The sequence below is a fragment of the Pongo pygmaeus genome, chromosome 13, assembly GCF_028885625.2.
Source record: "Pongo pygmaeus isolate AG05252 chromosome 13, NHGRI_mPonPyg2-v2.0_pri, whole genome shotgun sequence".
Taxonomy (NCBI): Eukaryota; Metazoa; Chordata; class Mammalia; order Primates; family Hominidae; genus Pongo; species Pongo pygmaeus.
This window is the reverse complement of record NC_072386.2, coordinates 25,374,081-25,446,169: the sequence shown is the minus strand read 5'-3', so window position 1 is coordinate 25,446,169 and position 72,089 is coordinate 25,374,081. Positions and strand designations below refer to the sequence as shown.

General features: G+C 36.6%; 1 long non-coding RNA gene across 1 annotated transcript; it reads right to left on the bottom strand.

Moving 5' to 3' along the window:
* Positions 1 to 45,177: 45,177 nt before the first annotated feature.
* LOC129044390 (uncharacterized) lies at positions 45,178 to 59,189 on the bottom strand. The gene is made up of 6 exons (XR_008504665.1): positions 58,905 to 59,189; positions 57,408 to 57,485; positions 55,838 to 55,896; positions 51,899 to 52,171; positions 51,111 to 51,280; positions 45,178 to 45,468 (listed from the first exon to the last, which is right to left on the bottom strand). It is a non-coding gene; the product is annotated as an uncharacterized LOC129044390 (long non-coding RNA).
* Positions 59,190 to 72,089: the final 12,900 nt, after the last annotated feature.

Here is a 72,089-nt window from a genome sequence, read left to right as displayed (position 1 = left end):
TTCTATTGAATCTTATGCTTTAAAGATTCTCCATTAAAGATCCATCAGTTTCTATCTTCATGTATTACAAGTCTGTGTTTCTCAGACTCGTGATCTATATAAGAAACAGATGGAATTTTATATGGCTATTCTAATATTGGCACTGTAACAATATTCATCATGTTTGGAATGAATTATTTTTATGTAATGAGGCTTTTAGGGAAGTGTTTCTCGGTTATTGACTCTTTGTAAAGGAACTCTGTGTGCCAAGTTCTGCAGAATAAATTTAGTCCCCTGATTTTAGATAAATATATTTAAATATTACATGAAATTGAGAACTGGTGCAAACTGATATTTTGAAGGTACTTAACAGCACTTCTGAATTATGTAATGTGGGAATTTATATCCTTCATTAATATGTTTTAGCATTTTGTTGTAGGTATAATATGTTAATTATAGGTAATTTATAAAGAATAGCATAGAGAAATAAAAAAGAACAATTAAAAAACCACCCAAATGGCTTCATCCAAAATTAATAATTTTTAATATTACAATAAACCAAATTTCCTTCTTGAATTTATATACAGCCGTATACCCCATCTCCTACATGTGCATATATCTTAAAATCAGTATAAAATAGTTATTTCAATAAATTGGCACCAAAGCTCCTTTATAGTTTTAAAAACAATGTATTAAATATTTTCAAAAAACAGGCAATTTTAATTCTGTGTAATTTTCTTTGGAGCACAAGAAAAGATGAAAGAGTATTCAATTTATTTTCTGAAGTTAGAAAAACCTTGAAGTCAAAATATGACAATCAGTGCAAGTAAAAAAAAGGCAAAAATCATTTAAGAATTTAGAAGCAAAGTATGTAAATGAACTACCAGAAAATAGATTATAACAGCATATTAAAAGACCAATCTACTATAATCAAGTAGAGCTTATCTTAGTGACGAGAGGATGTTTTAAAGTTAGGAAATTTATAAAAATAGTTTGCAATATCACCAAGTCAAATAGGAAAACAAGAGAAACATTAGCTAATAGTGGATTAAGTAATAAATCACAAATACTGGACAAATTATACACTTTCACCACTCAGCAACTATCATGATTATATATCCAAGAACTTGAGACAAAAACCAAGTATACTTAATACAAGAATGAACTCTGAATGAAAATCTATAAAACATATGTAGGAATCAATAACTTTTCTATGTCCTAGAATAAACTTTGTAATATATGACCAAAATTTCATTTATAAAAACTGTAAAAATTATAAGACATATCGATCCCACAGAAATACAAACTACCATCAGAGAATATTACAAACACCTCTATGCAAATAAACTAGAAAATCTAGAAGAAATGGATAAATTCCTCAACACATACACCCTCCCAAGACTAAACCAGGAAGAAGTTGAATCTCTGAATAGACCAATAACAGGAGCTGAAATTGTGGCAATAATCAATAGCTTACCAACCAAAAAAAGTCCAGGACCAGATGGGTTCACAGCTGAATTCTACCAGAGGTACAAGGAGGAGCTGGTACCATTCCTTCTGAAACTATTCCAATCAATAGAAAAAGAGGGAATCCTCCCTAACTCATTTTATGAGGCCAGCATCATCCTGATACCAAAGCCTGGCAGAGACACAACAAAAAAAGAGAATTTTAGACCAATATCCTTGATGAACATTGATGCAAAAATCCTCAATAAAATACTGGCAAACCGAATCCAGCAGCACATCAAAAAGCTTATCCACCATGATCAAGTGGGCTTCATCCCTGGGATGCAAGGCTGGTTCAATATACGCAAATCAATAAATGTAATCCAGCATATAAACAGAACCAAAGACAAAAACCACATGATTATCTCAATAGATGCAGAAAAGGCCTTTGACAAAATTCAACAACCCTTTATGCTAAAAACTCTCAATAAATTAGGAATTGATGGGACGTATCTCAAAATAATAAGAGCTATTTATGACAAACCCACAGCCAATATCATACTGAATGGGCAAAAACTGGAAGCATTCCCTTTGAAAACTGGCACAAGACAGGTGCCCTCTCTCACCACTTCTATTCAACATAGTGTTGGAAGTTCTGGCCAGGGCAATTAGGCAGGAGAAGGAAATCAAGGGTATTCAATTAGGAAAAGAGGAAGTCAAATTGTCCCTGTTTGCAGATGACATGATAGTATATCTAGAAAACCCCATTGTCTCAGCCCAAAATCTCCTTAAGCTGATAAGCAACTTCAGCAAAGTCTCAGGATACAAAATCAATGTGCAAAAATCACAAGCATTCTTATACATCAACAACAGACAAACAGAGAGCCAAATCATGAGTGAACTCCCATTCACAATTGCTTCAAAGAGAATAAAATACCTAGGAATCCAACTTACAAGGGATGTGAAGGACCTCTTCAAGGAGAACTACAAACCACTGCTCAAGGAAATAAAAGAGGATACAAACAAATGGAAGAACATTCCATGCTCATGGGTAGGAAGAATCAATATCGTGAAAATGGCCATCCTTCCCAAGGTAATTTACAGATTCAATGCCATCCCCATGAAGCTACCAATGACTTTCTTCACAGAATTGGAAAAAACTACTTTAAAGTTCATATGGAACCAAAAAAGAGCCTGCATCGCCAAGTCAATCCTAAGCCAAAAGAACAAAGCTGGAGGCATCACACTACCTGACTTCAAACTATACTACAAGGCTACAGTAACCAAAACAGCATGGTACTGGTACAAAAACAGAGATATAGATCAATGGAACAGAACAGAGCCGTCAGAAATAATGCCACATATCTACAAGTATCTGATCTTTGACAAACCTGACAAAAACAAGCAATGGGGAAAGGATTCCCTATTTAATAAATGGTGCTGGGAAAACTGGCTAGCCATATGTAGAAAGCTGAAACTGGATCCCTTCCTTACACCTTATACAAAAATCAATTCAAGATGGATTAAAGACTTAAATGTTAGACCTAAAACCATAAAAACTCTAGAAGAAAACCTAGGCATTACCATTCGGGACATAGGCATGGGCAAGGACTTCATGTCTAAAACACCAAAAGCAATGGCAACAAAAGCCAAAATTGACAAATGGGATCTAATTAAACTCAAGAGCTTCTGCACAGCAAAAGAAACTACCATCAGAGTGAACAGGCAACCTACAAAATGGGAGAAAATTTTCGCAACCTACTCATCTGACAAAGGGCTAATATCCAGAATCTACAATGAACTCCAACAAATTTACAAGAAAAAAACAAACAACCCCATCAAAAAGTGGGTGAAGGACATGAACAGACACTTCTCAAAAGAAGACATTTATGCAGCCAAAAAACACATGAAAAAATGCTCACCATCACTGGCCATCAGAGAAATGCAAATCAAAACCACAATGAGATACCATCTCACACCAGTTAGAATGGCAATCATTAAAAAGTCAGGAAACAACAGGTGCTGGAGAGGATGTGGAGAAATAGGAACACTTTTACACTGTTGGTGGGACTGTAAACTAGTTCAACCCTTGTAGAAGTCAGTGTGGCGATTCCTCAGGGATCTAGAACTAGAAATACCATTTGACCCAGCCATCCCATTACTGGGTATATACCCAAAGGACTATAAATCATGCTGCTATAAAGACACAAGCACATGTATGTTTATTGCAGCACTATTCACAATAGCAAAGACTTGGAACCAACCCAAATGTCCAACAATGATAGACTGGATTAAGAAAATGTGGCACATATACACCATGGAATACCATGCAGCCATAAAAAATGATGAGTTCATGTCCTTTGTAGGGACATGGATGAAATTGGAAATCATCATTCTCAGTAAACTATCACAAGAACAAAAAACCAAACACCGCATATTCTCACTCATAGGTGGGAATTGAACAATGAGAACACATGGACACAGGAAGGGGAACATCACACTTCGGGGACTGTTGTGGGGTGGGAGGAGGGGGGAGGGATAGCATTGGGAGATATACCTAATGCTGGATGACGAGTTGGTGGGTGCAGCGCACCAGCATGGCACATGTATACATATGTAACTTACCTGCACATTGTGCACATGTACCATAAAAGCTAAAGTATAATAATAATAATAAAAGAAAAAAATAAAAAAATAAATAAAAAAAAGAAAAACTAAAAAAATAAAATAAAATAAAATAAATAAATAAATAAATAAATAATGCTAACAAGAAATGTGGATAATCCAGATAAAGAAAATTAATTATTCAAGCCATCTTTTATGTCTGTTACTTAAACTCTGTAGGAAAACATACCATGTTCCTGAATAGTAAAGTTGAATATTGTAAAATGTTGATTATTCTTCAGTCAGTTTTATTTGTTTAATTTAATGTGATAAAGAATCATCTTATGTTTTTGTGATATTTTTTGAAATTTATGTTAATTGACAAATGATAATAGTACATATTCATGGGGTACATAATGTTTCAGTACATACAATGTGCAGTAATCAGATTAGGGTAATTAGCACATCATTTATTTCTTTGTGTTGAGAAACATTTATTTCTTTGTGTTGAGAACATTCAGTATCTTCCTTCTAGCTATCGTAAACCTTACATTATTGTTAACTATATTCAGCCTACAGTGGTATAGAACACTAGAACGTATTCCTTCTATTTAGCTGTCATTTTGTGTCCTTTAACAAATCCCTAGGTATTTTACCCTTTCCCCTTCCTTCCCAACCTGTAGTATCTTCTATTCTACTTTGCACTTCTATGAGATCAGCTTATTAAGTTTCTACATATGAGTGAGGATATGTGTTTAGCTTTCTGTTCCTGGTATACTTTACTTAACAATAATGTCCTCTAGTTCCATCCATGATGTTATGAATGACAGAATTTCATTCATTTTTATATCTGAATAGTATTCCATTGTGTTTATATACATTTTCTTTATCCATCAATCTCTTCATGGACTCCTAGATTGATTCCATATCTTGGCCGTTGTGAACAGTGCAGCAATAAACATGGGGCAGCAGGAATTCCTTTGATATACTGATTACTTCTTGGGGGGTAAATACCCAGTAGCAGTGAGATTGCTGGATCATATGGTAGCTCTATTTTTGTTATTTATTTTATTTTCAGAAATCTCCATACTGTTTATCACAGTAGCTTTTTAATTTGCATTCCCAGCACCACTGTATTTGAGTTCACTACTCTCTGCATTCTGACTAGCATTTGTTATTTTTTTTGTCTTTTTAGTAATAGCCATTTCCACAGGGGTAAGCTATCTTGTTTTGATTTTCATTTCCCTGATGATTAGTAATGTTGAGCATTTTTATATACCTTTTGGCTGTGTGTATGTCTTCTCTTGAGAAATGTCTATTCATGTCCTTTATCCACTTTTAATGGGATTATTGGTTTTTTATTGTTCAGTTGTATGAGTTCCTTGTATATGCTAAATATTAGTCCCTTGTCAAATGAATGGTTTGTGAATATTTTCTCCCATTCAACAGATTGTGTCTTCACTCTATCTATTGTTTCCTTGACTGTGCAGAAGCTTTTTAGTGTAATATGGTCCTATTTGTCTATTCTGTTTTTGTTGCCTGTGTTTTGAGGTCTTAACCATTAAATATTTGCCTGGACCAATGTACTGATCTAGTGGTTTTATAGCATCAGGCCTTATATTTAAGTCTTTATATTTATCTTGAGTTGATTTTTGTATATAGTGAGAGATGGGTACAGTTTTGTTCCTCTGCATATGGATATCCGATTTTCCCAACACCACTTATTGAAGAGGTTGTTCTTTCCCCAATGTATGTTCTTGGTGCCTTTATTTAAATTCAGTTGGCTGGAAGTATGCAGATTTATTTCTGGGTTGTCTATTCTGTTTCATTGAATCTGTGTTGCTGTTTTTATACCAATACCATGCTATTTCATTACTATGGCCTTGTAATAAATTTTGAAGTAAGGTAATGTGATGGCTCCAGTTTTGTTCCTTTTACTCAGCATTGCTTTGACTATTCAGGCTAATTTTTGGTTTCATATAAATTTTAGAATTTTATTTCTGTGAAAATTGACATTTGTATTTTGATAGTGATTGCATTAAATATGTAGATTGCTTTGGACATTGTTGTCATTTTAACTATATTAATTCTTTCAATCCATGAGCATGAGATGTCTTTCCAATTGTTTGTGGCCTTCTCAGTTTCTTTCATCAGTGTTTTGTAGTTTTCTTTGTAGAGTTTTCTAATCTCTTTGGTGAAATTTATTCCTAGATATTTCAAATTTTTTTGTAGCTATTGTACATGGGATTCCTTCTTTCTCTGCTAGTTCCTTACTAGGGTATAGAAATATTACTGATTTTTATATGTTGATTTTGTATCCTGCAACTTTGCCGAGTTGATTTATCAGATCGAAGAGTATTTTGGAGTTTTTAGGTTTTTCTAGATATAAGATCATGTCATCTGCAAAAAGGAACATTTAACTTTCTCTTTGCCAATTTGAATGTCTTTTTTTTTTTTCTCCTGCTTGATTTCTCTGGCTAGAACTTCCAGTACTGTGTTGAATAGGACTGGTGAAAGTGGGCATCCTTGTCTTTAGCCAGTACTTAAAGAGAAAGTTTTCAGCTTTTCCCAATCCAGTAGAAGTTTAGCTGGGGGTTTATTGTATATGCCCTTTATTATGTTGAGGTATATTCCTTCCATGCCTAGTTTTTTGAGAGTTTTTATCATAAAGGGATGTTGAATTTTATTAATTGCTTTTTCTGTATCTATTGAGATTATCATAGAGTTTTTGTCCTTCATTCTGTTAATGTTACATATTATATTTATTGATTTGCATATGTTAAACCATCTTTGCATCACTGGGTTAAGTCCCAGTTGATCACTGTGTATTATCTTTATGATGTGCTGTCTGATTCAGTTTGCTAGTATTTTGTTGAGAATTTTTGTGTTTATGTTTATCAGGGATATTGGCTAATGATTTTCTTTTTTTTTTTTAATTGTACTTTAAGTTTTAGGGTACATGTGCACAACGTGCAGGTTTGTTACATATGTATACATGTGCCATGTTGGTGTGCTGCACCCATTAACTCATCATTTACATTAGGTATATCTCCTAATGCTATCCCTCCCCTCTCCCCCTATCCCACAACAGTCCCCGGTGTGTGATGTTCGCCTTCCTGTGTCCAAGTGTTCTCATTGTTCAGTTCCCACCTATGAGTGAGAACATGCAGTGTTTGGTTTTTTGTCCTTGCGATAGTTTGCTGAGAATGATGGTTTCCAGCTTCGTCCATGTCCCTACAAAGGACATGAACTCATCCTTTTTTATGGCTGCATAGTATTCCATGGGTATATGTGCCACATTTTCTTAATCCAGTCTATCATTGTTGGACATTTGGGTTCGTTCCAAGTCTTTGCTATTGTGAATAGTGCAGTAATAAACATACGTGTGCATGTGTCTTTATAGCAGCCCGATTTATAATCCTTTGGGTATATACCCAGTAATGGGATGGCTGGGTCAAATGGTATTTCTAGTTCTAGATCCCTGAGGCATCACCACACTGACTTCCACAATGGTTGAACTAGTTTACAGTCCCACTAACAGTGTAAAAGTGTTCCTATTTCTCCACATCCTCTCCAGCACCTGCTGTTTCCTGACTTTTTAATGATCGCCATTCTAACTGGTGTGAGATGATATCTCATTGTGGTTTTGATTTGCATTTCTCTGATGGCCAGTGATGATGAGCATTTTTTCATGTGTCTTTTGGCTGCATAAATGTCTTCTTTTGAGAAGTGTCTGTTCATATCCTTTGCCCACGTGTTGATGGGGTTGTTTTTTTTTTGTAAATTTGTTTGAGTTCTTTGTAGATTCTGGATATTAGCCCTTTGTCAGATGAGTAGATTGCAAAAATTTTCTCCCATTCTGTAGGTTGCCTGTTCACTCTGATGATAGTTTCTTTTGCTGTGCAGAAGCTCTTTAGTTTAATTAGATGCCATTTGTCAATTTTGGCTTTTGTTGCCATTGCTTTTGGTGTTTCAGACATGAAGTCCTTGCCCATGCCTATGTCCTGAATGGTATTGCCTAGGTTTTCTTCTAGGGTTTTTATGGTTTTAGGTCTAACAGTTAAGTCTTTAATCCATCTTGAATTATGATTTTCTTTTTTTATTGTGTCCTTGTCTGGTGTTGGTATCAGGGTAATGCTGGCCTCATAGAATGTCTTAGAGAAAATTTCCTCCTCTTCATTCTTTGGAGTAGTTTGAGGAGTACCAGTGTTAGTTTTCTCTGAATGTTTTGTAGAATTTGACAATGATGCCATCTGGTCCTGGAGTTTTCTTTGTTGAAAGATTTTTATATTCTGATTCAATCTCATTACCCATTATTGGTCTGTTCAGGTTTTCTAGTTCTTTCTGATTCAATCTTGGTAGGTTGTATGTGTCCAGGAAAATTCCATTCCTTCTAGGTTTTTCAGTTTGTTAGTGTATAGTTGTTCATCATAGTCTCTAATGATCTTTTGTCTTTCTGTTGTATCAACTGTAATGTTTCCTTTTTCATTTCTAATTTTATTCATTTGAGTCTTCTCTCTTTTTTTCTTGGTTAATCTATCTAGCAGTTTATCAATTTTATCTTTTCAAAAAAACAACCCTCATTTCATTGTCCTTTCTATGCTTTATTCTCCATTTTCTTTAGTAGTGCTCTGATGTTATTATTGCTTATTGTCTACTAATTTTGGCTTTGGATTGCTCTCGTTTTGTACTTCTTTCAAGTGCATCATTAGATTATTTTAAATGTGTCTACCTTTTTAAGGTAGGCACTTATTACGGTACTTTTGCTGTATCCCCTAGGTTTTGGTATGTTGTGTTTTTATTTTTATTTTTTTCAAGAAAATTTTTTATTTCCTCTTTAATTTCTTCCTTCACCAAGTGTTCATTCAGAAGCATGTTGCTTAATTTCCATGTATTTGTACAATTTTCCAAGTTCCTCTTGTCATTGAATTCTTGTTTTATTCCATTGTGGTCTGAGAAAATACTTGATATTATTGAGATTTTTAAAAATTTTTTTGAGACTTATCTGTTATACTAATTCTCTGTGAGAATATTCTCTGTGCTGTTAAGAAGAATTTGTGTCCTGTAGCTGTTGGATAAAATATTCTGTACATGTCTATTAGGTTTATTTGGTCTAATGTGTAGTTTAAATCCAATGTTTCTTTGTTAATTTTCTGTCTAGATGATCTATCTAATGCTGAGAGTGAGATGTTGAAATCTCCAACTATTATTGTATTGGAGTGTTTTCTTTTAGACCTAATAATTAATATGCTTCATATATCTGGGGGCATATGTTTATAATCATTATATCCTCTTGCTGAATTAGTCTTTTTATCATAATAAAATGATCTTTTTCTCTTTTTTACAGCTTTTGACATAAATTCTGTTTCATCTGATATAAGCATAGCTGCTGTTGCTCACATTTGGTTTCTATTTGCATGGATCTTTTTCTATCCCTTTACATTCAGTGTATGTGCGTCTTTATAGGTGAGATGAGTTTCTTATAGCAAGCATATAGTTGGGTCATTTTTTATCCATTCAACCATTCCATAACTTTAAAGAGGAAAGTTTAATCTGTTTACATTTGAAGGTTATTACTAATATGTGAGGGCTCATTCTTGTCATTTTATTAATTGATTTATGGTTGTTTAGTATATCCTTTGTTTCTTTCTCTCTTATTGTTTATCATTGTGGTTTGGTAGTTTTCTGTAACGTTTGAATTCTTTCTCTTCCTTCTTTGTGTGTTTTCTTTACTAGTGGGTTTTAACTTTCATGTATTTTCATAATGGCAGATATTGTCTTTTCACTTCCAGGTGTGGACTCCCTTAAGCATTTTTTGTAAGGCCCTTTTAGTGGTTTTGAATTCAATCAGATTTTTCTTATCTGGTAAAGACTTTATTTCTCCTTCATTTATGAAGGATAGCTTTGCTGTGTATAGTACCTTGATTGACAGTATTTTTTTAATTTTTATTTTAGCACTATATAGAGAGAGATATATATATAGATATATTTAGATATATATCGATATACATCCCATTCTCTCCTGGCCTGAAAGATTTCTGTTGAGAAATCCACCATTAGTCTGATGGGTGTTCCCTTATAGGTGACGAGATGCTTTTCTCTTGCTATTCTTAGAATTCTCTTTGCCTTTGACTTCTGACAGTTTGACTATAATGTGCTGTGAAGAGATTTTTGAATTTTCTATCCTTTTCACATTCTCTTCACCTTCTGGGACACCTAAAATTTTTATATCAGGTCACATTTTCAGTCCCATATGTCACATAGGCTTTGTCCATTGTTTCTTATTCTTTGATTTTTATGTTTGTCTGGTGGTGTTATTTCAAAAGATCTGTCTTCAAGTTTTGAAATTTTTTCTTCTGCTTGATCTAGTCTATTGTTGAAGCTTTTCAATGTACTTTGTATTTTATTTTAAAATTCTCAAGTTCCACAATTTCTGTTTGGTTCTTTTTTATGATATCTAACTTTGATAAATTTTTTATTCACATCCTGAATTGTTTTTATAATTTTTTTTTTATTATCTTATATGTCACTGAGCATCTTTAGTGTCATTATCTTGACTCTTTTTCCTGGAATTATAAAATTTATTTTTCTTTGGAATCTGTTTCTGGAGAATTATTGTGTTGCTTTGGAGGTGTCATATTTCTTTCTTTTTCATGTTCTTATGTCCTTTCATTGATATCTGCACATGTGGTACATCTTTTCCAATTTTTTGTGTTTGCCTTTGTAGGGGATGACATTTTTCTGAAGATATAGTGTTGGTTAAGTAAGGCACTTGATTCTGAATATGTCCAAAAATTCAGCCTCCATATCATTTATTTGACTGTAAGTAGCATCAGTGATGTTTGTTAGGGTGCTGTGGTTAGTGGAGGCTATGGTGAAGTTTTGCTGGGGACAGGGCACCAGATGGGCCTGTACTCATGCCCATTGGTGGCAGTAGTGGGCCAATTATGCCAATGTTTTGGCCCTAAAGTAACATACACTGGTACTAGTGTTAGAGAGTCCAGTCGGGCTAATTCTTGGGCCTCCAGGCAGCTCGTTCAGGCATTGTTAGTGACAGTGATGGGCCAGGCAGGTGGGCATGTTCTTGGACCAATGAGCAGTGGATGTGGAATGGACAGTGGCAGTGCAGTGAGAGGGCAACCCTCTGGCTTCTGAGTAATTCATTCTGGTGTTTACAGTGGCTGTGACAGGCTGGGAAAGCCAGTCCCCAGGCTCACAGGTGGCCCATGTGGGTGGTATCAGCTGTACTGGTAGCAGCAGATTGGATGAGCCCAACTTCACGTCACCAGGAGAAGTGCTTCAGTCTAACAGTGGTGGACTGAGCTGGGCATTCCCCAGGTCTCTGGATGGCACGCTTGGGCTGTAGGTAGGTGGATCTGGGCCAAGTAGACCTGTCTTCAGGCCCCCCAGCATTGCATGCATGTCCTGGCCATGGTAGGCAGTGGCGGTGTAATCTCCAGGACCCCAGCAGAATGCTCGAGTAGTGGAAGTGTCAACTGCACTGCATTCTGCTACTGGTGAGGGTGGGATTGCTTTCAACGGCAGCAGTTGGCTGAGAAGCATGCACTCTTTGCTCTTGTTTTGGCCTTAGCTGCAGCAGCCTGCAGTGGCAGCATCTGTAGGTAGGAGAGTTTGTCCTTGGGGCATGCAAAAATGTGCGCTGGTTTTGCTGCTGGGGAGCAGCAAGGCCATCGTCAATAGCTTGTGCTTCGGTTTTTATGGCAGCAGCCAGCCACAGCAGTGTCTTGAGTGAGAATGTCAGTAGAGGTCCAGGGATGTGGAGATGCAGGGATTGTTGGGCTCCCCCAGGCAGGATGCAATCTGGTGTGGGCTGAGGTCTCAATATGGCACCTTGCTGTAGCTACTTAGAACTGAGAGTGTGTGTGGGACCCAGTGTAAGTTCCCTCTCTGGAGCAGTGCTGTTGCATGGTCTCCAGGTACTGCCCTGTGTTAGTCTCAGGACCTGTGAGGGCCCAGGGGCTTTCTTGGGGCTAGGATTGTAGGGGTCTACAGTGAAAATGTAGACTACTTGGGATCTCTCACTCCTTCACATTGGGGAACTTCTCTAGCCTCCCAGCCAATCCTGGCTGAACAAGGTGCCTCACTTCCTTCTCCTTCCTTGCCGTAGGTGTTTTCTTGTCACTGCTCTGTGAAATTGCAGTGCTTTCTCTTAGATTATTTGAAGTATGATTATCTACTCACTATTTTGCTTTTTCTTTGGAAAGGAGATCAGTATCAGATTCCTCTAGTCAGTCACCTTGAAGCCTGTTCTACGCATGCTCAACATTTTCTTCTTTCTTATCACAAAGTTTGAATCAAAGCCTCTTTATACTTAGAGACTAAATTTCTGTGAATCACTTTGGCCACAGACAGCAATATCAGCATCACAGAGGCTTGCTGCTTTTCTTGTTTCCTCATTAGGAGTTTGGCCCTTTGGGGCCCTTTATGCTCAGTGGTGCAAGTTCAAGGAAAACCAAAATAAGCTGGAATTTCAAGTCCATTTTAAAATTTATTGAAGGCCTGGGACATTTTTGTTTTGTTTTATTTCGTAATTGCATACCAATGCAGAACATTAAAAATCTTTCCCTGGAAGCCTGATAGAAGATTTTGACAGATGATATTTGGCACTGGAGTGACATCTACGAAAATTCCAGGATCCTGTTTGACATAATAATTTCTACTGTCTTTAATTGTATCACTGTGTGTGTGACAGGGTTTGCAGTATAAAATAACTTTTAATGTCAATGTTTTATTCCAGCATAATCTTTTGGAAGATAGTTTGGCAATATTAAAAATGCACATTTAAATATTAAATGCACGAGATGGTACCAGTGATCATAACGGACCTGCTAATCGGTCAACAAGCTCCCCTTATGTACTAGGATGTTCTCACATGGGCAGGTAATCACAACCGTGTCTCAGTTCACTCCCTTGCTTGGTGGCTGCCAAAAATCTTTCGACATATGTTATAACACACACCTGATTTCAGAAATTTGGACAAAACATGCATTTGAATTAGGGATTTTCAGAAATAGAGTGTACATGCACTTTATATTATTTTACAAAAGTGATGTTTTAATAAGACATGCTATTTCACTTAAGGGCAATTTATTGGGACTGTTTTTCAATGCCATTAACTACTGCTTTCAAACATAATATTTAAGGAGAGACTAATATTCATTTATAGTTATGACATTTTAAAAGTACTTTATTATGGTTATATTAGTTGTTTATAATTCTAAGCTACTATAAATAACAGTGAAAGGTAGTTAAATCTTTCTGAATACCCAGAACCATTTCCCTGGATAAATATGCAGAAACAGAGTTCTGGGGTCAAAAGATATATATATCTTTCTGAAGGATTTGAATGCAAAAGCTTAAGTGCTCTACAGAAAAACCATATGCTGTCCTTCAGTCCTCAGAATGCATCATGCCGCCTCCTGCCTCTGTCTGATTTTCATGGTGCTGTTGGTTTTGGTACAACTAATTCCTGGCAGTATTGATTCCTCACAGATAAAGGGCTTTCGTGGGGAGACCACCACATGCTCTATCTTTGCAAATTAAGGTGGTGTGTGGCATTTGCCAGGATCTCCTCTGCTTACTTCTTGTATTACTATGGCCCCTTCTCCAGGAAGGAATTGTAAGAATTAACCAGAGGTCTGTTTCTTCCATCTGGCCCCATCTAGAAGCTAGCTAGCAAGAAATCTTCAAAGTCCATGGCATATGGGGAGCATTGATCTTTGGCTTTTAACTTCAAGATCATTTATCAATTAATCTCTTAATATCCTTTGGAAATTTGGGAGTTTTAGAGAAGAATATTTCAACAAAAGTTTCAACAAAAAGTTTTTGGTGATTGTTGACTTGCTTTATTACAGTGTATGAATAAAAGAAGTGACATATCTATAGTAATATGGTTAAAATGAAATGACTGGAGACTTAGAAAATTAGTGTTTATCCTTTTTCTAATAGCATCTCTTAGGTCTTCCTTGAGCCTTTGTAACTCATTTTTCCATGCACCGTCAGTGCCTAATCCTCAAGAACATACATGGTAACATTGGCAGGAAAGTGTTCCTGAAAAGGAAGTAAGTGTCCTGTACAAGGGCCAGTAAAGGAGACCAGATACACACTTCCATTGGATACCCCTCTCACAGATTCTCCCACAGAGCTGAACCTGGGTGGTAGTGGACCCTGAGGTCTGATAGTTCCTGCTGCCTTTCCACTTTTATCTAAGGTAGGACATACAATCATGTGATATTCCATAGATGCTGCCCTTATCTTGCCCTCAAATGGCAATTTTATAAAATGCCAAATCAAGCCCTGCTAATAAAGCAAGAGATGAAATCCTACTGACATTATTACAGGGTTCTGGTCAGTTCCCAAAAGGAAATCACTGGCAACACCATCACAAATAAAACCCCAAATTTCGTTTTTTCAATTTTTCGATTTCAGAAAGGTCATGTTTATTGTCAGCAGATGCATTAGAGCTAAGTTCTCTTATTCTCTTAGTCACGTCTTTATCAAGTAGCACTGGATGAACATCAACTTTCAGTTATGATGAATAAATTGAAGTTCTAGAGATCTGGTTTACCACCTCAATGAATAAGATGAATAAGTTCTAAAAATCTGGTTTACAAGCTTGTTCCTATGGTTAACAATACTGTATTGTGCATTTAAAAATGTGTTAAGTAGAAAGATCTCATATTAAACATTTTTTTTTTTTTTTGTAAAAAAGTAGTATTGGATGGTCTCATGGTATGATCACAGCTGCTTTTAGGCCAGCAGTTCTCCACCCATGAGCATGTCCTGCAGAGATTTGTAAAAGTACTAGTTCTCTGGCCCCACATCCAGAGATTCTGATTTGCTATAAGCAGGTGTAATCGTGCTTAAAACTCAGTCATGGGAATTAAAAGAACCAAAAAGAGAATGGTGTAGACACACAGAAAACTAATTAGATATTAAATAAAACAGATATTCAATTTTACATTCCCTTACCAAACCACATAGCAAGCCGTATTTGTGGAAATGTAGGCAATTTAATTTCATGCTTTGTGCCTTTTCCTCCTTTTCACCTTCCTCTTCCTCCCCTTCCTTCCTTTCCCCTTTTAATTCCTCCTCCCCTTCTTCCTTTTCTTCCTTTTTCTTCTTCTTTCTCTTTTCATCTAATTGCCATGGATTAGATGAAACTTTGCCCCCTTTTGGAAACCTTCCTTGTGTTCCCGAAATGGTTAGGTGAACCTGCTTTTGTTCTTTCATATCCCATTGACCATAGGGCTCTTATAAATTGCTTCTCCCTGTGTGTGTGCATATTTATAATCCTCTTCATTCTAAGCAGGGTTTGAGTCTGCATGGTGTGTTTAATTATTCATTCACATTTTTGTGTTTTTACCTGGACTCAGTTCTGAGTGCCAAGGTCCCTGGATTATTAATCTTTGTATCCCCAGCACCTAACACTCAATAAATTCTCTGTAAATGCCACGGAATTAATTCGGAAGAAAATAGTGACTGCTTTTGTTTGTTTGTTTTTCAGCTAATACATAGTTTAGAACCTGTTTCTTCCTCTTTTGAGGCTTCCTGGGATTTTAATTGGCCTAGGCACATTAATTTCAAAAAAGAAAGAAAAATAACTATATAGCTTCAATGTTCTAACCTTCAACATTAAGTTAATGTGCTCTAACATTAACTTAACAATTGCTATTGGGCTAACTGAATCAGAAAGAACAAACAAAATGGTTATATATACTTGAGTTGAGAAACTTACATTTATACTTAAAATATCAAGGAAGATATTTTCCCCCAGAAAGCATTCATTTATAGGAAATGTACACAGGATTGAAGTTCTTATACCCAGCCCTTTTCCTGAATTAGAGGGTAAAATTATTCATCACCATTAAACTGTTTACATAAAAATATAGAACTGTGTTTAAGAGATGAACGTTTTTCTTCCTCATGTGGTTGTGAGAACATCAGATTGCCAGTCTATTCTCTTGACAGGTGTCTCTTGGAGTAAGCCATTGAGAGGCCTGGCATGATTTGACGCCACTTTGACAGGACATTGTCTCTTACGCATAGTCACTGAGCAAATTGGCTTAAGAATTTCCCTTAACAAATTCCAAGTCAGAGCGATTTGAGGCAGCACGTCAGTTTAGATTATTCTCTCCTGCAGCTTCCAGAGACAACATGGCTTCCCTATCAGCTCTCTGTAGACATGCTGCATGATTAGCTTCAAATTTTAAAAAGTAAAGGAAGTGAATTTACTTTACTAAATTTCAAAAGGCAAAAGGATTTTCATAAGCATTCCTCATGGGAGCATTGGGTTACTTGAATCTAAATTCAACCTCTTCTGTTTACTAGCTACTGAACGTAAACAATGTACTTGATTTATTTAAACCCATGTTTCTTCATCTGAAAAATGGGGATGATAATAGTATCTACCTCTTGGATCTACTGTGTGGAGGAAATGAGCTAATTCATATAAAGTTCTTAGGATGTTGCCTAGTCCATAATTAGGGCTCAATAATGCCAACTATCACTATTCCAAAGCCTTCCTTACCTTGTGGCAGTTGGGAATGATGACCTTTATAGTCAGTTGAAGAATCATTTTGTATGTAAATCCATTACCACTTAGGCATAAAACATAATGCATCTACATCCTAGCAGAGCCCCAGGCAATCTTAAGAGAATAAAAACAAATGTGCGTTGAAATTCTTCCTACCTTGCCATTCTCAGCTTTATTATACATTTATAACATTTATAGAGGTATCACTTTTTATGACCAAAGTAAAGTATATTTCTTATGAAAACTTGAAAAGCACAAAGAACCTTGAGTGTGCACATAACAGTAACTCCATGATCCAGATATAAACGCAGATAACATGAAGGTATTTATGTTACCCTTCCAGTATTTTGCGAATGCATAAAATGTATGCAAATAAAACATAATTAAGATTATGTTGTTCTTATTTTGATTTTTTATTTAATATTACTTTGTAAAAATTTTTTAATATCTTTAAATATCCCTCTAAAACTCTAGCTGCACAAGTTTATTTCAATAATCTATTGGCATTTATGTTATTTCTGTATTTTTTTGGAACCTCATACTTTATTTTTAAAAACGGAATTATTTGGTCCTCAAAGATTAAGGCTTCTAAAAATTGAGAGATATATTAAGAAGTTGGGGTAGTCATTTATAACTTCAATTGTGTCATTCTTAATTGCCATGAGTTTATTTTATTTTCATTAATAATACTTGGTCAATTGTTTCCTAAAAAGCAGATTGTATCACTAATGTCTAAACACCAAGCTAAAACTTCCTGAATTTTTTAAATTAACGAATTCAAAAAATATCTATCCAGCAGTGACAGTGTGGTAGACATAGTTTTCAGAAGTGGAGATGCAATAATTGTCAGTGCAGATAAAGCCTTTGCCTTGTGCAACTTACATTCATTTAAGAAATAAGTTTAAATTTTCATATATAAATGTAAATTTAGAAATAATGATAGGGAAAGATTGATCTGAAATTTCTATTAGTGACAAAAGATTTTTTTAAATACATAAGAGCATAATTATTATATTTAGTATATCATAAATTAAATAAAAATTACATAATACATTAAAAATTAAATAAAAATTACAAATTTTAAATGATTTTCTTTCTCAGTAGACCCCCTCTTCCATCTGCAATTTCTTCACTGGTATATGTATGCTATTGTTTTTCCAGAAATCTTCAATATATTCTGTTAACTACTTCATGTCAGACCACAGATAGCTTGTTTCATTTATGAACCATAGCTCTCTTTAGGAATTTTTTCTTTTCCAAGTTTCCATCTTTGTTTATTTATTTGTTTTTTAATTTTAAGTTCAAGGGTATATGTGCAGGATGTGCAGGTTTGTTACATAGGTAAACATGTGCCATGGTAGTTTGCGGCACAGATCATTCCATCACCTAGGTGTTAAGCCCAGCATGCATTAGCTATTCTTCCTGATGCTCTCCCTCTTCCCCTGCTCACCCTTTGACAGGCCCCAGTGTGTGTTGTTCCACCCCGTGATCTTTTTCCTTTTTATGGCTGCATAGTAATCCATGGTGTAATATGTACTACATTTTCTTTATCCAGTCTATCATTGATGGGCATTTAGTTGATTCTGTGTCTTTGCTATTGTGAATAATGCTGCAATGAACATACACATATGCATGTATCTTTATGATAGAATAATTTATATTCCTTTGGGTATATGCCTAGTAATGGGATTACTGGGTCAAATGATATTTTTGCCTCTAGGTCTTTGAGTAATTGCCACCCTGTCTTCTACAATGGTGAACTAATTTACCGACAGGGTAAAAGCGTTCCTTTTTCTCCACAATCCCGTCAGTGTCTGTTAATTTTTTACTCCATTCTGACTGGTATGAGATGGTATCTCATTGTGGTTTTGATTTGCATTTCTCTAATGATAAGTTTTTTTTCATATGTTTGTTGGCCCCATGTTTGTCTTCTTTTGAGAAGTGTCTCTTTATGTTGTTTGCCCATTTTTTAATGGGGTTGTTTGTTTTTTTCTTGTAAATTTAAGTTCCTTGTAGATGCTGGATATTAGATCTTTGTCATATGGATAGATTGCAAAAATTTTCTCCTATTCTTTAGGTTGTCTGTTCATGCTGATGATACTTTCTTTTGCTGTGCAGAAAGCTCTTTAGTTTAATTAGATCCCATTCGTCAATTTTTGCTTTTGTTGCAGTTGCTTTTGGCATCTTCATCATGAAATCTTTGCCCATGCCTGTGTCCTGAATGGTATTGCCTAGATTTTCTTCTAGAGTTTTATAGTTTTTGGTTTTATATTTAAGTCTTTAATCCATCTTGAGTTGATTTTTGTATATGGTGTAAGAATGGGGTCCAGTTTTAATTTTCTGCATATGGCTAGCCAGTTTTCAGCACCATTTATTAAATAGGGAATCCTTTCCCCATTGCTTTTTTTGGTCAAGTTTGTCAAAGATCCAATGGTCATAGGTGTGTGGTGTTATTTCTGGGTTCTCTATTTTGCACCATTGGTCTGTATGTGTCTGTTCTTGTACCGGTACCATGCTGTTTTGGTTACTGTAGCCCTGTAGTATAGCATGATGCCTCCAGCTGTGTTCTTTTTGCTTAGGATTGTCTTGGATATTTGTGCTCTTTTTTGGTTCCATATGAATTTTAAAATATTTTTTTCTAATTCTGTGAAGAATGTCAATGGTAGCTTAATGGGAATAACATTGAATATATAAATTACTTTGGGCAGTATGTCCATTTTCAACAATATTGATTCTTCCTATCCATGAGCATGGAATGTTTCTTCATTTTTCTGTCATGGCTGATTTGTTTGAGCAGTGGTTGTAGTTCTTGTTAAAGAGGTCTTTCACTTCCCTTGTTAGCTGTATTCCTAGATAATTTATTCTTTCTGTGGCAATTATGAGTGGGAGTTCATTCATGATTTGGCTTTTGGCTTGCCTGTTGTTGGTGTATAGGAATGCTAGTAATTTTTGCACATGATTTTGTATCCTGAGACTTTGCTGAAGTTGCTTATCAGCTTAAGAAGCTTTTGGGCTGAGATGATGGGGTTTTCTAAATATAGAATCATGTCATCTGCAAAAAAAGATAGTTTGACTTCTTCTCTTCCTATTTGAATACCTTTATTCTTGGCCAATTGCCCTGGCCAGAACTTCCAGTACTATGTTGAATGGGAATGGTGAGAAGGGTATCCTTGTCTTGTACCAGTTTTCAAGGGGAATGCTTCCAACTTTTTCACATTCAATATGATATTGGCTGTTGGTTTGTCACATATGGCTCTTATTATTTTGAGATATTTCCTTCAATACCTAGTTTATTGAGTTTTTAATGTGAAGGGATGTTCAATTTTATCAAAGGCCTTTTCTGCATCTATTGAGATAATCATGTGGTTTTTGTCTTTAGTTTTAGTCTATTCTGAATTATCACTAAACGTGCTTTCACACACATCTTTACAAAATAAATGAAATTAATGATCCTTAGAATAGTATGAGATTTTCATAAATACAAGCAATTTTATCTCTAAGTATTTTTAATAGTTTATATTCAGAGCAGCAGAGTATAAGAATATCAATTTTTCTCACCTCTGCTAGCATTGAATATTAACATGTAAACGTTTTTGTATGTCTTTACATACTAAAAAGATAAAACTTTATTTCCTGCTCTAATTTTCATTTAAAAAAATCTGTTTTCAGTGGATAATTTGTTTCTGCAATTTTGACTTAAAATATGTATTGAGTGCCTATTTGGTGCAAAATATATTGCCAACAAGGTATGCCATTTATTTATTCATTTATTTACTTATTTAGGTCTTGCTATTAAACATTATTTGTATTTTTCTTCTTGTGATTTCCAGCTTTTTGTTGCACTTTTTAATTAAAATATTTGTCTTTTCCTAAATGCTTTGTAAAAATCCCTGTTACAGAATACCAACTCTTTGTCCCTCATACAGGCTAGCCTGCCATTATGTTTCTTGTTTTGTGTGCTTTTCAGTAATATTTATATGTTAATATTTTTATTTTTTAAATTACATGTTTTTAGAAAGTTAAACAATACAGAAAGCTAAATAGCACAAAAGAAATTCCCTGAATTCTCTATACTTAGAAATTTCCACTAAATTTTTTTAATTTTAACTTTTAAATTTTATTTTTTATTTTTTTGTAGAGATGGGATCTTAATATGTTGCCCAGGCTGTTGCTGACCTTAAGGAGCTCCTGGCCCCAAGTGATCCTCCTGCCTTGTCCTCCCAAAGTGCTGGAATTATGGGCATGATCCACCATGTGCAGCCTAGAAATATTTTACAAATATGTTTTATACACATTTACTTGTGTAACACATAGGTAAATTTAAATTTAAATTTAGATTACATTTTGCACTTAAGTACTAGTCACTGATATTCTTTTTTATCGATAACTTTTCCCATTCTTGAGAACTTATTTTAAATCATCATTCCATTGCCTGAGATGCAAGGTTTAGTAATTTCTATATGAAGCATAGAATTGTGTATTTAACATAATATTGCTGTTGTTTTCATATATAAATGACCTGTGTTGTTTACATAAATAAGATCATCATATATGTCATTTTTCAATATTTTCTAATAAATAACATGTTTTGTGAGTCTTTCCATTTCAAGAAACATAGATCTTCGTCTTTCTTTATAATGAATGCATTGTAATATAGACCTATGTCATACTTTGCTTAGTTAATTCTTTAGTAATGAATTTTAGGCTCTTTCTAATTTTTCACTACAATAAGCAACACTACCATAAATTCCTGGCACATTTTTTTTTTTGTACTGACCTGATTGCTTCACTGTTGAGCATATAATTAAAGCAATCCATAGAGACTTTGCTCGAGATTGAAATTCATAACTTCACTGGGAATTAAAATTTTGAGGTTAAAGACTTTTTATTTGAATACAAGTATAATGTCACATTTTAAAAGTCTGTCAGTAAATTTCATATAGTTTTCTCTTCATAGCCCCATTTATATCATGTGTCCAAAGTATCATGGAGATAATTTTCCTTTTTATCTTTGAGCCAATTTTTAAAGTTGTATACATTTTATCATGTTGTATTAATAAAGAATATTAATGTACTAGGCCGGGCACAATGGCTCACACCTGTAATCCCAGCACTTTGGGAGGCCGAGGCGGGCGGATCACGAGGTCAGGAGATGGAGACCATCCTGGCTAACACGGTGAAACCCCGTCTCTACTAAAAATACAAAAAATTAGCCAGGCATGGTGGCGGGCGCCTGTAGTCCCAGCTACTTGGGAGGCTGAGGCAGGAGAATGGTGTGAACCTGGGAGGCGGAGCTTGCAGCGAACTGAGATCGTGCCACTGCACTCCAGCCTGGGTGACAGAGCGAGACTCCGTCTCAAAAAAAAAAAATAAAAAAAAGAATATTAATGTACTAATAACAAATGAAATTATTACATGTATTATTAAATTAAAATAAGTAATAATAGTAGCTAGTACTGTTATATTATCATTTTCAACATTGGAATTATATTTTCAAATTACTAACCAAAAAAAAAATCAGTGCATTTATTCTGACCTGCATCAACTGAGTTAACAAAGTTACTTCTTCACATCTTTATTCTCTCACCTGTTGTTTTATTGAGAGATATACAGTCTCAGATTTTTTATTTGTTTTTGTTTTTAATGTTTGTTATTATGTTAGTATACTCTTTTTCAGGACTTACGGCATTTGGATTTTTAGTTGTAATTATATTTAAATTTAGATTACATTTTGCACTTAAGTACTAGTCACTGATACTCTTTTTCATTGATAACTTTTCCCATTCTTGAGAACTTATTTTAAATCATCATCCCATTGCCTGAGATGCAATATTTAGTAATTTGTATATGAGGCATAGAATTGTGTATTTAACATTATATTGCTGTTGTTTTCATATATAAATGACAATTTGACTGGGTGAAGCACTTTCTAGCCGCAGACCTTTTTTATTCTCAAAACTCTATAGATACATTTTTTTACTCCTTCCTTTTTTTTTTAATTATACTTTAAGTTCTAGGGTACATGTATACAACGTGCAGGTTTGTTACATAGGTATACATGTGCCATGTTGGTTTGCTGCACCCATCAACTCATCATTTACATTAGGTATTTCCTTATTTTTAATGATGTAAATTGACTGAGGATGATCTAGTATTTCTTCTTTTAATAAAACTGTTTTTTGCAGTATAGAGGGAGGGACCAGGGGGCTCAGTGCTCTTGAATGCTCATAAGTTGGGTTTTTTAAATAAAATAATAATTATTATTAATTACTAATAATAAATTATCATAATTATATAATTAACATGTAATCAATAACGTTTTATAATTAACAGTTATTGGCTATAATTATATAATTGATTAGATTAATTATAATAATTATTATTTAACATTATATATGTATGAGCCCTGCTTATTTAATTTTTCTGGGACTACTGCAAGGCATTTTAACTTTGCAAATTTATCTTCACATCAGAAAATCTTTCTTCCAATACATCTTAGATCATTTTCTTGTTCTCCTTTTGCTATATCTTCTTCATGACTCCTAATGTTGTATATATATATTGATGCCCTTTGCCATATATATATATAATCTCTTTTCATATTATTTTTACCTCTCTCAAATTTATATTCCACATCATTTCTGAAATTTTATTTGGTATAGGTTTTTCTTTATTCATGTGTATGTTATTTTTAAGTTATAATTAGTGCACCTTCCTTAACTACAGTCATCTTCCTTTTTATTTTATTGTCATTGGTATGAATTCTTTTTCAATCTTTTTTATTAGAGTTAATATTATATTCAGTTTTACAGTTTTATTGATTGCACAGAACAGGATCTATTTATTCTAGATTTTTTAGTTTTGTTTAGTTTTGCTGGGTGGTTGGTTGGCTTGTTGTAAAACCTTTCCAGAAGAACATATATGCACACTGAAGCTTTCCCCTTTTTCATTATAGTAATTTTTGAGAGACAATAAACTCCATGCTATACATTCCTTGCACTCATTCTTGCACAAAAACTCTAGTTAGGCCTTGCATTCATGGGAAAACTATGTAGATGGATTCTCTTCAGTCATACTCACTCTCCTCCTAAATGCTGCCAGGATTTTCTTGAAGCTTATGTGTGAGAGTTTGCCACTATAGCACAAAGTAGCCATACGACGGATTAAGCACCCTGTAGGAAGCGGGGTGTGTGTAGGGAGACAATGAAAGAACTTGTTTTTTATGCTTTCTCCTCTGCATATGATAAAGCTGTAGCCAAGAGGAAGTTTTCCCATCTCATTTCCCCTAGTCCAGTTTCAGCTAAGGGAACAGCTTGAAGCTAAGCTCCCCCTTCCTCCCGGCTCTATTTCCTTTTTGCTTGGCTGAACTTCAGATGCCTACATGCATTTTCTTTTCTTTAATTTTTAATTTTTATGGGTACATAGTAGGTGTATACATGGGATAAATGAGATTTTTAAAGCAGGCATACAATGTGTAATAACACATCAAGGTAAATGGGGTATCCATCATTTTTAAATAACTAAAATAGTATATTTGGAATGTTTGTAACACAAAGAAATGATAAATGCTTGAGGTAATGGATACTCTATTTACCCTGATGTGATTATTACCTGCATTTTCTTCAAGTGACATTTCCTAACCCTGAGAGAACAAATACAGATGCTTCGGAACAATCAAAGAACTTTTCCGTAAAAGTGTTCCAGTAGCTCATTTGACTCACGAATCACCTTGGTCCTTAGACCTCACTCTGAAAAATGGAAAATGTTAATATGTGTTTGCTTAATTTATTCTACTTAAATCTGTGTCATTATCCAACATGCTTTCATAGAAAATAAATGTACCAAAATCATCTGTCATCCTTATATTTAATAAAGTAGTGCATTGTGAAGAGTGGAAGCCTCCTTTCAGAATTTCTCTTAGACATGGATATGTACTCTTTTGTAATAAAATGGAGCCCATGGTCAAATTATGAAGTATCAGGCTGGAGGCAGAATGCTTTATTTGAACCCAGGGGCAAATTTACAATAGGTATTTTGGTAGGTGTTAAATAGAAAAGCTTCAGCATGACGGCTGTCTGCTGTCACGGAACAGAGTCTAGTAGGAAATAAAGATAAATAACTAATTAATTAAAGTTCTATGTGATAAATGGTAAGGTAGGGAAAGTTTATTCAGTTATACTATTTAAAAGTTCCTGCTGTCTAAGGCTCAACATAGGTAGTGATAGATATCTTAATTAATTTGATTGTGGTAATCATTTAACCATTTATGTGTATATAACATCACTATATTGTACACCTTGAATAGATACAATCTTGTAAAAGTTTTTCTTTACATTTTTAACATAAGTAAATATTTTTTAAATGTAGGAAAAGTTTATAGTGCAATGACAGCATAGCATAGAAGTGTTAGAGAACATAGTATTCTGTGTGTTAGAGTGTAAGAGAACATAGAGAAGTTTATAGTGCATAGAGAATATATCATGTAATTCAGATTTGTGACATCAAAAGCAGTTTCACAATTTCAGATCTGATGAGTCAAAGGTAGTCAAGTTGAGTGGAGTAAAGGTGTTTTAGGATGTGACAAACAGGCCTTGCAAGGTCTTACCACAAGGTTCTGAGATTCTTTGTAGTAATTATCCCTTCATATGCAAATGTTGGACATAATAAAGAACATATTCTTATGAGTCTTGGGCCATTCCACCACAAGAGAAAATGTATGAAGCTCCTAAATTTTTTTTCCTTATATATATCTTTTTTATTATACTTTAAGTTCTAGGGTACATGTGCACAACGCGCAGGTTTGTTACATAAGTATACATGTGCCATTTTGGTGTGCTGCACCCAGTAACTTGTCATTTACATTAGGTATATCTCCTAATGCTATCCCTCCCCACTTCCCCCACCCCACAACAGGCCCCGGTGTGTGATGTTCACCTTCCTATGTCCAAGTGTTTTCATTGTTTAATTCCCACCTATGAGTGAGAACATGCGGTGTTTGGTTTTGTGTCCTTGTGATAGTTTGTTGAGAATGATGGTTTCCAGCTTCATCCATATCCCTACAAAGGACATGAACTCATCCTATTTTATGGCTGCATAGTATTCCATGGTGTATATGTGCCACATTTTCTTAATCCAGTCTATCATTGTTGGACATTTAGGTTGGTTCCAAGTCTTTGCTATTGTGAATAGTACCACAATAAACATACGTGTGCATGTGTCTTTATAGCAGCATGATTTATAATCCTTTGGGTATATACCCAATAATGGGATGGCTGGGTCAAATGGTATTTCTAGTTCTAGACCCCTGAAGAATCACCACACTGACTTCCACAATGGTTGAACTAGTTTACAGTCCCACCAACAGTGTGAAAGTGTTAGTATTTCTCCACATCCTCTCCAGCACCTGTTGTTTCCTGACTTTTTAATGGTCACCATTCTAACTGGTGTGAGATGGTATCTCATTGTGGTTTTGATTTGCATTTCTCTGATGGTCAGTGATGATGAGCATTTTTTCATGTGTCTTTTGGCTGCATAAATGTCTTCTTTTGAGAAGTGTCTGTTCATATCCTTTGCCCACTTGTTGATGGGGTTGTTTTTATCTTGTAAATTTGTTTGAGTTCTTTGTAGATTCTGGATATTAGCCCTTTGTCAGATGAGTAGGTTACAAAAATTTTCTCCCATTCTGTAGGTTGCCTGTTCACTCTGATGATAGTTTCTTTTGCTGTGCAGAAGCTCTTTAGTTTCATTAGATCCCGTTTGTCAATTTTGGCTTTTGTTGCCATTGCTTTTGGTGTTTTAGACATGAAGTCCTTGCCCATGCCTGTGTCCTGAATGGTATTGCCTAGGTTTTCTTCTAGGGTTTTTATTGTTTTAGGTCTAACATTTGAGTCTTTAATCCATCTTGAATTAATTTTTGTATAAGGTGTAAGGAAGGGATCCAGTTTCAGCTCTCTACATATGGCTAGCCAGTTTTCCCAGCACCATTTGTTAAATAGGGAATCCTTTCCCCATTGCTTGTTTTTGTCAGGTTTGTCAAAGTCAGATAGTTGTAGACGTGTGGTATTATTTCTGAGGGCTCTGTTCTGTTCCATTGGTCTGTATCTCTGTTTTTGTACCAGTACCATGCTGTTTTGGTTACTGTAGCCTTCTAGTATAGTTTGAAGTCAGGTAGCGTGATGCCTCCAGCTTTGTTCTTTTGGCTTAGGATTGACTTGGCGATGCGGGCTCTTTTTTGGTTCCATATGAACTTTAGTTTTTTCCAATTCTGTGAAGAAAGTCATTGGTAGCTTGATGGGGATGGCATTGAATCTATAAATTACCTTGGGCAGTCTGGCCATTTTCACGATATTGATTCTTCCTATCCATGAGCATGGAATGTTCTTCCATTTGTTTGTATCCTGTTTTATTTCGTTGAGCAGTGGTTTGTAGTTCTCCTTGAAGAGATCCTTCACATCCCTTATAAGTTGGATTCCTAGGTATTTTATTTTCTTTGAAGCAGTTGTGAATGGGAGTTCACTCATGATTTGGCTCTGTTTGTCTGTTATTGGTGTATAAGAATTCTTGTGATTTTTGCACATTGATTTTGTATCCTGAGACTTTGCTGAAGTTGCTTATCAGCTTAAGGAGATTTTGGGCTGAGATGATGGGGTTTTCTAGATATACAATCATGTCATCTGCAAACAGGGACAATTTGACTTCTTCTTTTCCTAATTGAATACCCTTTATTTCTTTCTCTTGCCAGATTGCCCTGGCCAGAACTTCCAACACTATGTTGAATAGGAGTGGTGAGAGAGGACATCCCTGTCTTGTGCCAGTTTTCAAAGGGAATGCTTCCAGTTTTTGCCCATTCAGTATGATATTGGCTGTGGGTTTGTCATAAATAGCTCTTATTATTTTGAGATACGTCCCATCAATACCTAGTTTATTGAGAGTTTTTAGCATGAAGGGCTGTTGAATTTTGTCAAAGGCCTTTTCTGCATTTATTGAGATAATCATGTGGTTTTAGTCTTTGGTTCTGTTTTATATGCTGGATTATGTTTATTGATTTTCGTATGTTGAACCAGCCTTGCATCCCAGGGATGAAGCCCACTTGATCATGGTGGATAAGCGTTTTTGATGTGGTGCTGGTTTCAGTTTGCCAGTATTTTATTGAGGATTTTTGCATCGATGTTCATCAAGGATATTGGTCTAAAATTCTGTTTTTTGTTGTGTCTCTGCCAGGCCTTGGTATCAGGATGATGTTGGCCTTGTAAAATGAGTTAGGGAAGATTCCCTCTTTTTCTATTGATTGAAATAGTTTCAGAAGGAATGATACCAGCTCCTCCTTGTACCTCTGGTAGAATTCAGCTGTGAATCCTTCTGGTCCTGGACTTTTTTTGGTTAGTAAGCTATTAGTTATTGCCTGAATTTCAGAGCCTGTTATTGGTCTATTCAGAGATTCAACTTCTTCCTGGTTTAGTCTTGGGAGGGTGTATCTGTCGAGGAATTTATCATTTCTTCTAGATTTTCTAGTTTATTTACGTAGAGGTGCTTATAGTATTCTGTGATGGTAGTTTGTATTTCTGTGGGATTGGTGGTGATCTCCCCTTTATCATTTTTTTATTGCATCTATTTGATTCTTCTCTCTTTTGTTCTTTATTAGTCTTGCTAGCGGTCTATCAATTTTGTTGATCGTTTCAAAAAACCAGCTCCTGGATTCATTGATTTTTTGAAGGGTTTTTTGTGTCTCTATCTCCTTCAGTTCTGCCCTGATCTTAGTTATTTCTTGCCTTCTGCTAGCTTTTGAATGTGTTTGCTCTTGCTTCTGTAGTTCTTTTAATTGTGATGTTAGGGTGTCAATTTTAGATCTTTCTGCTTTCTCTTGTGGGCATTTAGTGCTATAAATTTCCCTCTACACATTGCTTTAAATGTGTCCCAGAGATTCAGGTACGTTGTGTCTTTGTTCCTGTTGGTTTCAAAGAACATCTTTATTTCTGCCTTCATTTCGTTATGTACCCAGTAGTCATTCAGGAGCAGGTTGTTCAGTTTCCATGTAGTTGAGCAGTTTTGAGTGAGTTTCTTAATCCTGAGTTCTAGTTTGATTGCACTGTGGTCTGAGAGACAGTTTGTTATAATTTCTGTTCTTTTACATTTGCTGAGGAGTGCTTTACTTCCAACTATGTGGTCAGTTTTGGAATAAGTGTGATGTGGTGCTGAGAAGAATGTATATTCTGTTCATTTGGAGTGGAGAGTTCCGTAGATGTTTATTAGGTCTGCTTGGTGCAGAGCTGAGTTCAATTCCTGGATATCCTTGTTAACTTTTTGTCTCGTTCATCTGTCTAATTTTGACAGTGGGGTGTTAAAGTCTCCCATTATTATTATGTGGGAGTCTAAGTCTCTTTGTAGGTCTCTAAGGACTTACTTTATGAATCTGGGTGCTCCTGTATTGGGTGCATATATATTTAGGATAGTTAGGTCTTCTTGTTGAATTGATCCCTTTACCATTATGTAATGGCCTTCTTTGTCTCTTTTGATCTTTGTTGGTTTAAAGTCTGTTTTATCAGAGACTAGGATTGCAATCCCTGCCTTTTTTTGTTTTCCATTTGCTTGGTAGATCATCCTCCATTCCTTTATTTTGAGCCTATGTGTGTCTCTGCACATGAGATGGGTTTCCTGAATACAGCACACTGATGGGTCTTGAATCTTTATCCAGTTTGCCAGTCTTTGTCTTTTAATTGGGGCATTTAGGCATTTACATTTAAGGTTAATATTGTTATGTGTGAATTTGATCCTGTCATTACGATGTTAGCTGGTTATTTTAGTCGTTAGTTGATGCAGTTTTTCCTAGCATCGATGGTCTTTGCAATTTGGCATGTTTCTGCAGTGGCTGGTACCGGTTATTCCTTTCCATGTTTAGTGCTTCCTTCAGGAGCTCTTTTAGGGCAGGCCTGGTGGTGACAAAATCTCTCAGCGTTTGTTTGTCTGTAAAGGATTTTATTTCTCCTTCACTTATGAAGCTTAATTTGGCTGGATATGAAATTCTGGGTTGAAAATTCTTTTCTTTAAGATTGTTGAATATTGGCCCCCACTGTCTTCTGGCTTGTAGAGTTTCTGCCGAGAGATCAGCTGTTAGTCTGATGGGCTTTCCTTTGTGGGGAACCCAACCTTTCTCTCTGGCCGCCCTTAACATTTTTTCCTTCATTTCAACTTTGGTGAATCTGACAGTTATGTGTCTTGGAGTTGCTCTTCTCGAGGAGTATCTTTGTGGCGTTTCCTATATTTCCTGGATTTGAATGTTGGCCTGCCTTGGTAGGTTGGGGAAGTTCTCCTGGATAATATCCTGCAGAGTGTTTTCCAGCTGGGTTCCATTCTCCCTGCCACTTTCAGGTACACCAATCAGACATAGATTTGGTCTTTTCACATAGTCCCATATTTCTTGGAGGCTTTGTTCGTTTCGTTTTATTCTTTTTTCTCTAAACTTCTCTTCTCACTTCATTTCATTCATTTGATCTTCAATCACTGATACCCTTTCTTCCAGATGATCGAATTGGCTACTGAAGCTTATGCATTCATCACCTAGTTCTTGTGCCATGGTTTTCAGCTCCATCAGTTCATTTAAGGCCTTCTCTACATTGGTTATTCTAGTTAGCCATTTGTCTAATCTTTTTTCAAGGTTTTTAACTTCTTTGCCATGGGTTCGAACTTCCTCCTTTAGCTTGGAGAAGTTTGATCATCTGAAGCCTTCTTCTCTCAACTCGTTAAAGTAATTCTCCATCCAGCTTTGTTCTGTTGCTGGTGAGGAGCTGCGTTCCTTTGGAGGAGGAAAGGTGCTCTGATTTTTAGAATTTTCAGTTTTTCTGCTCTGTTTTTTCCCCATCTGTGTGGTTTTATCTACCTTTGGTCTTTGATGATGGTGACGTACAGATGGGATTTTGGTGTGGATGTCCTTTCTGTTTGTTGTTTCCTTCTAACAGTCAGGACCCTCAGCTGCAGGTCCCTTGGAGTTTGCTGGAGGTCCACTCCAGACCCTGTTTGCCTGGGTATCAGCAGCGGAGGCTGCGGAACAGCGAATATTGCTGAGCTGCAAATGTTACTGTCTAATCGTTCCTCTGAAAGTTTCGTCTCAGAGGGGTACCTGGCCATATGAGGTGTCAGTCTGCCCCTACTGGGGGGTGCCTGCCAGTTAGGCTACTTGAGGGTCAGGGACCCACTTGAGGAGGCAGTCTGTCTGTTCTCAGATCTCAAACTCCATGCTGGGAGAACCACTAGTCTCTTCAAAGCTGTCAGACAGGGATATTTAAGTCTGCAGAGGTTTCTGCTGCCTTTTTTTTGGCTATGCCCTGCCCCTAGAGGTGGAGTCTACAGAGGCAGGCAGGCCTCCTTAAGCTGCGGTGGACTCCACCCAGTTCGATCTTCCTGGCTGCTTTGTTTATCTACTCAAGCCTCTGCAATGGTGGGTGCCCCTCCCCCAGCCTCGCTGCCACCTTGGAGTTGGATCTCAAACTGCTGTGCTAGCAATGAGCGAGGCTCCATGGGCATGGGATCCTCTGAGCCAGGCGCGGGATATAATCTCCTGATGTGCCATTTGCTAAGACCATTGGAAAAGTGCAGTATTAGGGTGGGAGTGACCCGATTTTCCAGGTGTCATCTGCCACCGCTTTGCTTGGCTAGGAAAGGGAATTCCCTGACCCCTTGCACTTCCTGGGTTAGGTGATGCCTCGCCCTGCTTTGGCTCATGCTCGGTGCGCTGCACCCACTGTCCTGCATCCACTGTCTGACAAGCCCCAGTGAGATGAACCCAGTACCTCAGTTGGAAATGCAGAAATCACCCGTCGTCCGTGTCACTCACACTGGGAGCTGTAGACTGGAGCTGTTCCTATTTGGCCATCTTGGAATCCAACTGAAGCTCTTAAATTTTTATTATTTTTTTCTCTTCTGGAACTTCCATTAAATTCTTTTTTTATGTGATTCAGGTATCTGATGAAATACTAAACTGGGTCATATAATTTCTTAGACATGCTAATTATGGTTATTTTAAAATCAATCAAAGTCTTCTGTGGATATGTTTCTATTTTCTCTTGGTTTTTTTCCCATTGTTTTTTTCTCCTGGCATGCCAGGTAATTTTCCAGTAAATGCTGAGCACTATAAATTTCAGAAAATTACAGAGATAATTTAAGCTGTGGGTGAGATCATCTTTGCTAGAGAAGATGTGTTTTGTTTCTATCAGGCAGTTAGCTAGTGGCAGGTAATCTTAATCCAGTCTGGGATTGAGCTGATTTAAGGCTTGGTTTCATTCTTGATGGGTGCTAGTCTATTTCTAGTTTATCTACATTCCTATGGATTCCCCTTTGTTTGCCTCAGCTGAAAGCCTGTGCTGTTTTCTATGGTTTCTTCTAGTTGGCCTTCCCAAAACTCCAATTTTTGCTTTCTCTGCTCTGTGAGATTGCCAACAGTTACTGCTCAGTGTCTTAGTGTCTAGATTACCACTTATAAATTGGCATATATTATAAAGGGAAAAACGTAGGTGAATATCAAGTTTAACTTAACACATGCTTTAAGCACTTTCAAACATGCAGATTGTAATATTCTCTATCCAACTTTTCTAGTGGGTTTTAGCAGTAGTGTAACTGGTGAAGGAAAAGTCACAGTCTCTTCCCCTTATGGTTTTTCAGTTAACATTGATTCAATTATGTATTAACTTATTGTTCTTTTTATATGGGGCATTGCATAGTGGAAGTCCAGGATCCCCTCATTCTGTTCACTTGAACTGTTGGTTTGGATTCTACTATGTCCTCATCCCCATATTCCTGATTAACACTATGAGCTATAATGCCAAAGAGTGAATAGATGGAGATATCCCTGTCTTAAATTTATTCTAGTATTTTGAGCTCAAATTGGGAGGGATGTACTACAGCATCACCCTGCTACTTTCTCTGCCTATATGAAGTGAGAACTGAACTCTTCAAAAATAATTTAAACTATCAGAAAATTTAAAAGTTTCAGGTGATTATGCACATATCCATTAAATGATATAGATTTTACTAAGTCTGTTTTTTCCACTGTGGTTTCCCCAGCATCTAGATACAGAAATCTATCAATAAGGAGGTGTTGAATGAATAAATGAGTAATAACAAAGCATAATAACCTATTGCTATAGTCATGTTGAATTAGTTACTGTGCTCATAAAGTATTCATTAGTTATTGTTTATAATGTTAGCTAACCCTACAGCAGAAAAGTGTGTCACTTTAAGAACTTTCCAGTTGGGTACACTATCAAAATAGGAATGCCTTTAAAACTCAGTTTGGTACACTCAAGCAGGGGCTTTATGTAAAACTTGCTCCACATTAAAGTGCTGATCATTTCTTAGCCTACCATGAATTCCTGTATTCAATTCCACAGGTAACGTCTTCTTCCTCTTGGAATTCTTCTTTATCAAGTGTCAAGTAATGGATGGTTCACTGGACAGGGAGTCAGGGGAGCTGGGTTTGACTCTTGGCTCTGCCACTTACAAGGCTGTGTGTCACAGGAGAACCTCACATAATTCTCTAAGCCTCTTTTGTTACTTCCACTCTGAACATCATAGAACAACAGGACTGATTCAAGAATTTTTGTCTCTTTTCCTCCTAGTGTGCGTCATGTTGTAGGCACTCATTAAACATTAGTTCCCTTTTTTAGTGCAAGTAACGGAATATTTTACTTTATTTTTCTTTATATGGCTTGAGCAAATTTATGTTAGGCTATGAAGAAAGTAAAGCTCTATAAATGTAAACAGGGATAGGCAGCTTTTATTATATTCATAATGAAAAAAGCATGTACTACCCAGTTCTTTAAGTACCAAGAAATGTGCTTGCCCTGTTGACAATATATTTTTATTGTAAATAGCTTACTTCTCATTCTCCCAATACAGACTGTTCTCTTATTTGTTCCAGAAATTCCATGATGTTGCCAGCATCAATAGACATGTCCCTATACCCTGTAACAGGTGTAAACTGCTCCCTACACCAAAACTAAAGATATTCATGAAAAGAAATAACTTGCAGCTACACATTATTGTTAGGTCCTGAGATAAGCAGTTGTTCTCAGACATCTCTGGACATTAAAGTAGATATAAATATTCCCAGCTCTAGAAAGGGCAGGAACATAGCCAATGGTACCTCCCTTCAGCAATCTGCAGGATCACCATTTCCATCTCCCTAATCTGCCCTATTGTCTACCTTGCTCTTTTTTTTTCTCTCTTTTTTTTTTTTTTTTTTTGAGGCGGAGTCTCACTGTGTCACCCAGGCTGGAGTGCAGTGGCCTCATCTCAGCTCACTGCAACCGCCTGCTGGGTTTAAGCGATTCTCCTGCCTCAGCCTCCTGAGTAGCTTGGTTTACAGGTGTCTGCCAACACACCAGGCTAATTTTTGTATTTTTAGTAGAGATGGGGTTCTACCATGTTGGCCAGGATGGTCTTGAACTCCTGACCTCAAGTGATCTGCCTGCCTCAGCCTCCCAAAATGCTGGGATTTCAAGCGTGAGCCACCATGCCTGGCCTACCTTGTTCTTTTAAAGCAATGACTCTGCATCCAAAAATGAAGCATGGGAGGGTTTTTTTACTTTATCAATGTCTTTATTAAGTTGCACTAGGTTTTGAATAGCTTTCCCTTTATACCACACATCTTTTCTCTCTAATATTTACAAATCCTTGAATTGTTCATTCATATGTGTGGAACCTTGAAAAGGGATCTTGCTGGTATAATATTGACTGGTCAGGAGTGTTGGGATGAGTGTTTTGGGACAGTCTCCAGACTCTAAATGTGTGTTGATTTACAGCAGGTTATCAGGATATCAGGGTCATGGGGTACTAGCACCAAAACCAAGAACTACAAGGAGCTTCCCCTGTCAGGTATAAATTATTCGCTATTGAAAGTCAGGAAACATTTTAGATTACAAGGAAATTATTCTTAATATTTTTTGGCAAGGATTCCTTTGAAATTCTGAGGATATATGTGACTCCTTTCACAAAGAAAACATGCATATTCAATATTTCGTACTCCAAATCAAGAAGTAGAATTCTTGATCTGAGACATTTAAAGGGCCATGATTCCCGGGACAAAGGCTGTGGCAGACTTTTAATTGCCACCTCATAACTTTATTTTTGAAAATTTGGTGGACTGAGCACTGGCCTTGGAGTCAAACAGGCAAGTGTTTCATTTCTAGAACAGTAAGTTTTCAGTTGAGTGACTTACCTTAATCATTTTTACAAATGGGAAAACTAGACTGAAAGAATTTAAGTAATGTGTCAGAGTTTGTGAAGAGTAAATTATGAACCCATATCTGTCAGGCTGCAAATTTATATTCTTTCTAGTATGTTGTATTGATCAGCAAAACAGGAAAGCTAAAAATGACATTTTTTTCTTATTAGCTCTAAACCCATAAGTCTGTCATTTGCAAGCTTATGGCAGATGGAGAACATTGAGGCCAGGGGAAGCATTTAGAAGACTGCTTGATATTCAAGTAGAGTGAGTTCCGGACTCTGGCATAAGAAGCACCAGAAGTTTGGAACAAGTAATTCTTAAGCAGAAGAAAGAACATTAGGCTTACATTAAGTAGTGCTTGATGGGAATAAGTATTGTGATATTATTTCTTCAAATTTGTCTGTAGTAATACTGGTTGAGTATCCCTTATTTGAAATTTTTGGCACTAGAAGTGTTTTGAACTTTGGATTTTTTTTTTTTTCAGATTTGGGGATATCTGCATTATATTCAGCAGCCCTAATCTGAAAATCCAAAATTGAAAATGCTCAAAACTCTGAAACCTTCTGATATGATGCTCAAAGAAAATGCTTATTTAAGCATTTCAGATTTTGGATTTTCCGATTAGGGATACTCAACCTATTCAAATCACTTTATTTTATATTAATGTTGATACATAGCTGTTTCAGCAATGCAGTCTGCCTTTAAAAAGTTATCTTAAAATGATCTAATAAAAAATAGGCAAGTGTATTTCTTATGTATAGACTACTACTTTAAAATGACCAAAGAAAAAATAGGTTTCTGTGTTTCTGAAGAATAATTGCTGGATTTATAATAACTGAGCTTAGCTCCTAGCTCTCTCAATTATTAGTTAGATGACCTTAGGCGTGTAACTGAACTGTGGTTCAACTTCCTTACATATCAAATAGAGATGATAATATTTCCCACACATAATGCTTATTTGGCAATTAGGTGAAATAATGTAGAAGGATTACTGATGAATTAGAACATGAAAATTATGCTAGAGGTTTCAACGTATAATAGAGGTTGATTCAGAATGTCAACTTGGAGCCCATTTTCTATGTCTTTGTAAAACAGCTTTTCTATCTTGATGTGCACAGTTCTGGACAGGGTATACCAATTTGCATTTGGAGCCCAGGGTCCTCCTGGAAGGGAAGAAACTGAGACACTAAGATTAAACTTAGGAAAAATGTATTGAGGCAGAACAGGGTGATGCTAACCAATGCTAAGCAGCAGGTAAGGACAACAGAGTCCCTGAACTAAAATTTTACTTGGTATCAGAAAATACTGTCTTGTAGACTGGCTTAGCACTAAATCTGAGAAGAGGCAGGAGTATCAGAAATAGAGAGGAAAAAGAGAGCCCACCCAACCCAGCTGTCTTGAAACAGGCTTCATTTTGGGGAGGTGGCCGTGTGAGTAACATACGAGCATTATCCTCCAGAGATCAGCCAACTTGGCATGGAATCTTCTCTGCTATGGAGTGGACCATCCTATCTCTGGAAGTTCCTGCAGCAGAGCAGGAACGTGCACTAGCACTTATGGAGAGGAAAAGCAGGAGCTCAGGTTCAAACATATGGCCTTGAGTATGACCCTGATCCTGGGGAACAATGCTTCCTTGCTTCCTCTTGGTAGGAGGAGCTCTGCCACAGAGATAATTATGCAGGCAACACTTTTCCATTGCAGAGAAAAGTTCCTCTCTGAGACCTCAGAAGATGATTTATAGATGTATAGCCTTTAAGGAAACCCAGGTAGCTTCAATCACAACAACAATCAATTGCAGCAGACCCAGGTAGCTTCAATCACAACAACAATCAATTGCAGCAGGAACATTTGTTGAGCACAGCATGCTGTGTTCATATTATCTTATTTAATCTTTAAAACAACCTTATGAAGCTGGCACTATCTTCCCATTTTACATATAAGAACACTGAGACTCAGCAAGGTTAAAAAATGTGCCTGGCTAATAAACAGTAGATCCTAGATCAGAAATCAGGTCTGTCTGATTCTAAGCCTCACACTAAACTCATATTCTACTTCCTTGAAATCACTTCTTGACACAGTTTTTGACTTTCTGACAGGCCAATATTTGCACTGCAGCTATTCTTGTGGAATAGTTCTGCAAGAAAAAACTGTTTACAACTGGCTATTGCAGAACTCGCATCCCTGGAGGCTTCAGCTTCAAATTATATTCCAGGTTTTCAAAGTCTATTAGGTTTAAAAACAGCCTGGGCTTTTTCTCCCATCCATGTTTAGGATAGCATACATTAACTGAATATTCTAACACATTTGCAAATGCAATCACCCAGGCGGTATATTACTGGAGCAGGATACCCAGACAGCTATGCAAATGAAAAATACCTCTACTTTTAAATGACCAGTAGACCTCTAATGACTTACTGTCAAATAAGCACTGTTGGTTTGTGGGCTTCTCTAAAAGGATCCCAGCACTCTAAATTTGTGAAACTAAACTTGACGTCTCCAGTGGTAATATGAGTATAGTATGGTGATTACAATTAGTTTAGATTTATTTAACTGCATAGGCACTCAACTTATGAATTTTTCCACATGCTAAAGAGCAAAATGTGATGCTTCTTACAATGTCATTTTGATTCAACTTGGTTTAGCCCTGTCTTTTCAAGCCTAGCCTTCCCCTTTTCATCGGGGTACATGCTAATAAGTGCAGGCAAACTGTCTAAATATTTGTAACAAACCCTGGGAGCAACTACATTTTTAGTAAGTATGAATTCCACAACATCCATTGAAAGGATGCTGTCTCAATGAACTATACTCAAAAAGCTAAGAGACTTTTCACTTTATTTTAAACACAAGAATAGTAATTTTACTTTATCTGAACTTTACTTAAATTCCTGGAAGGTGATACTTTTTGAATTCTGTAGTTAAGAAGACTATTAAAAATTTTTGCTGACACTGAAAGAAAGTTATTTGCTATTTAAGATATCTGAGTGTAAGTAATGTGACATCTAAAGCTGAGCATATGCAGAAAGGAAACATCTGCAGAAGCAAGAATGAGTGTAGTATTCTGTACTTACTGTATTCACCTATATTCAGGAAGGTAACAACAGAAAGGTAAGAAGGCTGCTCTGGTCACCTTAATGGTATATAACAGGCTACCTTATATATATATGAGAACTTTTGCACCATGGATATGTTTGAATGCAATCATTTTTAACACAGCAGTCATTCTGACTCCATAGGATTCATATTAGCAAACCTAACAGTAGCAGCTTGGCGAGTCTGAAAAAAAATGAAGTAGGTCCATTGAGATGAAAACTTACTTGAGTAGAAACCTAACTTGAATAGAAACCTCTATAAGTAAAATGAAAAGAAAAACAATTCTGAGGTGAATAGAACAAGAGGGCAAGGCATTAAAGATTTCAGAAATCTCACGCAATTATCCCAGGGAATTGGGTATTCTTGCTTTATTGGGATATAAATCATTATATTTTATGTTAAGAGAGAAAAGCATCTTAATTAGTGCTATTTATCATCAATGAGAACATTTGTAATTCCATGGTATCTATGAGAGGCTAAGGTCTCCTTGTAAATTATTATCATTATCATTATTAAACATGTGTTCCTATGTAACCTAAAGAAGCAGAAGGTTTTACTGAGAAAATTGGACAGCATTTTCCTATGTGAGTCAACCATAGTCCTTCAACTTAGAACAGAATTTCTCAGGGAAAAGGCACCGAACTTGCCCATTTTGTATAAATCTCCAGGGTAGATACACTACCCTGGATAAAAGGTATGGTGCAATCTCTTATTTATACCTCTACCTTCTCTCTGTTTTTCTGGGAAGGCAAGGCTTTTAGAGATGAGTAAATTTTCGTATGAGTAAAATAGGAATGGGATAAAGATTGGGATCATTTCTTTTGGGAAATGTAATTTTATTATTACCCATTCTGATGGTTGGTCCATCACCAAATAAACAAGAGTGAAGGAGGGAGACTGGTTGGGAGACTACTGCAGTAGCTTAAGCAACAGATGATAGTGCTTTACACTATGCTTTTAGTAGTGGAGATAGTGAGACATGGTCTGATTTGGGATAGATTTTGTTCCAAGAACTAAGATTTACTGATAGAATGAATATGCACCATTGAATCTTTAGCACCTAGCACAGTATACATGACATAAATAGTCAATGGGTATGAAAGATGGTTCAAAATGAGGAAATCTATCAAGTCAAAGAGTAAAAAAATCCACACAATCATCTTGATCAATAAAACTGACAGTTTGCATATATGAAATGCAAAAGGACTATAAATAATTTAAAAGAGTGAAGCTTGACTAGCAGGTGAGATAAATTTAATTATCACCCATAAACTAGAAAACAACTGTGTTGCTTTTTGGATTTATTATCCAAAATGACAAAATGTTGGCTAGAATGTAGAGAAGTCTCTTCCTTATCTTTTATAAATCTGTCCTTGACCTTAATTTTTTCACAATAAACATATTAAATCTCTTTAATATAAATGAAGTTATTTTGTAAAAGGTGGACAAACAATATTAGTATTGAGATTTTGAAAAGTTACAAATATCTGAATATGTTTGATAAGTTTTTGTTTAAGAGTTTATAGGGATGGACAATCTAAATCAATGAAGTATTTAATGAGGTTATGAGATTCTAAAACACACATGTAATTTCTCCCTGTGTATCATTTTCTCTAATGTTACTACTTTCTTTTACCTTTACAGGTGTATTTCCTTAGAGTTCTTGGGAAACCATATGGCTAAAACCTTGATAAATACTCTGCATACTCGGAAATGTTGAATCTTTCTAACGGGAAAAAAGAGGTTGGGGGGCAGAATTTATAAACATTTCTTCTTCAGATTTATGATATAGTAAATATACAATTTTATTTTTCCTGTTAAAGACACAATTAGAGATCTGGAGTGGGCATCTGGCCAAGTCGTCTGGTTTTAGCTCTTTGTTTCAACTTCTCTCTTACCACATTGATCACCCTCCATGATTCCCCAGTGCAGATAGCATGGGACCTGAGAGGAGAGTGAATATCCCCAACTTCTGCAACGCCTTAGGCTGCTGCACCCACACTTTTGTGAGTAATCACATCACAGCCACAAAACTTCCATCTTCATGTTTACACATTGTTTTGTTTTGTTTCCTTGGAAATCTCCAGCCTTCTGTGAGTAGAACTTTCTCTGATAGGGCTCAAGCTTCAGAGTATTCCAGACTCAGTAAGTCTTACAGTAAACTCTCATATCTGTTATGCACCTTCCCCAGGAAAATGACCTTTAATTTTGAAGCCTCTGTACAAAAGACTTCTCTTATGTCCCAAAGAGAAAATGTGCAAACCCTTTTCAAGTCATTTGGATTGCCTCCTTATGCAACAGTAAAGCAGGAACTTCAACATTGAATGAAGTTACAAATGATACTTAGTGCTTGTGAAATGGTGAGCCCTCCTTAAATAGTTTGTAAGGTGAGTTAGTGAGTAAGTGAGTAAATACACAATGGTATGACCTTCATATACTGTGTATAACAAGATACAGCCATCTCTGTGAAGCACCCCTCAAAGATATTTCTATATGAAACCACAGGTTTAGAGCCTTGGCTCAGGAGGTAATATAAACCTGAGGTTAGATCTCGGCTCTGCTACTGGCCAACAAAATGACCTCAGTCAGTTGCCCAACTTTTCTAAGACTCAGTTCAGAGTCTTTTTGTAAAAGTTCAATAGGATAATATGTTAAACTCAGCATAGTACTACACTAATAGCACATATTCAATAAATTATAATAGTTATTACTGGGTTCACTTAAATCTTTTTTAAATTTTACTTTAAGTTCTGGGGTACATGTGCAGAATGTGCAGGTTTGTTACATAGGTATACACGTGCCATGGTGGTTTGCTGCACCCACCGACCCGTCACCTACATTAGGTATTTCTCCTAATGTTATCCCTCTCCTACCTCCCCACCCCCTGACAGACCCCCGTGTGTGATGTTCCCCCGCCCTGTGTCCATGTGTTCTCATTGTTCAACTCCCGCTTATGAGTGAGAACATGTGGTGTTTGGTTTTCTGTTCTTGTGATAGTTTGCTGAGAATGATGGTTTCTAGCTTCATCCGTGTCCCTGCAAAGGACATGAAGTCATCCTTTTTTATGGCTGCATAGTATTCCATGGTGTATATGTGCCACATTTTCTTAATCCAGTCTATCATTGTTGGACATTTAGGTTGGTTCCAAGTCTTTGCTATTGTGAATAGTGCCGCTATAAACATATGTGTGCATGTCTTTATAGCAGCATGATTTATAATCCTTTGGGTATATACCCAGTAATGGGATGGCGGGGTCAAATGGTATTTCTAGTTCTAGATCCCTGAGAAATCGCCACACTGACTTCCACAATGGTTGAACTAGTTTGCAGTCCCACCAACAGTGTAAGTGTTCCTATTTTTCCACATCCTTTCCAGCACCTCTTGTTTCCTGACTTTTTAATGATCGCCATTCTAACTGCTGTGAGATGGTATCTCATTGTGGTTTTGATTTGCATTTCTCTAATGACCACAGATGATGAGCATTCTTTCATGTGTCTGTTGGCTGCATAAATGTCTTCTTTTGAGAAGTGCCTGTTCATATCCTTTGCCCACTTTTTGATGGGGTGGTTTGGTTTTTTTCTTGTAAATTTGTTTTAAGTTCTTTGTAGATTCTGGATATTAGCCCTTTGTCAGATGAATAGATTGCAAACATTTTCTCCCATTCTGTAGGTTGCCTGTTCACTCTGATGATAATTTCTTTTGCTGTGCAGAAGCTTTTTGGTTTAATTAGATCCCATTTGTCAATTTTGGCTTTTGTTGTCATTGCTTTTGGTGTGTTAGACATGAAGTCTTTGCCCATGCCTGTGTCCTGAATGGTATTGCCCAAGTTTTTTTCTAGGATTTTTATGGTCCTAGGTCTTACATTTAAGTCTTTGACCCACCTTGAGTTGATTTTTGTATAAGGTGTAAGGAAGGGGTCCAGTTTCAGTTTTCTGCATATGGCTAGCCAGTTTTCCCAACAATGTTTATTAAATAGAGAATCTTTTCCCCATTGCTTGTTTGTGTCAGGTTTGTCAAAGATCAGATGATTGTAGATGTGGGTGTGATTTCTGAGGTTTCTGTTCTGTTCCATTGGTCTATATATCCGTTTTGGTACCAGTACCATGCTGTTTTGGTTACTGTAGACTTGTAGTATAGTTTGATTTGAAGTCAGGTAGCATAATGCCTCCAGCTTTGTTCTTCTTGCCCAGGATTGTCTTGGCTGTGCAGGCTCTTTTTTGGTTCCATATGAAGTTTAAAGTAGTTTTTTCCAATTCTGTGAAGGAAGTCAGAGGTAGCTTGATGGGGATGGCATTGAATCTATAAATTACTTTGGGCAGTATGGCCATTTTCATTATATTGATTCTTCCTATACATGAGCATGGAATGTTTTTTCATTTGTTTGTGTCCTCTCTTATTTCCTTGAGCAGTGATTTGTAGTTCTACTTGAAGAGGTCCTTCACATCCCTCGTAAGTTGTATTCCTAGGTATTTCATTCTCTTAGTAGCAATTGTGAATGGAAGTTCACTCATGATTTGGCTCTATGTTTGTCTGTTATTGGTATATAGGAATGCTTGTGATTTTTGCACATTGATTTTGTATCCTGAGACTTTGCTGAAGTTGCTTACCAGCTTAAGGAGATATTGGACTGAGATGATGGGGTTTTCTAAATATACAATCATGTCATCTGCAAACAGAGACAATTTGACTTCCTCTCTTCCTATATGAATACCCTTTATTTCTTTCTCTTGACTGATTGCCCTGGCCGGAACTTCCAGTACTATGTTTAATAGAAAAGTTTCTAATGGTGCCTTGATGGCCTATGAGTGATATAATCAATTAAATCAGGAAAAATACAGAATGACCTGAGAAAATTTTTTTTTCATAATTATAACTGTTACCTTTACCTACAGACTCATGGTCCAGAGTCAATATATTTTCTAAACTGCAATAAGATGAATAATGGGTGGGAGTGGATAAAATGAGTTCATTTGAACTCTATATAGTGATATGCAAATTAGTTATTTTCGCAGGGTAGCTGCACTGAAGCTTCATCTAACTGAAAAATATTATGAAACATGATGTGTAATCATTGTTTTGGCCTCTGCTATAGAGTTGTCATGATTGTAATTAAAGTTAATCACCAGTTATACTGCAAAACAGGAAATATTGTGATGGAGATAGACTGTGATAGAAATGCTGGGATTTAATCACTGGATGCTGAGGCATTGATATGAGGGGATGGAGAAAGCTGGCTTAGAAAAAAAAATGAAAGTGAAGGGCTTGCACATGTCAAGTCCCTAGAAGATAAAGTGTACAATGAATTTTTTTTATTGCATAAGTGGAGATGTCAAGCTGAGAAGTATCAGAGTCACAATTAATGAAAAGTGACATTTCAAAATGGAAAAATTTTTTTTAATGTTCATGGAAATATTCATCTTGAGATTCATTGCACACCAGGATGACTACAGTTAATAATAATGTATTACGTATTTCAGAATAACTAAGAGAATACATTTCAAATATCTCATTATTAAAAATGATAGGTAAGCAGGATGATGGATATGTTAAGCAGCTTGATTTAATCAAACTGTATCATGTATGTATATCAAACCATCACATTTTGCCCCATAAATCCATACAACTATGATTTGTCAATTTAAACAGGTATCATGGTTGTAGGGGAAAATGGGCCATGATCTAAATACCTAAAAATAATGAAATTATTAATGAATTCCAATAAAAGCACATGTCAGAAATTATATAGCCATAGAGTGATGCTTATGGCGACTGTAGTACTATGAGAAAAGAGTCATGTTTAAATACTAAATGAAGAAAATCATTATTGATTTTGAAGATGTTATAATTATATAAATAAACAGTACAAATTTTAAATAAATTTTAAATATTTGGTTATTTTCTTTGAATCAAGACTCAAAATAATATATTTCCTTAACTTGTATCAATTGTTTTTAGTAAGCACATATTGATTTATTCATCACAATCTACAATGGAGAATGCAGGAAATGTTCTACATTGTGAAGTTCAATTGAATATTTCTCTCTAGAGCATCAGATAGAGTTCTTTAGGTGTGAAAGAATAATTTCAACTCAAAAAAGAATTTATAAAAAAGACTAATTTTGGCCACCTGGGTCATGAAAATTGAGTTAAACACTCACATGATATATCTAAAAGTTGTCTTAAATTATTTACAATAATGTTAAAATCTTTTTTAAATGTGCATTTCTGTATTCTTAAAATCATAGAGATTGACTCTAGATATATTTGAGATAAAAGCATGATTCATTGAGTGGGTAGTATTTTATTTGTAAATGAAATCAAATATGGGTAATAGAAAGTGAAACAATATTATCATATGAAAATCTTTAAAAACAACTGTTGAATTTTTATTGGACTCACATGATAACCTTTGACTGTCTTTTCTGTTTCTGAGCATTGTCATAACTCAATCAAATAACTATGCCTATAACCCATGTGATCAAATGGACAATTTAACAGCTGATTTGGTTAGTTTTAAGTGAACTCCACTCGGCTCTCTGCTGAAAAATTACATTTAAAGCAAAATATGAATTTTATGTGGTGTAAGAAGTAGGAAGTTGTTTCTTTTTAGTTAAATTGAAGGGTAAGGGGAACTTGGTGGGTGTATTTAACTATAAATAGTTAGGCTATCACCTAAATTAGCAATATTCCATGTAGGTAAAGCAAAATATGAAGCACCAAAGGACAAGTCTTTGACAACAATAAAGTACTACTACATAGAGAAGGCAACTCTCTTGACTCATTGTTCAGAAATCAAATATCAAGACTAGGTTAAGGTCATATTATATTAAATAAAACAGGGAGGAATCACAGAAAATTAACAATTTTAGTCTTTGGGGCTGATTTGCCTTCAGTGTATTACCAGGCAGTTCAGGTTAAAATGTGTTTCTTTGGGTCACTCCTTTGGTGTGACTTTCCCTAGATAGTTGGTATCCCTGCTAGCTATTCTGACAGACTGCTGAGAATAGTTTAATGAAAGCTGCTTGCACTTGCATGAACAGCCAAACACTTCTCAATCTGGGCTCTACCACTTATAGCCTATGGGACCTTAGACAAATCACATAAATTACTTGAGCCTCAGTTTACCACCTGCAAACTAGTTAAAAGGATCTGTCTCTTATGGAGTTGCTGTGTTAATTAAATCAAATTAAATGTCATGTGGAAAATACTTAGGATAATATCTGGCTACCAGATAGGTATCTGTATCATTATATATTGTTTTGTAATAAATTATGACATATTTCATGACTTATCATACCCCTTATTTATTAACTCATGTTCTTTAGGTGAGAAGTTCAGGGGGACTTACTTGGATTCTCTGCTTAGGGTTTCACAAGACTAAAATCAAAATGTCAGCCAACTACATTTTCATCTGAAGCTTGGAGTCCTTTTCCAGGCTCATTTCTCTTATAGGAGTCAGTTCCTTGTGGTTGTCCCAGTTATCTTTTTGACTGTTGGCTGAAGATCACTCTAGGCTCCTAGACCTCCTTGCATGAGGTCTCTCTTCACATGCTTTGATTCTCTCTCACTTTCTCTTCTTCCACCAGACAGAAAAAGATATATATTATGGTATTAAATGGCTCATGTAATTAGATTAAGCTTGCCCTGATCCTTTTTAATTAACTCAAAGTAAACTGATTTGTAACGTTAATATATTTGCCAAATCCCTTTTGCCATGAAAGGTAGCATAATAACACTTGTGATTTCTCATCATATTCCCTTTTTTGGCACAATGCTTGCTTTTATTAATTTAATTTAATTTAATTTAATTTTTTATTTCCATAGGTTTTCGGGGAACAGGTATTTGGTTACATGAGTAAGTTCTTTTATGGTGATTTGTGAGATTTTGGTGCACCCATCACCTGAGCAGTATACACTGAACCCAATTTGTAGTATTTTATCCATCACCCCCCTCTCACCCTTTCTGCTGAGTCCCCAAAATCCATTGTATCATTCTTATGCCTTTGCATCCTCATAGCTTAGCTCCCACTTATGAGTGAGAACACACAATGTTTGGTTTTCCATTCCTAAGTTACTTCACTTAGAATCATAGTGTTCAATTTCATCCTGGTGGTTGTGAGTGTTACTAACTCGTTCCTTTTTATGACTGAGTAGTATTTTGTCATATATATATACACATGACAATTTTGGGGATAATTGGCAAGCCACTGTGGGAAAATTAAACTGGATCCTCATCTCTCACCTTACACAAATATCAACTTAAGATAGATCAAGGACTTAAATCTAAGACCTGAAATTATAAAAATTCTAGAAGATAACATCAGAAAAACCCTTCTAGACATTGGCTTAGGCAAAGACTTTATGACCAAGAACCCAAAAGCAAATGCAACAAAAACAAAGATAAATAAGTGGGACTTAATTAGGCTAAAGAGCTTCTGCACAACAAAAGGAACAGTCAGCAGAGTAAACAGACAACCCACAGAGTGGGAGAAAATTTTCACAAACTATACATCTGACAAAGGACTAATATCCAAAATCTAGAAGAAACTCAAACAAATTAGCAAGAAAAAACAACAAACAATCCCATCAAAAAGTGGGCTAAGGACGTGAATAGACAGTTCTCAAAAGAAAATACACAAATGACCAACAAAAATATGAAAAAATGCTCAGTATCACTAATAATCAGGAAAATGCAAATCAAAGCCACCTTACTACTGCAAGAATGTCTATAATCAAAATATCAAAAAATAATAGATGTTGGCATGGATGTGGTGAACAGGCAACACTTCTACACTGCTGGTGGGAATGTAAACTAGTACAACCACTATGAAAAACAGTGTGAAGAGATTCCTTAAAGAAGTAAAAGTAGAACTACCATTGATCCGGCAATCCCACTATTGGGTATCTACCCAGAGGAAAAGAAGCCATTATACGAAAAAAATACTTCTACATGCATGTTTATAGCAGCACAATTCACAGTTGGAAAACTATGAAACCAGCCCAAATGCCCATCAATCAACGAGTGGATAAAGATATTTCCCATCATTTTCACAGTACCGGGTATTAAGTTGGGAAACCTTATAGGAACATTTTAGAACTCTGTCTACCAGACCCTCAATAAATGTTGTTAGTTTATCGTGCTATTTCCAAAAGAAGCTGAGCTTGTTCTGTGCTAATTTTTATGTACATACTACACCTTAATATTATTCATGAAAATATTCACTATCTACACAGTCCATGAAAGATCTGGGAAATCCAGAACTGGCATCTTAAAAGTCCAGGCCTCAAAGCCAACTGATGGATCTGCTAAATCAATAAGGAACACCCACAGAGTGACATCAGAAATTCTGAAAAATACATAAAACACCTGTGTATAGTCACGTCAATTAAATCCAGTAACAGGTGTTCACTTATGAGTTGAGAGCTAAGGATTGCATGAGTCTGGTCTGAGCAAGGAAAACATGAAATACAATGAAAACGAGGAAAAATAACGTAGACACTCCCTATAAACTGCATCCTTATTTCTATGATAGGTAGAATTTATGCTAAAGTAACAATTGTTTTAAAACTAGTTAAAGTGGCCAGGCACGGTGGCTAACACCCGTAATCCTAGAACTTTGGGAGGCCAAGGTGGGCGGATCACGAGGTCAGGAGTTTGAGACCAGCTTGACCAACACAGTGAAATTTGTCTCTACTAAAAAATACAAAAAATTAGCTGAGTGTGGTGGTGGATGCCTGTAATCCCAGCTACTTGGGAGGCTGAAGCAGGAGAATCACTTGAACCCGGGAGGCAGAGGTTGCAGTGAGCTGAGATTGCACCACTGCACTCCAGCCGGGGCAACGGTGCAAGACTCTGTCTCTAAATAAATAAATAAAACTAGTTAAAGTGTCGATTTAAGTGTCAGAGAGAACACTGAGTAGAATTAGAGATCAAATCTTGGGCTCTGGACCTTACTCTTCCACACGTAATTAAGGAGATCAAAAAAATTAGAATGTTCTCAGTAAGTATGAGAGGTCAAGAAAGAGAATAGAAAAACCCTTATCCTCCTCTGATCAAAGAGTCCTAACTTAGTGAGGTCAGAACCACTGACAGCCAACTTTCTGATACAGTTTGGCTGTTTGTCCCCTCCAAATCTCATGTTGGGATATGTTCCTAAATGTTGGAGGTGGGGTCTGGTGGGATGGTGTTTGGGTCAGCAGGGAAGATCGCTCATAAATGGCTTGGTGCCCTCCTCCTGGTAATGAGTGAGTTCCCACTCTGTTGGTTCACATGATACCTGGTTGTTGAAGAGTCTGGCACCTCTCTCTCATGCTTCCTTTCTCATCATGTGACATGCTGGTTCCCCTTGCCTTCCTCTATGAGTAAAAGCTTCCCAAAGCCCTCATCAGAAGCTGAGCAGATGCTGGCACCATGCTTCTTGTACACCCTGCAGATTTGTGAGCCAAATAAATGTCTTTGTTGTTGTTGTTTGTTTGTCATTGTTGTTTTTGAGATGAAGACCCAGGCTGGAGTACAGCAGTGTCATCACAGCTCACTGCAGCCTCAACCACCCAGGCTCAAGTCATTCTCCCACTTCAGCCTGTTGAGTGGATGGGACTACAGGAGCGACCCTCCACATCCAGATAATTTTTTTTCTTTTTTCTTTTTTTGTAGAAAGAGGGTCTACTAACCCAGTCTATTCTTTAACTTCTGTCCTCAAGCGATCCCCCACTAAGACCTCCTGAAGTGCTGAAATTATGAGTGTGACCCACTAAGCCTGGCCAAACCTCTTTATAAATTACTGTGCCTCAGATATTCCTTTATAGCAATGCAAACAGACTAATACTCTTTCCTAGTACATGGAAAAACCTGAAAGAAAAATGTCAAGGCATGCATCACATGTGCCTTCCTTGTTTATGCTATTCCTCTTCAAAATAACCCCTTAAAATCTTACAAATTAGAAAACAGAAGTTTGAGAAATTAAATAGTTATGTAAAATATTACAGTTGGTAAGGTGGCAGAGGCGGTTTTCAAGCCATATCCGTTGCACTATAAATACTTAAAAAATATTATGCCACCTCCTACATTGGTATCATAAAAATGAATGTTTCTCTTGAATGAAATTTTATTTCTCTGCATATTCACTTACTGAACACACATAAACCTATGTATGTAAGTGTATACCCATCTTGCCCAAACTTAATAGTTGAAAAATGTTTAAACAGATTAGTCTATTTACTCAGTATCTAGAATCATGATAGCAGTCCCAGAATTATTACATGATTGGCAGGAAACTTAATCAACCTTAACTCGAAGTAATTGGCTAAACTTTCAACTCTTGACTTGAGACCAATTACTATTCAGCCAATGGCACTCCAAGTTGGCTCAAGTTTCACGTTTGTCTTGCAAACCAAAGTACTATGAATAAGTTGAATATGAATCGTTAGAGAACTTTATGCCTCATATCTTGGTATCCATTATGGGCTAGAATTGAGAAAAAAAAATCCCCAGTTATGAATTATAGTGATATTTGGTGAGCTAAAAACCAAAAATTGCCAAAAATATCTCATAATGTTTTAAGAAAGTTTACCAATTTGTGTTATGCCACATTCAAAGCCATCCTGGGCCTCATGCAGCCTGCAGGCAACAGGTTGGATAAGCTTGTTTTAGGGTTTTCTATATATAAAATCATGTCATTAACAAAACAATTTCATTTCTTCCTTTCCTATTAAGGTGTCTTTTCCTGGCCTTAGAAAAATAGCTTTCTACTATTCATCATTAAGTATGATGCTAGCTGTGGGTTTGCCATATAGGGCCTTTATTGTGCTAAGGTATATTCCTTTTATACCTAATCTGAGAGTGTCTATCATGAAAGGATATTGAGTTTTGTCAAATGCTTTTTTGTGTGTTTATTGAGATAATATGGTTTTGTCTTACATTCTGTTAATGTGATATATCACATTTATTGATTTGTGTGTGTTAAAGCACCCTTGCATCCCAGGGATCAATCCTACTTGATTATGGTGAATGATTCTTTAAATATGTTGCTAAATTTGGTTTGCTAGTATTTTTCTGAGGATTGGGCATCAATGTTCATCAGGAATATTGGCCTATAGTTTGTTTGTTTTTCCTTATAGTGTCCTCATCTGGTTTTGGTATTGGGGTAATACTGGCCTCATAAAATATGTATGAAAATATTCCCTCTTTAACTTTTTGGAAGAGTTTGAGAAGAATTGGTATCTACTCTTCTTTAAATGTTGGGTAGAATTCACTTGTGAGTCCATCTAGCCCTGAGCTTTTCCATGATGGGCAAATTTTTATTATGAGTTCAATCTGCTTACTCATATGTGTGTGTGTGTGTGTGTGTGTGTGTGTGTATTTATATATATTTATATATTTATAACATATATATAATTTTTTTTCCAAATTACCCTTCCTTTCTTGTGTTCTTCTGGGACTCTGATGACATAAAGATTAGACCTTTTGGCATTGTACCACAATACCCTAGGGAGAGCTGTTGTTCATTTTTTCAATGCTTTTGTCTCTTATTCAAATTGGATAGTTTCTGTTGATCTAGGTTCAAGTTCGCTGATTCCTCTTTCAGTCATCTCACTCTCATTCTGCTATTGAGTCCATCAGGTGTTGCAGGCTGAGAGAGAGAGAGTCGTGATCAACTCAGTATACCACTGGAGGCTATATGAGTAAACAGCAAACTGTTCTCATAAAAGCAGGATGTTGGCAAACTGACAAACTGCCTCTGCTGCCCAGAAGGAATGCTGAGGGCAGTCACACCCCAAGCGCAGTGTTGCTTGTGATTAGGCACATCTGAAGCCTATTTGCAATAATGTGAACCTGTGATCAGTTAAGCAGCTGACCAATCATTACCTCCTCCTCCCCGTTCTTTCTACCCAATAAATACAAAGAGCTATAGAAGCTCAGGACTGCTGCCTTTGCTCACTAGAAGCAGGGAGCCCTCTTCTGCTTCCCCTGGCCCCTTCCTTTAAAATGGTTACTTTTGTTTTAAGTTTTCATTTCTCTTTTCCTCTCCCTTCAGTCAGTCCTGTAGTAACTGTGGCAAACTGCAGCAAGTGAAACCCACACAGGGACTACAGGGATAGATAGAGACTAGCAGAGACTAACAGAGACTAGTAGAGACTAGCAGAAACTTGCAGGGACAGATAGGGTCTTTTGGGACTTGAATGAGAAAGGTCTGCTGGAGCAGAGAAACTGAAACTTACCAGATGAATGAGAAACCCCATCACGAGTCTGCCAGCAGCAATATAAAGAGACGATCAAACCGTGTGGGTGCCCTCAAGGTGTGTGCAACCATGGAACAGGAGACTGGAGGGACCCCTGGATCCCAACCATGGGCCTGGATCCCCCCGTACGAACCATGAGCCAGTTGAATCTGAATGCAAAGACGGAACAAGAACCAACCAGAATCACACTGACATCAACCCCCATGACATAGGGACAGATCTTATTTAATTAATGCAAAAACAAAAAGGGAGAGATGTTGCAGGCTGAGAGAATGAGAGTCGTAATCAACTCAGTATACTACTGGAGGCTATATGAGTAAACAGCAAACTGTTCTCATAAAAGCAGGATGTTGGCAAATTGACAAACTGCGTCTGCTGCTCAGAAGGAATACTGAGGGCAGTCACGCCCCAAGCGCAGTGTTGCTTGTGATTAGGCACATCTGAAGCCTGTTAGCAATAAGGTGAACCTGTGATCAATTAAGCAGCTGACCAATTGTTACCTCCTCCTCCCTGCTCTTTCTACCCAATAAATATGAAGGGCTGTAGAAGCTTAGGACTTCTGCCTTTGCTCACTAGAAGCAGGGAGCCCTCTTCTTCCCCTGGCCCTTTCCTTTAAAATAGTTACTTTTGTTTTAAGTTTTCATTTCTGCGTTCGTCCCCCTTTGTTCAGTCCCATAGTAACTGTGACAAACTGCGGCAATCAAGTATAATTCAGATTTTGGATATTGTGTTTTGAAGTTCTAAATTTCCATTATTTTCATTTATACCTTTTATTTCCCTGCTAAGATGTTCTGTCTTTCCATTTGTTTTGAGGATATTAGACCTTAGCTTGTAGATCACATTATCATAGCTGATTTGGAAGTCATTGTTTCATAATTTCAATATTTGAATTATCTTGCGATTGGCGTTCATCTTCAGACCATAGTTCCCATGGTCAGAGAGAAGGATTCACCTTCCTGAAAGTTTTAGGTATTTGTTATGCTCACCACACACTACTACTCAGCTGCTGTGAAGCTTCAAAACTGAGACACACCTGGAACCTGGGTAGAACAGAAAAACAAAATGAAACAAAAACCTGAGGATACTGTCTCTGTCCCATAAAGGTTCCCATTCCTGCTTCTCTGGTGAAAAAAATAGAGAGAGAGAGAGACAGATATTCTTTTGGAGGTATTTCTGTCCATGCTTAGTATATAGTTTTAGGATTTGACTGCACTTGAGTTGAGACTGTATTATATAGAATAAAACAAAACAAAACAAAATGAAAACAGAAAATGTACTACTTGAGTTTTTAGTATTTTCAATTCTAATTTTCTTACCCAATCTACCTGCTACAATTTACTGTTGAGAGTCCTCAGATTGCTGTCTACTGCATTCGATCTAGGCTTCTATTTGTATTTCTTGGGAGAGGAGGGATAATGTGCTTATTCAATCTTATTTAAACCCAAAACTCTACTATTTATTTTTTAAAATTAGTTTGGCCCTTATATTTCCATTTTCAAAATTCTTTACTCTTTTCTAATGATTTATTTGCCATAGCATTCATTTTCCCTTTATGTATGTGATTTAGCTTTGTCTCACTAATGATTTCAATTAGAGGGTTATAGTTTGAGATTTTCAAATATGATATGCCTTGTTCTATTTGCTTTGACTCTTTTTTTGGAAAGCTTTCCTCAAATTTCTGGTTTCTTGATTTTCTACTTCTTATTTACTAAAATTTACTAACCAGGAATTTTGTGTTAGTGGAAAAAATTTCATTATAGGGTAATTAGAAAATGAGTTGATGGTTCATTGAGGGAACTCCAAAATATAAATATGTGAAAATATTTTAAATCTTTCAGTCTTCTTTTCAAGCGTGGAAGTGGAGTGGTGGTAAAATATGCTGATCTTCTGGGAGCTGGGTGGGAGAGTGACTCTCAACACACCAACATTCAGTGTGAAGACATCCTAGACTGTCACAGTCCCCTGGAATTCTCCTATGCATATATCCCCTCTGTTTTCAGACACTGGCCTTTATTCCTGCCTTTTTTTAATGTTGTTTGTCCAGACTTTCTTTAGGTCAGTTTCTCCAGAGAGTAAAAATTTGATCCCCTGCCCAGGAGTGGGACATGGATAAAGAAGAGTTAACAACTTGGCCTTTTAAAGTAAGAGAGAGTTCAGGGACTCTATCTGCTTTATATATTGTTTTCTAGCAATTCTTCTGTTTAATTATTGCCAACTTGAGTACCTTGTGTCTCCAAGTCCTAGGCACAATATCCATAAATGAATTTGCCCACTTGTCAATAGTATTCTTGTCAGGAGGTGCTTCAGGTTGGGCTCTCTTTACTGATAAGTCAGTTATATCTCCCCATGTACCCACTTCTCCCAAATAAAAGTTTTTATGCTGCAATCTTATTTTCTATATTTGTCTATATGTATTTCTGTGGTTTGAACATGTCCCCCAAAAGTTCATGTGCTGGAAACTTGATCCCCATTGCAGCAGTGCTGAGAGGTGGGACCTTTGAAAGGCAGAGCCCTCATGAACAGATAAATCCATTCACAAATGAATGGATTAATGAATTAATGGGTTACTAAGGGGGAATGGGTTAATTATCACAAGAGCGAAACTGTTATAAAAGGCCAGTTTTGCCATGTCTTGGGAGTCCCCTCACCATGTGATGCCCTGTCACATGGGGTCTCTGCAGTGTTCCCACCAGCAAGAGGTCCTCACCAGATGTGAACCCAGCATCCAGACTACCCAGCATCCAGAACCATTGGACTACCCAGCATCCAGAACCATAAGAAATACATTTCTTTTCCTCATAAATTATCCTGTCTGTGATATTCTGTTATAGCAACAGAAAAAAGACTAAGATGTGAACTTAAAGCTTTATTGTCATTCCTGTAATAGCATTTAGTGTATTCCTAGGAGAAAGAGGTGAGAAACAAGATTTTTAATTTTTAAAATAGAAGTTTAATGTATTGTTTTACTTAAATAAATTAGAGATCACTAAGAGCTGATTAAAGCCAAAAAATGCCTTGATCCTTAGTGTTAAAATTTACCTTTCCAAGTTGGATCATGCACTTAAGACAATAATAACAAAACAGTGCTGCCACAGTTTTCTAAGTAGGTCCAATAAGTAAATGAGTAAAAGACAAGTCCTTATATCTGATGCATTATTTTGGGTGACGTGGTCCTGCAGGGACCTGTTGTAATTGATGAAAAGAAATAAATATGTCTACAGAGAAGATTGCTGAAATTTGCATATCCTTTTTGTTTGAAGGGTACGTCAGTACTCAGCCTGACCCACTGGACTTTATTTGAATAAGAACCTTGGCAGAGGCCCAGCACAAGTAATTTATAGTCTAAGAGTGGTAATTTATATCACATCCAATATCTTCTACCTTATTCCATAAGAAGAATGACCTGGCCGTGAGAGAATCTGAACCAGGACCAAGGATGGAATAAAAAGGGAGAGGGACTGATGTGTAATACTCCAATAGTCATAATATATAAGTGGATTAGGTGAGACTGAAATAGGGCATTATTAATGCATTTAGCTATTTTAGGAAACATATACCACCTCAAGTAATGCAAACAGTATGAGAGACCTTAATGACAACTTCTGGTTAACTGTTCTGCTATTCTGTTAACATGTAAATAGAGTTGTTATGTGACTTGTGGTGGTTTGAAGAAACATTTTACTTTCAGTCACCAAAATGGTACTGTTTGAAAGCTGTTCTCCCAGATTGATGACAATGAAGGTCATGGGCTTCAGCAAGGGAATTAGCAAGTACAGCAATGATTATCTCAGGTTTTCAGAACATTTACCACAGAGATAAAACCTTGGTTTTTATTTTCAAGGATATCCTGCAGTAGGCAAAGGTAATGCAATTATTCTCAGAGGAAGTACACAGTGATAGAACAATGGGAACACTTAAAAGGTGCCCTTAACCATTTTCACATAAAGGGAAGGCTGAAAAGCCTCTGTTCATTCATTTATGATGTCATTATAAAATGCCTTGGAAACCAAGGTTCATGAATGTAAATTGCTAGGGAAGCAATTGACATAATTAATGGAGGAGAAAATGTTCTTTTAAAAATGTTTTTACAATCAGAGCTTAGATATAGTGGTCTTTGAATCTGTGAATACTGGTATTCAAGTTTGGCTTGGAGATGTTTTTTTCTTTCTTGTGTATCCATTGGGCATAAAGGAGTATTAGACTTTGTACTCATCTTGTTATTTTAAAACAGTGCTATGTGTTTGACATCAGTGGTGCCTGAGCATTTATGAATTTTGATCATCACTTTTCTATGCACATTATATTCCAGACATTCCTTAATATTGTTAAAATAAATTTCCAAGCAAAATGACACAATTTAAGACATGTCAAACTTTTAAAAATAGTTGATTTATTTTATTTTGGACGTGCCCAGGCCTTTCTAATTTCATAGTTTATGGTGATTACAACAAAAATAACCACAGAGAAATACATCAAATTCTGTATGTCAATTCTAGAGAGGCTTGATGGGATTTTATAGCAATGACAATAGAAAATAATCAGTTATAATTTTATTTCTATCTTAAATAATATTGAAAGGCACAATCTTAAAAAGTAGTTTCCCATTGTGATTCAACATATAATTAAAACTAAATAGGCTTTATAATATACTTTCAGTTTTTTTATTTTAAAACATTATAATTGGAAGATGTAATGATAGTCCCTACCTTATAAGGTTGTTACATTTCAATGAATTAGAGTTCATGCAAAACGCTTAAAATTGTGCCTGAAACATAGTAAACATTCAATAAATTATATTTATTACACAATTAACAGAATTTACAGTTTGCCTGACAATTACAATTAAAGTTGAGTACGGTTTTATGCTCCACCATGAATCTTTTTGACAAATGTTCAACTTTCTTATATTTAGATTGAGTTCTTAATATTCATTTAAAACATCTAGGGTTGTGTCTTTCATTTTAGTAAATACTTCCTAAACCTTCACAAATGTAGTGACTAATCTATACCCCAAATATTCTCTATAACGATGATCTGGTAGCTAGGCCCCATAAATAAAACATAAAAATTACAGCAATTCACCAATTAAACATGCCATAACTGTATCTTAATAGCAGATGCTTTTTTCAATAAAATGTGTATAGTGAATAATATTTTTAAATGGAGTTTCTCCTTAACATTTAAAAAATATTCCTCCCCAGGTAAATGTTACACCAAAGGCAAATTTTGTTAATGTTCGATCCTCACACAGGAAAGTTTATAACAAATATCAACTGGCACAAAAACTGATTTAATGATTTATTTCCTCAAAAATCCACACAAAAAATTGAATGATTTATACTTCTCAGACTTCAGACTCCAAGGTTCTGTACAAGTAACCTATTCAGAGTCCAGGGTTCTGTACAAGTAACCATGTAACCTCAGTTATAAAAAAAAATTTATTTGATGCTGCCAATGGGAAGGAATATAGCTGGCACAATAACAGGGGCTAACAGACATTTGCAAAATTCAGAAACTCTTCTTTCAAGAAGTTACAGATCTAGGAGTCTCTTTGGGAAATAAAGTCCATTAGTATGGGGCAGGACACAAATAAAACTGAGACACATTGGGCCCATTCTCTAGAACGAGGGTTTTGGCATGTTCAATGGGTTGTCAAGTAAAGTTTGAGTCCCTAGCAGAGAATCAGCTGTAAATCAGGAATGGAAGAACCCGTATTTATAAAGACTGAGAATGCGTAGAAAACACTATGAATACACGTAAGAGACTCACAGCAGATACACAGGATTTGTTCTTAGGTCAGTGAGCCTAACTCTGAGTTTTGCTAATTCAGCTGACATTATTTCTTTTTCTTTCTTTGCAACCTCCACCTCCCAGCTTCAAGCGATTCTCCTGCCTTGGCCTCCCCAGTAGCTGGGATTACAGGTGCCCACCACCATGTCCAGCTAATTTTTTTGTATTTTTAATAGAGATGGGGTTTCATCATGTTAGCCAGGCTGGTCTCGAACCATCCGCCAGCCTTGGCCTCCCAAACTGCTGGGATTATAGGTGTTATCTACCGCGCCCAGCCTTAGCTGACATTATTTCTACCACTACCTTAAATGAGGTTGGACTCCTAGTACATTACGTGACTCAGGCTCACCCAGTTCCCCAGCTAATCCAGGCCACACTGCAAGTGAAGGTCTCTAATTTTCCAGCTACCTGGGGAAGGGATTGGTGGGTAGTAGTCTTTTAGAAGCAAAACCTGGCAAAGCCTAAAGATTCGGGAAGATGCCTCACCAGAAAATTTCCAGTTTGGTTCCATGACATTGAATCCAGCATAATCCCATCAAAAGCTTTTGTCTTTTTCTACTGATTCTGCAACAAGGAATTTCAATTAATAACTTCCTTTAAATGACTTCACATTATCTTGTGCTGTGACACTGGACTTTAGAGAACTTGATCTGATTCGCCAAATGGATCATGCTCTTTATAGTATCCTCACTGACTGCATAAGAATGTGACTAGTAGGCCAGGCACAGTGGCTCGTGCCTGTAAACCCAGCACTTTGGGAGGCCAAGTTGGGTGGATCACCTGAGGTCAGGAGTTCGAGACCAGCCTGACCAAGAGACATGGTGAAACCCCATCTCTACTAAAAATACAAAATTAGCTGGGCATGGTGGCAGGCACCTGTAATCCCAGTTACTCGGGAGGCTGAGGCAGGAGAATCGCTTGAACCCGGGAGGCGGAGGTTGCAGTGAGCCAAGATCACACCACTGCACTCCAGCCTGAGCAACAAGAGTGAAACTCCATCTCAAAAAAAAAAAAAACGAATGTGACTAGTTCATTCATACGGGTTCAGCAATCTTTGAACTGCACTCTAGCTCCTTCAGAACTTTCATAATTGATTTATATTTAGTGAATGACAAGGTAAAAATATTTGACTGAGTGAGCTTAGGAATGCTCTAGTATAAGTTCACCACATTGGCCAAGCATTAATTTAGTTCCTCTTTCTTTATAGACTGTAGCCCCATCTTTTTTGGGAAAACAAGTTATGCTGCCAAAAGTCCAACTTTCACAGGTCCTAAAAACTCCTTCCTCAGTGTATTTTTCTCAGGAGTTAATGCTTGTTTCACTGTTTCTCTAATGATCAATAAGGTATGCCATAACCAACTGTAAAGATTCAGAAATTATGCATTGACGCCAGAGTCCTAAAATCACCTGACTTTTTTGATGGGTAAATCTGAGGTTACTGATTTTCTACCACATCCTGTGGCAACCTTTTTTTTTTTTTTTTAGGATTGCTTTCTATATTCCCGGTCTGGCTGCCTGGTTTATTCTATACTGAGCAGACGGGTCTCTTACCCTTATTCCCATAGAAGCCAACATTTGGACCAAAGGCAGATTTACCTAGAGGCTAATTGGTCTTAAAAACTTAAGTGGCTTCTCACCTAAAAGACCCCTGACAGAGGTGGGAGTTGTCAGGTGTTCTATATGGAGAAGGAACACTTGGCTATAATCAGGAAACATTTCCATGTAATCATGTCCAAAGAGATCTGAAGGGAAAGATCTGAATCTCCAAAGACCCCGTCATTTGTTGTGATTGCTTTCCCTATCTCAGTAAATATTCAAGTTTGTACCTAATTTTGTATTCTTATTCTTAAAGAAGCCCCCTACCCCTGCAACCCGCCCCCAATAACAGCTTAAGCTTCAGTCCCTACAAAACTGGATCCATCTCTGCTTTTGGCATTGCCTGTTATTTTTGCAGCCTGCAGTGTTCCTGCCTTGTTAACTCACCAGGAGGTGGCAGGAGGATGCCTTTCTTCACGTTACTCAGTTCACACCTGGGGATACATTAGCTGTGCAAGAACTTGCTCTGGTTGTCCACACTTGACCTCCAATCAGTTTTGTTTGGGACATGCTGCTGCATCTCCTGCTCCTTAATTAGCTCAGTTGTGACTTACATTATCTTGTTGCTCACTTTCCTTTTTTTTTCAGTTTCTTGTCTCAGCTTCCTGGACTGTTTAGGTTTTATCTCTTCCCTATAGAACACTCTTTGATGAGAAATGTTACAAGGGAACCCTGGTGACTCTCTTAATCTGTGAAACAATTAATTGGAATTCTGTGGAGCATTCCCTATAGAAACACCTTTCTATGTAAGAAGCTAGTTAGTTCTCCTGCCTCAACAATGGTCATATCTTTGGAATACAATCTACTTAAATATGCAGAGGCAGTCCCCCTTCTGTGCTCTAGTTCATTCTGAAAACTGAATCCTCTTACTGAATATTCTATAAAAAGACAAAAGCTGTCAAATTAGGTTAAAAAAAACAAAATCGAGCAATGTGCTGTTCACAAGAAACTTGCTTCAGACCAAGTGATAAAGAACGGTTGAAAATAAAGGGAAAAGCCAAGAGATACCAGGCAAATGCAAACATTAAGAAAGGTAAAAATGTCAATATTTCATCAGAAAATCTTAGATATAAGCTCAAAAGTAAAAAGCAGTGTAAAGAGAGACTTTTACAATCATAATAGGCACAATTCATGTTGATATAGCAATTATAACACAATATACATCCTAAATATTTGGAAAGAAATTATATTGAACATGTAAGGAGAGGTGAGAAAAATCAAACTATAGTATATAGTTAATAAAATTATTTCAAGATTAAAGGTCAAAATCAGGCAAGGAAGGTGAGAAAGTGAATAACAGTAGATAAATTATAATATGCAAATGTATACATGAATATATGCATGTATGTATATATATAATCTCTGACACACACGTACATATATATATAATCAATCTTAGGTCCATTTATGAAAAAATCATACATTTGCTTGAAAGCTGTACATTTAAAAAGTAGAGATTACATGGATCATATACTCTAATATCAAATAAAAAAAGCAACAATATAAATATGTCACCAAAAAGATTAACATCCTTCAATATTTATAGATTAGAGGCAGTCACTATATATATATAAAATACTATATATATAACTATATATATATATAAGCTACACTAAAAGGAAATGTATAGCTTTAAATACTAAAGAATAAAGACAAAAATATAGAGAAATGCATACCTCATTTTAAGAAGTTAATACAAAGAACAATAAAATAAACCAAAAGAAACCTAGAAGAAAGAATAGATTATGGTAAACATGAAGTAAATGGAAAGGAAAACAACATAGTAGAAATAACAAACTATGAAAGTCTGAAAAGACCAATAAAACAGAAAAGTTACCTTGAGCCTGATTAAGAAGAGAGGTCACTTCGGGAGGCCGAGGTGGGCAGATCACAATGTCAAGAGATGGAGACCATCCTGGCCAACGTGGTGAAACCCTGTCTCTACTAAATATACAAAAATTAGCCAGGCGTGGTGGCACATGCCTGTAGTCCCAGCTACTCTGGAGGCTAAGGCAGGAGAATCGCTTGAACCCGGGAGATGGAGGTTACAGTGAGCTGAGATCGCACCACTGCACTCCAGCCAGCCTGGCAACAGAGCGAGACTGAGACCCCGTCTCAAAAAAAAAAAAAAAGAAAAAAGAAGAGAGATAAAAAACATACAAGATTAGGATTGAGAAAAGAAATAAAACTATAGATGTAAAAAAATAGTTAATAATAAGAAACATCGCATGCAATATTATGAAAACAAATTTGAAAATGTAGGAAAATTTAGTAAAATTGACCTACGAAGAAATGGAAAAAATATTAATAGATATGTCAAAAATTATGAGATATGAGATTTTTTAGATCTACCCTTTAAAAAGCACCAATACTGAATAAGCTCACAAAACAGATAATACAGAACAGATAATATCATAATATTTAAATTATTCCTGGCCAGAGAGACTAAAAGATCCTTACTTTATTCATGAAGCCAGTGTAATTCTGATGCCAGAACCTTGTAAACCAACCAATAAAAAAAGTAAAACATAGCTACTTTTAAAAAGACACAAAATTGCCTAATAAAATATTAGAAAGTGAACCTAGTAATAATCCAAAATAAAAATAAGTAGGGCTTATGTAAGTTTATTCATCATCATAATATGAATCAAGTAAATAGATTAACAAAAATCTTATAATTTATAATTGTATCTATACATGGCTGAATATCATTTTATAAAATTTAGGAGGCATTCCCAATAAAAACTCTAAGTAACATGGTTCGTTCTCTAAAAGAGTTATTTAAACACAATATAGATCATTTTTACCACAAATGTGGTAAGCTACAAAACTATATTTAACAAATTTGGAGCTAGTCAAAGGTACATTCCAGAATTTCATTGCATTCTTTCCTTAGTAGTTTTGGTTTACTACGAAGGTTTACATAGCAGGAATAAGAGACCACAAATGTGCCTATTTCTCATCTCTTTTAAAGATTGTATTTTCTCACTAAAATTCTGAAATCGGTACTTTTACGTAGATTAAACTTCTTTCTCTTTGAGCTTTGAAGTGTGATATGAAAAATCACTGAAATTCAATTATTCATATTTTTGTTGTTGTTGTTTGTTTGTTTTGAGGAAAGAGATGGGAGAATATCCTGGACTGTCCTTTTTTCCCACTAGCTATTTTTAACAGTTGCTTTACCCATTTCTGTTGGGCCTTCAGAGACCAACTGATTTAGAGGTAGAATTTCCTATCATTCAATTCTGTAATTGTTATCTCAGACCGACACTGTGGCCCTGTGGACAATTCAGTAAATAAATGAAAAGGGCCTAATAGTTGGGTGACACTGTGCCATACTTAACACAATCTTACAGAAATAAGTCTGGTACAGGCAACATTTCATGAGGAATCTGCTTACTTCTCTGGCCAAAAGATTTTTGCCCACATAGTTAAGTGTGATCCTTCGAATTCATTTTTCTTTGACAAAACTCCATGGAAGAATTTTTAGGATATCACACTTTATGGAGAATGTGAATCACTACATAATTATGATGTACTTAATAAGCATAATTAAAAACAACCTGCAAAAGACATATTAATTCTCACATGAAACATAAATTATTTGTCTTTAAGTTGGCAGTGAGGAGTTGGAGTTAGGGGTGGCTTTGAGAATGCTGGTCTTCAGCTTTGGCCTGAATTCCCTGCTTGTGTTTCCTCAATTCTGCTGATCCTCTCTGGGGCCCCTCATTGTTACTGCTGCACACCAGTCTGTGCCAGAAGGTCAATTTTGTGTCAGGTCCCTTATAACAAAGGTCCCCAGTGGGGTGGTGTGGCTCACACCTGTAATCCCAGCACTTTAGGAGGCTGAGGCCAGCAGATCACTTGAGGCCAGGAATTCGAGACCAGCCTGAGCAACATGGTAAAATCCTGTCTGTACTAAAAAGTTAGCCAGGCATGGTGGTGCACAACCTGTAATCCCAGCTACTTGGGAGGCTGAGGCACAAGAATTGCTTGAACCCGGGAGGTGGAGGTTTCAGTGAGCCGAGATCGTGCCACTGCACTCCAGTCTGGGTGACAGAGTGAGACCCTGTCTCAAAACAAAAAAAAAAGTCCCCAACTCCTGGACCATGAACCAGTACTGGTCCATGGCCTGTTAGGAAGTGGGCTGCACAGCAGGAGGAGAGGTGAGCAGTGGCAGGCAGGTGAGTGAGCAGTACTGCCTGAGCTCCGCCTCCTGTCAGATCAAGAGCAGCATTAGATTCTCATAGGATCAGGAACCCTATGGTGAGCTGTGTATGCAACGGATCTAGGTTGTACACTCCTTATGAGAACCTAATGCCTGTCTCCCATCATCCCCAGATGGGACGGTCTAGTTGCAAGAAAACAAACTCAGGGCTCCCACTGAATCTACATTATTGTGAGTTGTATCATTATTTTATTATATATTACAATATAATAATAATAGAAATAAAGTGCACAATTAATGTTATGTGCTTGAATCATCCCAAAACTATCCCATCCCACTCCCAATCCCTGGTCCCTTGTGCCCAAAAGGTTGGGAACCATGCTCCTTAAGATATTTTAAAATTTTTCAGTCTTGACAATCTATAATTACTATGATAATATTTCTTTTCTTTTTTCTTTCTTTCTTTCTTTTTTGAGACAGTCTCACTCTGCCATCCAGGCTGGAGTACAGTGGTGTCATCACACCTCACTGCAGCCTCCACCTCCCGGGTTTAAGAGATTCTCATGCCTCAGCCACTTGAGTAGTTGGGAATACTGGCGTGTGCCACCATCCCTGGCTAATTTTTGTATCTTTGGTAGAGACGGGGTTTCACCATGTTGGCTAGGCTGGTCTCAAACTCCTGGTCTCAAGTGATCCTCCAGCTTCAGATTCCCAAAGTACAGGCCTGAACCACTGTGCCTGCCAAGATCTTACAGATACTATCTCTAAGGAGTATCTCCTCACCACCAAGTAGGTGCTGTAAATGCCACTTTCTAATTAATTAGTATTTGCTCCAATAATTCCTCATTGTTACCTGTTTCATTTGGACTTTGGCTAGCTGTAGCACCTCTGTTTTCTACTTTCTTCATTCTGCTTCTCTGTGTGTGCTGAGATGATTGCACATTGCCTGGTTGCATGCAGAAATTAATTGAAAATAAATTTCTCTTGAGGCAGAAACATGGGCATCATATATGATTTTGCTAGGAAAAAAAATTCTGACCTAGCTTCTGAGGATATAGCCTGTTAAACAGCTAGATGCTCAGACCCTTGTGATCCTTCTGGCCATTTCTCAGGTTACAAAGCTGTCTCTGGTGTTCTACTTTTGGTGAGGCCTAATGGCAAGGAGCACTGCATGCTGTCACTAAAGGTAAACACATAAGTGTAGTTAGGATTGCCTCTTTCAGCACCTTTAGACCTGGAAGATGGAGTAGAGGGGATATCTCTTTCAGTGGCTATCTCTCTGTAACCTTGCCCATGTGATAGATTTGGGGGCACACGAAAGAAAGCAAAGGATGGAAGGAATTTGTCATGGCATCTCATAGGTTCCCTAAAGTGCACCTCATTCTTCTCTAGGAGAGGAGAGGCTGCAATTTCTGTCACAGGACAGCACTCTAACAAAATATTCCCAATAGGAAGCATAGTTTTATGAAACCAACCATACGATATGCCCAGTTGGCTCACTCTATACTATATCTCAAACAAGCACAAAATCCGAATGTTAACCAACAGCTACATCACCATGGAAAGACTGTTTACAGTAGTAATTATAAAGGCTTCTACAGTTTAACTCAATAATCTGGTAACTATCTGGAGTGTAGTCCATAAAAGCCGACTAAAATCAGATCCTTGAAGATATTTCCAGGACATCCTCTGGTTACAGTCCTATTAGAGGATTAAATTCACCATAAAAAGAGCCAATGCAAAGTCATAATTCAAGGCTGCAGACAAGCAGGGGGAATTCCAACTTCTTCTTACCAGCTCACTGTCCATGGGATTTAATCCTTCAGAGGTGCATGTTGGTACTTGCATTAGGGGAGTTGAGAGGCCCCTGACAAGCCACCTAACAATCATACCATGGTATTGGACACTGCCATTGTGCCCTAACCTGGGCCACTGTGGGATATTCTCAGCCCTAACCTTCCTCACATCCATACCCAGACCTCCACAGTGGGTGAAGGCTGTTGGCGGAATGTGAGCCTCTTCTCACTAATGTGACCTGGAACAGCTACTGATGGAGGCTGGCAACAAACTGGGACAGAAATAAAAAAGGGAGGACGAGTAGACCCTGGGGCACCAGGGATGGGTGGCAGGTGGCTGATAATCACACATGGAAAGAACATGTGTGAGCTGACACTCCAAGCCCTCCCTTTCCACATGCTCCATTGTCCCATTGGGCTTACAAAACACAGATTCAAAGATGAAATTATTATAAATTTCAAGACAGCAACCACAGAGCATTAGACCCTAAGCATGAGGTCCTTCTTAGCATGAAGCCCTGTGTAACTGTGCAGGTGGAACATCCTGACTGTAAAACAGAGAAGGTTCTCATGATATGGGAGGCATTGCTGTGTAGATAAAACAGCCTTGCACTGGAATTAGGAGGCTTTTGGTCTACTATTGATTTGACCACTGACCGTGATGTCACTATACCTCTTTGAACTTCAGTTTCCTCATCTATAAAATGAAAAAATTTTCAAGTTCTTTTGCACTGAGTTGGAATCTCTAGGAGTGGGGTTTCAGAATCTGTGAAAACCTACTTAGGTCTCTAGGTTTTTGCTACCCAAAGTATGATGCATAAACAAGCAGCATGAATATCACGTGGAAGTGTCTTAAAAATGCAGAATCCCAGGCCCCACACCCAGACCTACTGAGTCAGCATCTTCATTTTAACAAGATTGCCAGGTTATTTGAATGCACACTAAAGTTTGAGAATCACTGCCGTAGATGACTTTGATGATCCGTGAAACCATCAATATAGAATATTTCTATAAACGTTTTAATCTTGTGCAATAGCTAAACGCCAATGGCAGTTAATGGTTAATGCCTACATTGGATTATTAGGTAAATTCATCAAGGAGGGTCTTTGCTTTAAGTTATGTTTTGAGCCCTAAATGTGTATTTGTTTAAATTGTTTCATTCTCTTTTCATTACAGTCCTTAGTGACTCCTTGCTCATAAAAATTGATTTAATTTTTCACTGTTATTAGGAAAAAGAGGAAGGGATCTTACATCAATATTTTCACCAACTGTTCATGGCAATTTAAACATCGGTCTTCCCTTAAACTTAAATAGGTGCATTTATTAAAACAATGATGACTATAATGACCTATGACAATTTTTTTCCAACTACAGACTTTAGTTTCTCTTCAGTCTTTAGCTTTGATACATATATTATGTTCCTAAAAGCAAAGTGATTGCATTAGATAAAATTTATTCTGAAATTTTAGCCGATATCACCTTAGGTAAATATGGTAATTTCTCAGAACTAGTGATGAGTTTCAGACCTATTTTCCGCATTATAAATTTTTTACTCAGAACCAGTTCAGACTGCCAATGAAGACTGACTATAGAAACCTCTGTTCTCTGTATGTTCTTCCTGGCAGAGCCTATGTTATGTATGTTTTCAGCACAAAAAATATCAGGAAGCCATTTAATTTTTTCCTTTCATCCAATTTATGTCCCTTTAAAGAAAAAAAACACATTTTGTAAGTAACATTGGCAAAAGGCATGAGATGATGTGTTTTCAGGCAGTGAGGTCTTGGAGTCTTAATTCTTAATTCTTCAATTTTGACACTGATTGGAGCCTGAGATATTTCTCAAGATGGATGTAAGAGGAAGGACATGGAACAATTTGGTAAGTAGCATCACTCTGCATGAATTATTGGCTGATTCCAGGGAGTATGTTGGCAGGCTGGCTTACAATGGAATGGGCTTTTTTCTTTTTCCCTGGCTCATTTCTAAGCATCTGCTGGGAGGATTTTTAGATCTGCCATGTAGCAAACACAGCTCGGAATTCTTCAAAAATTTTAGAGTAAATTTCGTGGGTTGAACTGACACTTTTTTTTAAACTGCTCTCTCTCTCTCCCTTTACCTCAAATGTAGCTTACCATGTGTAGACCCAAAATAAGGGAAGGGTTAAAGAGAGGGTGAAAAAGTCCCTCAACTACCGCCTTCCATGTGAAGCAAGAGGACATTGACGTGAGTAGGTAATTATCGATTATTGCACAGGTATGGCAGCTGTTCCTCTCCAGGGACTCTGCCCCTCCCTGAGCCTTCTCTGGCTGTGCCCACTCTTCATGGAATGAGGAACCCACAAGACAAAGTGGACATGGTCCATACAGAGTCCAAATCCCAGGTCCTCTTCTAGATCAGACTTTGGATACCTAGGAACCTAAAATTCCCACCCAGACTATCCCAAGCCCACCTCCAGAGTCTGTGTTTACCTGTGTTTTAAGGTAGACTGTGATGTTGGTGTGTGTATCTCTAGGCAAGAGGGAGGCCAGGGGGCACTGGGGAGAGGTTGGATGGAGTACGGCTTTGTGGACTGCAGTGTCTACCCAGTTATGTGTAAGACTCCTCAGGGTGCAAGACAGAGGCAGGGGTGAGAAGAGAATCTATGTGTGTGCCCTAAGATGCACAAATGTTAAAACTAGACTGATGATGAGACATGTCAGCAAGCAGGCACGTATTCTCATAAGCCAGGCTTAAGTAGTGGCTTGTAGCAGAGGGAAAATGGAAGCATGAAACTGGTGTTTGAATCTCAGCTCTGCAACTTATTAGCTGAATGACGTCTTTCCTGTTCTTTAATCTCTCTGAATCTAGTTTACTCATTTCTAAAATGAGAATAATACCTACCACAACAGTTTTGTTTTAAGTAAGGATTAAATCAATAAAAGGTTTTTATATACATATATACAGGATATTATGTGATGGAATCTCTCTATCTGTCTATCTATCTATCTATCTATCATCTATCTATCGAGATAGGGAGAGGGAGAGAGAGAAGAGATCCTCAAGAATAAGCTGTAGATAATATTAGGCATATTTTTTGAGTCAGCAGCTAATCTTTTCCTTTAAGAATTTTCTTGTGGAGTTTATCTACCCAGAGGCACAAAGATTTTCCTGACTAAATGCATATTAATTATTTGTTAAATTTCAGCTTTAGAACATTAAGTAATCCTCCCATTTTAGTAACCCACGAAAATCTATCTTTCCTCTCTCAAGCATGAGAATGTTCTGCTATAAATTTTCCATCCCAGTTTACCTGCTTATCACTGCTTCATTTACAGAGATATTCCAAATAAAATTTACACAGATTGTCACACTCTTAACTTCAATCATAACATTTTTTTCTTCAGTACAAATAGAAAATCATAGATTGCTCATAAATATATTGAACCATCAACTAACAATTGTACTAGACACTTTCCATCACATGGTAGAGCATGACTTTTAATTATTCACATTATTTACCTGCGTTCACCCTCCTTTCTCTTTATTACGCAAAGTACCTATATTTTCAGAAGCTTGATTTGAAATACAGCACGTCTTTGAATAACATTGTTTCTTTCAACATTGTTTTGTTATAATGTTGATGAAGAAAATCAGTTTTCTGCTTGGGCCACTGTCTGTGTGGAGTTTGCACATTCACCTCATGTCTGCCTGGGTTTTCTCTGGGTACTCAAGATTCAAGGTTTTTCCACATCCCAAAGATGTGCATGTTGGGTTAATCATCGTGTCTAAGTTGTCCTCATATGAGTGAGTATGGATATGTGAGTAAGCGTGCCCTGCAATGGAATGGTATCCTGTACAGGGTTGGTTCCTGCCTTGTACCTGAGCTGCAGGCATAGACTCTGGACACTTCCCTGAACTGAAATAATTGGGTAAATAATTATCTTACTTATTTTTATCAATATTTCTTAAATGTATACATCACTCATGTTTATATCAACATTTAATATTAAAGTGATTTGATCATTACGCATTGTATGCTTGCATCAAAATATCACATGACCCCCATAAATATGTATAATTATGATGTATTCATAAGAAATAATTGTTTTAAAAAAATTAAATGGTGCTAATTTAAAGTGGAAAAAACAAAGAAGTGTTTTGGTCTTTACTTAGAAGGCTGGTGATACTTTCATGACCAGAAATATGCCGTGGGAACTTAACCTTTGTTTATATCAATTAGCCTATGGTAAATTTGGTCTGCTTCTATGTAGTTTTGCTTAAAGTTAGTTTCCAAGAACCTATCAACAATGTTAAGTGATGACATACTGTGCTGCGTATAGCCCACCTATTTCTATTGCACACACTTAAAAAACTAAACAAATTCTATTCCCCCTTCCTCCTCAGTTACCCATTTGAATCATTGGTCTTAAGATGCATGCATCCCTCCATCCCTCCATTATTTCATAGACTTCATTCTGTTCACCCTTTGGATTAGCTGTGGTGGATTGTGCTGTGTCAACTTAGTAACCCTGAGAACTGCATTTTCGGAGCCTCTCAGTGCATGGTTTGGTCAGAATTAGCCCAGTGAGGAACCTGTCTGAGATTTAGAAGGTGGGATGGATATGTTAATTGAATATAAGAAAGATGATTCAATATCTTTCATGATTTATTCTTATTACTACTGATACAGATATTTATACTTTATATACTTTATTGCAAGTACTTTACAAATATTTTACTACTTATACGGATACTTAACGTGATTATTTTTAAGAATTAACAAAGATATAAATGATACTAGCATAAGAGCTTTACTATATAGGATACTCAAAAAACATGGGTTTTCAATTTTTTCTATGGAACCTCGTGGTTTACATAACCATAATCTATTTAATTTTCTAGATGATCCAGTGGACTTAATAGGGTAGTTAATTATACCTACAATATCTACATTTTATGTAAAAGGAAATCAGGGTTTTTGGTGTATATTATTTTTCTAGTCATATGTTTGACAAGTAGCACTTCCTGGTTATTGTACAGTCTCTACTAGCCAGGATTATATAGAAAGGGGTAGCATATTAAGGATCCACTTAGGGAAATAGTAGAAAAGATTGATGTAGAACATATACTGAAGTCAGTTATAGAATTTCTTCTATAAGAACAAATGGTGATCCAGTGAAAGGCAGATAATAGAGATTTTGGTATAGGTTTATGCCTCTAAGATATGGGTTGAAATTATAAAGATTATCATGAATACTTAAACAATTATAGTTGAGAGAGTTACCAACTATTTTAATGCTAATTAAAGTAAAATCAAAGAACTTCATAGGAAATTAAATTTACTGAGTATCAATGTGATCTTTGCCTGACCTGAGTCCCACTGTTTACATAGATGAAAATGAGGACACTTCCATATTAAAGTCTGGTTATTAAAACAACCTGTTAAAATAATAAAACTTTCCACATTAATAAATACCATCATTTTATGCTATAAACATACAATTGTCTGTAGAGACCCCAATAGCAAATTAATTAAATCTCTTTTCCATTATGGTGTCAGCTAATTTGGAAGCTCATTATTTATTTGGCACTAATTTAGCCTGGCAAATTAATTAGAAAGGGCATGGGAAAATAAATGATTCAACATGAAAGTCTAAATCAAGACAAAGAGGTAAAATTAAAGAACTTATTTAGAGGAGAACTTATTTAGGGCTTCCTGAAGACAGACAAAACAGTGCAGAGAAGCTGACCAGAAGTTGAATTAGAAAACCAGAATTAGTAATTGTCTTTAAGAAAAACAATTCCTCCTATACAAGGTTTTCTACAGAGGACCGCAACCCACAATGTGTCCACGCAGCTCTTCCTGACTTCATTCTTCTCCATAATGCAGTCCTTGGACCCATGGTAAAATTGGTCACTGGTCAGTAATCTCTACCCCCAGCCATGTTAGGGTATTAGAAATTTGGCTTCCGCAAGGATTTGAAAAGAAAGAACCCGTTTGTGCCTGGGGGGACATTAATCTTCTGGATACAAAAAAAAAGTGGTTCAGAGTAGCTGGTGGCTACCTAGATTTTCAGGTGATAAGTGACAAAAATAGTGCTTCAGGCAACGACTTTTTCTGTTTTTGTCTAGGGTTCAGAGAAATCCAGGAAAATGAACATGAAAAAATTTTCAATTCATCCCTTTGGTCCATGTTCCTGGTAGCAGTATCTGCTGAAAATATAGTATCTACTGAAATTTGGAAAGTTTTCTTTATTTAAAATTTGCCAATTCTTATCTTGTTTATGGACCTTCATTAGAAAAATAAGTTAAACACTACTAACGTGCACTGTGATCATCTGGAAGTCTATTAATTAGTCTTATTCAATTAACAAGGACATGTTGAGGACTTGCTATGTGTCAGTCATTGAGCTGCATGCGCCTCTCTCTACATGGGGAATCAAGTAGACGTGTTCATTTTCTTCAAGCAGCTTTCATTACAGTGGAGAAACACATTTAAATGCATGACTAAATATATAATTACAGATTTTGATAAATAATAAAAAAGAATATGTAAGGGTATTATGAAACAGACTAACTTGGGTGACTTAATTTAAATTAGGAGTCAGGGAATCTTTTCTCTCAGGAAATTGCATTTAAGCTGAGACTTGAAGAGCAAATGGGAATTATTCCAGATGTAGAAGATCAAGAGGAGACTTCTAAAAGAGAAAAGGATTGTGCACTTCATGGCTTTGAGGCAGTTTTGAGGACATTTTTTCAAAGGCCAAGGAACGAGATGAGAAATAGAATTTGCACCACGGGCAGTTTGGATCAAGGAAAGTATGCAAGCCATGTTAACATTTTGTATTTATCTTCAGAGGTACAGAAAAGGATCAATGTTTTTAAAGAGGAGAATAACATGGTCAAATTCACTGGCCTAAAAGGTCACACTGGCTGCTGGGTGGAGAAGAATAGAGAAAACACCACAAATGGAAGTTTTCAATTCAATAACCACCTCTGACCACAGGAAATCGTGACCAGCTGCTTTACCCAGGAGCATTTCTGGTGTCAATACTTTACTTTTCCTCATAGTTTAACATTTGTTTTTTTCTTTATTTGAGGTAGATGGTGCTTTAACAAATAATCTCTAAGAACTATTCAACTGTTACAACCTACACTTAGGTCTTCGCAGTTCCATAAGCACCATTTTGATGTGAAGAGGTATTTCAGGGAAGAAGTGTGTGTCTTTTCTCTCTGGGGGCACAAAGACCTATTGACAATATGTTATAAAATCCAACTTCAGAGGAATAAAAGTGTCAAACTACTTGTGAACAACTATGTGTTAAATGAATTAATGATGAATCATTTTTACATTCTGCATGTCAGAGGCTTACTTTTGGGTGGTCTAAAGCTGTTATGTACAAAAATACTTGTCTCTCTTAATTAATACCATCCTTATACTTGAGAATATTCACTTTTTAAAAGAGAGATTTGGACATATTTTCTTCTTTACAAACTTTTCACATGTCTCAAATACTGCAGTATTGAAAACAAAACAGACAGAAACGAAAGGACATCCAGTTTGATTTTCCAGTTTCATGTGCTTCCATTTCCCTCATGCCCTGTAAATGTCAGCCCTGAGAATGCCATGAA